Here is a 72,089-nt window from a genome sequence, read left to right on the forward strand (position 1 = left end):
ATTTAATTATATCATTCCCACACCATACTAAATCTTGCCATGCATTAGGATCTTGTTCCCACACCTTAGTAAGTAGTGGCCATGCATCATTAGCCACATTTACATGCAGCCTGATAATCCATTAATAATCTGACTAATAGCTCAAACGGAATAGAATACATCCATGTATACACCTCAGTTGGAACACACTAGTCCGAATGAGGCCATTCAGAATACAATTTCTGTCCGATTGAACGAGGTGGGTAATCCTGTAAATAATCCACTAAATAGAAGAATAGTAGCCATGTAAATACCTGTATCTGATTACATTCCCTATCAGAAAGTTTAAGTACATTCTGTGCGTATGCGCCACGTCATAGTGAAAGTTTATAATGTTCAACAGGGCAGGAGCAGAAACTGGTTTGCCGAGGAGACAAAGTTTATGCTCTGATCTTTAAAAGATGGCAGTGGGACAGGTGTCCAGCTTATGTGTCTCAGAACACGACGTCTTCCTCTCGGCCTTCTTTAATAAGGACACGTGAAGGACGTTTTCCTGAGCCTGACATCATTTTAAAGCAATAAAAAACACAAGCACTGCTCACTGCTGCTCATCTTACTCTGGCTGGACTGACGTGATGCTCGTTGTCATGGTAACATCTGAGTGTGTAGTCTACACATGCGCATAATTATGGATTGGATTACTTGTGGTGTGCATGTAAATAGATTGTTGAGTAGAGCATATAAACACCTCTTAATCTATAATCGAAATATATTCAAACAGATTATCAACTCAAACTTTGCATGTAAACACCTTATTAAACCCCCATTATGTAATCAATAAGATAGAGTGTTACCTAATGTGAAGTAGCAGTAATATTCATATAATTATTCAAAGGAAAAATAAGTTTTTCACATCAGATTGAAATCCGATTGAAGTGTGATGAATTTAACATACTTTAAAGTTGATCCAGCTTCTCATTTCTCATGTAAGCCTGGTGACGGTGATCGGTTTCCTTCCCCGCACTCCCACGCTGGAAAATCAAACGTGTGACTGTGATTTGTTAATGGAGTGCAAAGCAGAAACAGCGCTTTTGTTTTGGCAGAAACTTCTGAGGGGTTTCAGATATTTAGCTTCAGGTTCAGAAGCTCCGCACCACCTTAGTGATGGAAACGGAAAGTGTTGGTTTTGCTCTCAAAGAGGTGATTATCGCAGAAAACCATCTTTTCTCACATGTGCAGATGTGAGAAGACTCATTGAGTCTGTCCTACTCAGTAGGAAGTCTCTGCGTGCCAAAGTCTTACATCAGGAATAATAAAAGCCCAGCAGTGGAAATAGGGGTAATTAGCTGCATGTACTGCTGTCGCCCTATTACCCAGGACAGACTAATCCTGTAATTACACTATTAGTCTGTCCATTCTTCCATTTTCTTCAAGATGTAAACAAGTACGACCCTGCAGTAATTACGCTTTGCATTAAGAGGAATTATTTCACTGGCTCTGCGTTTCGCGGTGAAATACACAGCATATCAAAGAGCTACAAAAGTTTTCAATTCAATACTATGGCTGCATTCGTCCCCTTAGTAATCCTCTTAGGTTTTTTGGAAGTTTATTATATGCGTTTTTTACATTTCATCAAAGAAGAAAAACTAAATTTAACCTATGAAGAACTTTTGTTTCAATACATTGCTCTTCAATATGTGTACTACTCTGTATTCAGCATGCAGTAGCTTTACATAGCTACCAGTTCAGAGTTTTAGCCTACAATTTCATTTGTAAAAACGTTGTTGTGGTAGTGTGCTAACTCGGACATCGTAAAAATTAGCAGTGAACTGTGACTATTGGAACTGGGCTTTAAGTTGGGGCCATAAATGTCAGAACCGGGTTAATTTCTGCTAGTGCCTCTATGGGATTTCCAATAATATGTTAGATTTAAGCTGATTTAACTGCTTGATATTTAAAGCTTTGTAAAGGATATTCCATATATTTTATTTGAAGCTTGTAACACACATGAACATATACACTGATCAGGCACTTTACTAAGAAGACCTCCTTGTTTCTACACTCATTGTCCATTTTATCAGCACCACTTACCATACAGGTGCACTTTGTAGTTCTACAATTACAGACTGTTGTCCATCTGTTTCTCTTTTTATCTGTTAGCCCTGTTTTACCCTTCAATGATCAGCACCCCCACAGGACCACCACAGAGCAGGTGGATCAGACTCAATGGTGCTGCTAGAGTTTTTAATCAGTGTGTCCATTCACTGTCCACTCTATTAGACACTCCTATGTAGTTGGTCGACTTTGTAGATATAAAGCTCTCTGGGTAGCTGTACATAATCTGTTGCTGCACAGTTTGTGTTGGTCACTAGTCCTTCATCAGTGGTCACAGGACGCTGTTGACTGGACATTTTTGTTTGGTGGACTATTCTCAGTCCAGCAGTGACACCGAGCTGTTTAAAAACTCCAGCAGCACTGCCGTGTCTGATCCACTCACATCAGCACAACACACACTAACACACTACCACCACATCAGTGTCACTGCAGTGCTGAGAATGACCCACCACCCAAATGATATCTGCTCTGTGGTGGTCCTGTGGGGGTCCTGACCACTGAAAACAGGGTGAAAGGGGACAAATAAAATATACAGAGAAACAGATGGAGAAATTTGATCCCACACATTGTAAATCAAAACGTGATTGGTTATGCTGGTAGTTAATTGTGTAAGGCCTTCTATCCAGCTGCTGAAGCCCTAACTAATGAGAGAGCTTGTTTTGTGGGATACCACAGAGAAAACTATCCTGATTGGACGTTTGTCCAGTGTGCTGTTGAAGATTTTACCCTGTTAGTTTAAAAATACATCTGGACAATGAAGAGTATTTCTACAATACTTACAGAGCCTGAATGCAAGCATGATGATTATCTAAAGTGAACTAAAGTTACAGACCTGTTTTTTATGTTCCCAGACATCATTAGGCCCTGAGGGCTCTCCAACGCTATATTGAGAGCCATGAACATGTGCTAATTGGCATTATTATAGGTGCCTAAAGTACTGTGAAAGGAACTTATTTTATTATATTGAAATTATTCTACAGTACAGTTTGCATGAGTCATCTTAATCAGACATTATAGGATAAGTTAACGGTAGAAATGGTGCAGACTATTGAAATTTGATTTTACCTTTGAGCATTTACAGTCATATGATGTCATTAAGTTTCATTTCATCAATGGCTCTCTACAGAGTGGCTCCCATAGTGGTCACATGATCTGTAGGCCTAAAAAGAAGAGTTGAGCAAAAAATCTGATCACAAAAGTGTCCCCTCATGTATTTGTATGTCAAATACAAATCAAAATGCGTTTGATTAGCCAAGACATATTTGAGGTATGATATTTGCTTCTTTTATTTATGCTGGAATTAATGTAGTTGACAAGTAATGGAAGTTTGTGCTGCATTCAAAGAAAGCTTGAAATTCCTACTTCGAAAGTTGGGAAGTCTGACACGTGAGGTCATATCACCACAGCTGCAGTGATAAATACCACTTTGCCACTTTAAAATGAGGTTATAGTAGTATTTGCTTTAGATCAGGCAACTTGCAGACATAGTAGGTGATTAAATCTGTAGCAATTACCATAAATGTCTCTTTTGAAAACATAAAAAACATCAGGAACATTAAAGGTATCACTAAAATCACCAGTGTTAGTTGGCTAGCTTTTTGCTAACAATACTCACTTTCTGTTTTTCCAACAATGATATAGTAAGACCTCCTAATTCAGAGTTAAGTTCAATGCAGCATTATACCCCACCAATTAGCACTGTGTTAACCGCATGCCTAAATCATCACCATTTTCCTCAAACTTCCAGATATCAAGAGGATAGTGGGCCATTGTTGGCCCACTAATGGAAAAGCTGGCGGCCTACTAGCTTTTTGCTCAGCATTTTCTAGGCGGCCCACTGTTAGTTTAGCAGAGTATTGACAAAATGCCACTTTTAATCACTCATTTTCCACTCACAGTCCAATTTACTTATTTCATTATTTTTGCTTCATTTGCCTCTTTAGTTATCCTTTGTAAATTAATTTAGTAAATAATCTTTACAGCAATAACATAAATAAAGCTGGTTATGCAGCTGTGACCCATCTAGCACAGTGTCAGCAACAACATTTTCAACAAAATCATTTTACATTAAGCCTAGTCATTATTTTCTCAGTAGTTTGTAATATTAGTCTTAGTTTATTTGCAAAAATAAAAGTCTATGCGCATTTAAAATCTGTTTGTGGAGACTTTTTAGTTACTTAGACTTTGTCTGCAGGACAGTGATCTGGGTGGTCCGAGGGTGATCCAGCACACTGATGAATGTTTGCTATCTGGGCTTTGATGAGTTGTTAAGTAATTTCAAATAGACTTTGACATAATCATGCCATAAGGAAGTCATGGAAGATACTGTATGCAACATGAGAGGTTGTGTCCAGTAATGTAACAGTGTTATCTTACACACTTATGGTTCTTCACAGGTTCTTTAGTAAAGAAAGTGGTTCTATATGTGATTCTCTATTCTATATAGAACCATGAACACTCAATTAACCCTTTACATGATTAACCCCTTAACAATCTAGGTTATTTCATACAAAGGTGTATTATTTGGTAACAGGGACTTCAATACAAACTAAAGGAGCTATTCTTAAGTTATAGAAGTGTGTAATACAACACTGGGACGTCCAGCAGGCCCCTGGCCTATGAAGGGGTTAAAACGTTCTTTGCATCATGAGCTGGTTCTTTAGATTGATGGAGAATGTGTTGAATATGGCTCTATATAGAACCTTTTCGAGAAGGGTTCTGTATAGCACCAAAAAATGTTCTGTTGTTGTTACAGTGTCAAAGTTGTAATAATAGAAGAACACTTTTTGGTGCTGTGTAGAACCATGTTCAACACATTCTCCATCAATCTGAAGAACACTCTTATGATGCAAAGAACCCTTTAATCATGCAAGGGGTTCTTTGCTAAAGAACCCTCACCGCCATCATTTAGAGCGTGTACCATATCATTAATTGTGTTGACATGTGTTTGGCTTACTGGCTAACTAGAGTGTACTTGGCATGTGACATAAGCTGTCATGACATCACACATTATGACATGAGTAATGACAACTACTGATAATGATAATATGACAAAATGACAATCTGTCATGACAGCATCTTTCATGATATGTTTATGACATTGTTATGTCAATGTTATACAGCATGCTTTAAGTAAAGCATTAAACATGGACTAATGTACATTACATAGCTGAAATTAGTAGTAACAGCCATTTTTAATCACACTTTGATACATTTTAAATAGATGGACAAAAGTTTTTCGCTGTAAACCCACAGCAAACGCTCATGACCCTCCTGTTTCTGCTGTTGCCATGGATACGACACCTGGCTGAGCCCAGCGTCATGCACAATAACAGTACTGGAGGTGGACAAACCACCAACCATTCATCTTCAAGAAAAAAAAAAAGGGAGAAGTCTTCCAAATTTGAATAACAAATGGATTAACACGGAAGATTTTCAGGTGTTTTTCAAGCTTGTACACAAAAGTCCGTTGCCAATGAAAAATCAGGCTTTGTGAATTATAATAAAAAAGAATAGTGGCCCATTGTCGTCTAGATTTGCTTTGCTCGGCAACAAACAACAGAACTGTCCTACTGTATTATTTTAAACACTAATGAAGCAGCAAGTGTGTCAAACCCTGCTGTCAGAAGAAATTTGTTTGAGGCTTCATCATTTACAGCCAAAAACCTATAATCAAGTGCTTTTCACACCCCTATTGTGTCTGCCAGGTGTGTGTGCGCGTGCGAGCGTGTGGAAGTGCGTGCCAGGAGGAGTGCTGGCCCAGAATAAATCTCCTGACTGTCCCTCTGCAGGTAACCCTCTTACCTTCAGTTTTCATTAATTATGGATATGATTTTTGGAGGAAAACTCTTTCTGACGGGCCCTCTTAGTACCATTCGTGGACGGCCAACAAGAGTCCATTTTTCAGCAGGCTGTAGCTAGTTTGTCCACACACAAGGTTTTTATGAATATTAATCAAATTTTGAGTTGGCATTTAGTCTTCAATATACATTTTGAAGCCCAGGGCAGGCAAAGCATACACTTCTGCAATGACTAAATGCGCCACAATGGTTACTACATGACATCTTTACATAGTAATAGAGAGTCAACTGATGATCTTCAGTTTGTGGACAACTTCTCAGTTTTCATTGTTGCTTTTCCAGTTTTGTTCAAATTAAACAGCAAATATTTGGGTATATTTAGTTTCATCACTGAGCTTGATGTTCATCAAAGAGTCTTCCATTGAATGAAGAAGCAGAATATCACTGTTGTTGGAAGAAAACCTTGTATCTCCAGAATGGTAACTTTACAGGAGAAGGAAAAAACCTACTTTACTTTTAATTTAAATCAATGGAACCAGACTTTTTTCCAAGTCATTTTAGGTCATTTCTTTTAGTCCATTCATCATGAAATTTACATATAATGAAAATGGCAACAGGTATTTCCAAATTATGTCAAAAACTGAAAAAAGTCAAAAATGGAGATACAAGGTTTTCTTCCAACAACTGCAATATACTGTAATATATACGTATACACATAGTATAGTGCAAAGGTCAGGGAATCTTCTTTCATTTCCACTCAAAAGAGCCATTAAGTACAGGTTTTCCATTTTCTAGACTTGGGGAAAAAAAGCAGAAAACATATATTTAACAGAAACATTGTATCTATATTTAAAAAACATAACTTTTATGTCAGATTATACATTGTGTCAGATTTTCAGTATGTATGTCCGCATGTTATTACAGCTTCCATTCTTTTCAGGAGACTCAGTTGTTCAAAGAAGGCTGTAGGGATTTTTTTTTTTCATATTTTTACACACCTGCAGAGTTCAGTCTTCAAATTTGATTGCATTTTCTGCTTTCACAATCCAAGTAATCCCAAAAATACTGAATGCTTTTGAGGTCTGGACTCTGGGGTGGCCAGCAGCTTCTTTGTTTGTTTTATTGTCTATTTACTTTCACATCCACTTTCAGACCCATAGTGTTAAGTTGTCTTCTCAAAGTGGAAGGACAGATAGAAACCCCTGTGGTTTTTCAGATCTGAAACAAGAGTGGAGCTTGATGTTCTCCTCTCTGTTTTTTATCTGATGTTTTGGTGGTCTACTACATCTTTCCCAGTTGTTAGGAACCCCATTTTCCTAATATGTCCCATATATTCCCAGAGTAGTGCTTTGTTCACAGCACCATGTGTTGTGCTATGTTAATTACAATAGCATTTTCTGAGCTACCTCACACTTGGGCAGATGCTAGGCCATATTTAACACAGTTGTGTCTCATGTGATTTTCTATTACTCCAAAGAAAATAGTTGAGTTTACCTGATTCCATAATTTCAACAGGAATAAAAATATTACACCAGCACAACTCAGCAAACTGAACTAGCAAACATGAGTAAACTGAAAGACAGCATTGTGTTGATGTCATATACTTGGAGCTATGTATGCACGTATTGTGAACACCAGCTGACCACAAGAACAAAGCTACACCCTAAAACTAAAGGTGCTTTTGGGATTATGACAAGCTCTATAAAGGAAATTCCACTGATTTTTCACTATCTCTGCACAATTCTACCTGCAAGATGTGAAGAAAGTACTCAGAGTGATTTGACATGAGATGGTTCATTGTAGAGAAACATCTTGATTTCTTTACAGTGGTGGTGACAGAAACTGGGGGTTGCATGATCTACAATGCAAATATAGCAGTTATCTGGATTTATGTCCAGTGAACCTACACATGGCTTCTGAGTTTCATTTGTAATGTTGATGATGGTAAAATAGTGGTAAAATATACATTTTCTTGGGGACTGTTTTGCTTTCAGTGCATGTACCTCTCCACCAAAAGCACATTTTAGGCCAAAGCCTTCCCAAACTGTTGTAAAACAATATATCATTGTATCAATATTTATAAAACAGGTAGTTCTGGTCCTAAAATCTGATGGTTGAGCCGCATTTGAAGCCAATGTAAAATCTACGATATACACACTGAACTGAACTCTGCTTCGCGTCATGCCTAAGAACACCCTTTTCCCGTGGTAAAAACACAGTAATGCACAGTCTCAAGTGGCTTATTTCTTAAATATATTATGTAAATATCAATGTATATCAATATCAATATGTCAGTATCAATGTATTAATATTTTAATCTATCAATGTAGCCAACAGGCAGTGTTTTGATTAAGGCAGTGTACCTGTGAGGTAGCTTTTAGAGGCCAATAAACACTTTGGATGACTAGTTCCCATCACCACTAGTGTAATTCAGTTTCTTTACTTCACATTAAGCCATGAAAAAAACCCTGTTTTTGAAACTTACTGACCTAATTATGCAGAAATTTTGAAAAGCTGGAATTCTCTATTTTAATGAACTAAAATAGTTTTTCACCAGCATTGCTCTAAAGAATGCTTTTTGGTCTTTTTATTTAAGAGTGTGGCATGAAAAAAAGTTAGCTATTCCAGGCTGACCTGGTCCGCTCTCTAAGCGAAAAAATCTTTCTCCATTCATACGCCATGTGTCATGGTTTTTTTGCCACTCCATTGCATCATAAAATATGATTAATTGCCTTTTTTTGCTCTCTGAGAATTTGAAATAGAAAGCGGTCTCATTTTTTTTTCACCCACTTCTCTGTTTAGAATTAATGACAGTCTCCCTGCTAAAGGCTGGTGGGAGGGGGGGTTGGGGGGGGGGCAGTTAGATCCATACGGCCTGCAAAGTGGCACACATACTCTCAAACATGCAGTAGAGGCTTTAATGATCAGGATTTTGGTCAATGCACATCCACTCTGTTTTGAGGAGAGGAATTTGACGGAGCTTTGGAAAGCATCCAGAGCGCTCTCTCCGCATCAGCATTCCGCTCGCTCGATGGCCGTCGATGAAGGTAAGTAGGTGCTTAATCATTTTTAATTAGTGATAAGCAGACATCTTGTCCATTTCGGTAAAAGGGCCGCCATCTGGACTCGTTGGGTCAAGTTTTTCCATTCCAATGAGTTAATTGTGATTCATTCTATCTGCTGAAAATTGTGAACGCTCGGCGATGGTCAATACTGCGGTCTCTACTGGAGCTTGAACAAACACAGCGGTGACCTATACCTCGGTACAGGTCACTAATCTTCCCCGTGGAGGTTGTGAGGTTCATCCTGGCCTGAATGTACTAGCTGATGACCTCCAGAGCAGCACACACTGCTATGTTCCTGTCCAGTGGTGACTCTTCCTCTCGAGATCTTTTCTCCAGATAATGAGGTCTAGTTCTTCTGGACTGTCAGGACCCCCTGCCTGGTGCTCATGCATCGTTAATGCTCCCACATCACAGGAGTGATAATTATGTGGGACGTGTGTGTCACATGTGTCATGCCACCTGACAGCTTCCAGGTCTCAGTGGCTCAAATGATCCAGATTACCTGAGCAAGGCTGCAGCTGGTCTACTTTCAGCTAATAATTTCACTTTGGAATGTTCTATTAAAAACTATCTCAGATTTTTGGATGTGCAATTAAGAGAAGGAAAGGTCATCATAGAAACCTCAGTTCCCAAAAAGTTGGAACAGCGTGTAAAATAAAAAAACAGAAAAGAGTGAGAAGTTAATTCAGTTTGACTTGTATTCAATTGAAAATAGTCTAAAAATGAGATATTTAAAGTTTGATCAGCTTGTTTTTCTTGGACATGTTTGTTTATTCCAAATTTGTTACCTAAAATGTTTCAAAAATGTGATATTTAAGTCACAGCCACAACTTAGTAAGGTGTGGGAACACGATAATAAAGTCGTGGCCATGACTTCGTAAGGTGTGGGACTGAGGTAAATCAGTTGTGGCCACAACTTAGTAAGGCATGGGAACGAGATAATTAAGTCACAGCCAAGATTTAGCAAGGCATGAGAACAAGATGTTTAAGTCATGGTAACAACTTAGCGAGGTGTGGGAACAAGACAATAAAGTAGTGGCCATGACTTAGTAAGGTGTGGGAATGAGATCAATTAGTTGTGGCCACGACTTAGAGAACTGTGGGAATGAGATAATTAAGTCACGGCCACGATTTAGTAAGGCATGGGAACGAGATAATAAATTTGCAGCCACAACTTAGTAAGGCATGGTAACGAGATAAGGCGCGGCCCTGACTCAATAAGGTGTTAGAACATGATAATAAAGTTGTGACCATGACTTAGTAAGGTGTGGGAATGAGATCAATTAGTTGTGGCCACAACTTAGAGAAGCGTGGGAATGAGAAAATTAGGTCGTGGCCACAACTTCGTAAGGTGTGGGAACTAGATAATTAAGTTGTGGCCATGACTTACATGTGGGAATGAGACAATTAAGCCTTGACCACAGCTTAATATGTCATGATCTCATTCCCACACCTTACTAAGTAGTGGCCACGACTTCATTATATATTTCCCACACCTTACTAAGTTGTGGCCATGACTTAATTATCTCGTTCCCATGGATTATTATTATTATTTATGTGGAATGTCACCAGCAGGGCTCCGAAGGATAAGGTTGTTTATTGAATTTTAGCACTAGAACTGTCAGTTTTGTCATAATTGCTTCTAATTTGCATAATTAATTACTAATGTAATTCTTGTAAAGTCAGTTATTGCAATGTATTGCACTACTTTGGAACAGGAAAAAGTAACTTCATTACTTTATGTCTTACCCCAACACTGGTAGTGAAATGTATCCCTTCATACAGAATATGCATTTCTTTCACTTTTGTGGTGGCATCTTTGTGTAGTGTTCCTTCTCTTCATGGAGTCATGGTGCTTGGACAGTGACTTGCCCTTGTCCATCTCCAAGCTATCTTACCAGATATCTTGGCACAGTCTATGATAGTGGAGCTAGAACTGGGCATTTCCTTCATTGTGTAACTTGCTGAAAGTTGACTTTGTGGAGATGATTTAGGAATCTTCAGGATCTTCGGCCTGACTGAGAGTGACTATTATGTTCCTCTTCTGCCTTGTCTTTCAAACTCTCTCATTTGGCTTTTTGAGTTTAGTGAGTTTAGTCTGCTGATTTACTTTTGCTTCTATTTTCAATCTTTATATCATCATCAAGCCTGTATCTGTGAGGTTCTGCACTTTTGTGTAAATGTGTTGACTGGTTGAGATTATTTTTCTCTCTTTTTATTCATTACATTAATTATGTTTCCTTTTCATGTCCCTGTAATTCTCAAAATTAAAAGGATTTAGCATCTTCCCTCACTGTAAACCTGCATAAGTAGCAGAGCTTAAAATACCTTAGACAGAAGTCAGAAGTTTATAGAACTTGCTACATATATATATACTTTTATTGCACAATTATTGAGGAAGAAAATTAAAGTCATAAAAGTAATTACAACTCAAAATTCTATGAGTAACCACTTTAATATTTGGGCCAACTGATTGCCTCACTCTTAAAAAAGATGGCTCTTCAAGAGTCCTTTAATAAAGAAAACGGTTCTATGTAGAACTATAAACACGCTTTGCATGATTAAAGGGTTCTTTGCATTGTGAAAGGGTTCTACAGATTGATGGAGAATGTGCTGTAGATGGTTCTATATAGAACCTTTTTGAAAGTTTTTGGTTCTATGTAACACCAAAAGCAGTTCTTCAGCTGTTACAATGTCAAGCCTGTAAGAATAGAAGAATCCTTTTCGGTGCTATATAGAACCACTTTTAGAAAAGTTCTAAATCCATTTGCCAATGTCCATAAAATCATTTTCTTCACTAAAGAACTCTTGAAGAATCATCTTTTTTAAATGCAATAGGAGGAAACGTCATGAATGGAAATATAACTACTTACTCAATCCATTTAAGCTAAATTAACCTGTTTTTGCCACAAACACTCAGCTAATGATTGTACCACAGGAATGTTGACATCAAAGGACACTTCTTAATGGACATCTCCATTAGTGTGGCAAGGCAAGACATGATCTTGCAATGAGAACATCTGGGGACAACATGTGGGTGGGAATGTAGATTTATTAGAGTGAGAACAAACTGCAATTTCTGATCCAATACCTTGTAAAGGTGGAGCTCAAAGTAAGGGGTGATGGTGCGTTTGTTAACATTGTCCAATAGTCCACAAGCTCATGGACATGGCTGAAAAGTCCCCACAAAACTTGCAATTAAGCATGTAGATACACATTACATACAGTAAAAAGAAACATTCTCTCTAGCGTGGAAAACAGTTCTGTTAGTCAACGACAGTGTGTTCGCTAGCTAGCTTGTTTTGCCTGTGTTACTGATTTGACTCCAGACAGTGAAACAGCACAAACAACAGAAATTTGGTGGTGTGTTTAAGTAAGTAAGTATGTCCAGTTTGTCATTATTATTATTATCATTTATTATTATTATTATTATTATTTTCTCATCCTTTCTCTTAACTTCTTCTGTTTTTTTTTTTTCTCTGTTATTTCTGTTCATTGTTTCACTCAAAGCAGGTGGGTGAGAGGGTGGGGGGGTGGTGTTTGGAGGGGTGTTGGGTGGTTGTGGTGCCACATCACCTTATATCTATATGATCATTAATAAACGATGAGTTGTGACATTAAAGCGAAGTGAAAAAAAAAAAATATATATATATATATATCCCCTGGAAAAGTGGTGGTGTGGCCAAGGAATGTTGGCCCGGGAATTAAAAAAAAATAAATAAATAAAAAAAGAAATAAAAAGGAGGTAAGTAAGTAAGTAAAGCTTATTTATATAGCGCTTTTTACAACAGGTGTTGTCACAAAGCAGCTTTACAAGGAAATTTAAGAGGGCGTGTACCCAATAATGTCTGGCCCCGTATGCATTCTCCATAGCTAATGGCTTCAAAATGATGGGAATCACCCATTCCATCAAATCCCATTGATTTGTATGGCATAGTGGATAACACTACTACCCTCTACACACTGTTAGAAATTAAGGTACTGTACAGGTACATTTTTCGTTCATCAAGGTACAAACTATGTAAATGTTCCCTCAAAGGTACAACAGTGGTTTTAACATCCAATTGTGTACCTTAAATATGTATTTCCCAGTGGAAAACTACATATTTATACATTTTCATTATCTAATGTTTTAAAACAGAATAATAAAATAAAAAGCCTGGAGACGAGACGGAGTGGAGTCAATACAACTTAGAAAATATAATTTCAATAAATTAAGGAACAATTATGTTCCCTAACTAATGGGACTGAGATGTACCCTTGAGGGTACCACCCCAGTGACAAGATTAAGAGTAAGTGACCCTTATTAGTCCCACAATGGGGAAATTTCACCTCTGCATTTAAACCATCTGTGCAGTGAAACACCACATACACACTAGTGAAGATAAACACTAGGGGGCAGTGAGCACACTTGCCCGGAGTTGGGGGTTAGGTGCCTTGCTCAAGGGCACCTCAGTCACAGACTGTCAGCTCAAAGGATCGAACCAGCAACCTTCCGGTCGCAAGGCTGGTTCCTTAAGGTACCTTTCCTTAAGGAAAGTAGGGGGTACTGCCCCAGTGACAGTTTCGTACCTTTATTTCAGAGACTGCACAGGGGCTACGCTTCAATTCCCAGTTTGGACAAGAACATAATACTACACCAATATGAATACTTGGACAAGACTCCTAGTGCTACCTATGTAACATGATTAAATTGTTAGTTGCTCTGGATAACAGCATCTAGAAGCAATGTATAAATATATGTATTATATGTATGTATAGTTTCTGATTATACAGATATTATATACACATATAATACATATATTTATACATTGCTTAGAGTGGAACTGGAACAACCAAATTACCTTTAGATTAACTATATTACATTTACATATTACATTTAATATGTAGGCTGAATTGAAAACACCATTATGGTTAGTTTAATAAATACTAGTAAAATTAATCTACACTGAACCATTAACGCCCTGCGATGGACTGGCGACCTGTCCAGGGTGTATCCTGCCTTCCGCCCAATGACAGCTGGGATAGGCTCCAGCACCCCACCGTGACCCAGAAGGATAAGCGGTTTAGATGATGTATGTATGTATGAACCATTAACATGGAGATAACATGTTTAACCTAAAATTAAACTTAAAATAGCGTATTAGTATCTACTTAACATAAACCAACAGAACCGCTAGCAATGCTGGGCTCTGTTAAATCAAAACTCTCACTAGTAAGTCACAAGTTATCAGTTATTTGGTTCACTCCTGTAGTTGAGATCCACACAGCAATATTCTTTGAACAAAAATGACATTTTCAAGCAAAAAACAGTTTTGACCAAAATAGTGTGGTGACCACTGCTTGCTGAAGAGGACTCCTAATCACAGTATCGTTTGTTCCAAGACATCCCCTCACTGCGATTGGTCCAAATCACCAAAATGTTAATTCAGAGACCACCCCTAACTGCAAAAAGTGGGCTTCTGGAGGTGCTGAGACACACACCAAGTTCCTTTTATTTGCAACAGTTTGATTAGTTTGATTTCATTCTTTCCTTATTTGAATTACACTGCAAGCTTAACATGGTTGCATGAAAGATTTTACCATTTTCAAATGTTTATTTAAGACATTTTTACATATTCACTGCAGCCCTAAACCTGAGTTTACCTAACACTGTCTCATTCTCCCATTTCTCTACACAAGTCACAATCTCCCTCACGACCTCAGCAAGTTCCCTGCCCGATGTCATTATCAGAGATGTCTTTGCTTAGCAATATGAAAGTCAAATGGAGACGCCTGATACAGCGGCTGTTTGATCAGCCGATGAAAGTCAACTCAAAGCTAAAGGAGACATGGCTGCAATTATTTGCACAAAGTGCTTGAGACATTTGGTTTGTTTCAGTTCCTTTCAGCATAACCAGTTCACCTCATCAAACATACGGCACTGAAAGAATACCTCAGTGTCTGAAGTTTGCTATTTTAAGTCTGCTCTGCATTTCTCAGAAATTGTATTAAATAGCCTGTTGTTATCTAAAAAAAACAGAGTATATTTTGCATAGTAAATGCATTGTCTGCATTTCTGTCCCTTATTGCAGCTAACATTATGTGATTTGGGAATACTGAACAACTCAGTGTACTTTGAGGAAAGGGTGTGATGACTTTTGAAGTTTCTTACTGACCATAATTGAAAATTAGATGCAAAACTTTTTTTAAATATAGTTCAAGCAGTTGACAAATTAAAAGGAACAAACATAACGGTTCTTAGTAAGATAGTGGGCCACCATGAACCACCAGAACAGCTTCAATGCCATAGAGTCTCTGAAGTCTCTGGAACTATAATGGACGGATGGAACACCATTCTTCTTAAAAATATTCCCTCAGCTGGTGTTTGGATGATGGTGGTGGAGAGCACTGTCTAGACTCTTAGCAAAAAGGGTTCTATATAGTAACAGAAAAGGGTTCTTTGACTTGTAACATTGGTGGAACCCATTTTAGTGCTTTATAGAACCATCTACAGCACATACAATAATACAATAATAGATATATAATACAGCACATACAATAATAGATTGATAATATATCAATCTGAAGAACCCTTTCATGATACAAGTAACCATTAAATCATGAAAAGGGTTCTTTGAATGTTCATGGTTCTATATTGAACCATGTTCTTGAATAAAGAACCATCTTTTTTAGGGATGTAACATGTCACTCCAAAATATCCCATAGGCCTTCAATAGGGTTAAGGTCTGGTGACTGCAACAGTCATAGCATATGATTTACAGAATTTTCATACTCATCAAACTATTCAGTGACCCCTCTTGCCCTATGGATGGGGGCACTGTCATCTTGGAAAAGACCACTCCCATCAGAATAGAAGTGTTTTATCATGGGAAAAATGTGGTCAGTCAGAATAACTTTGAAAGGATTTGCAGTGATAAGCAAATTGCCCCTTAGAGCATAGCAGAGCCCCTGGAGCCTCTTACTGTAGAAGTGAAGTTTTAAAGCCTGTAGAGTTCTTTTGGTGTACACAGCACATGCACTCGCCCACTTGTGGAGAATTATGGTGAAGGATGATTCACCTGACCTTGTCACATCTCTGTAGACCAGTGTTTATGGTTTTTACACCACTAAACTCTCAAACGTGCATTTCTCTTTGTAATCAGAGATTCACGCTCTGCAACCATATAACATCCCTCTTTATGCTGTTCTTCCTGCCTTGATATTCTTAGTCACCTAAGAGACAGTTGCTGTTCTGTTTTTATTGCTCTAATGCATGAGCCTCAGGGTCATTGAATGTGCACTTCTATCCACAATTTCCAACCCTATTTACTGATGTCTTTCCCATAGATCTAAATGCAGATGTCATTTTATTCACTGTTTCCGTTGAAACACTTACCGAGTCAGCAATGACTAAAGCTCCTTTCACCAGTGCCCCAACATGACAAATAAATTATGTCCTAAAGGTCATTTCTTACACTGCCACTCGTAGACATTATAGCTGTGTCCCTATTTAGGGGCTGCATCCTTTGAAAGATGCAGTCTACAAAGGCCTGCACAGAGTCTGTACCCCATCAAACACCTTTGGGATGAACTAGAACATAGATTGCGAGCCAGGCCCTCTCGTCCAACATCAGTGTCTGACCTCACAAATTCTGGATGAATTGGCAAAAATTCCCTCAGACACTCTCCAAAATCATGCAGAAAGCTTCCCAGAAGAGTGGACACTGTTGTAGCTGCAACAGGTGGGACCAACTCCATATTAATGCCTATGGATTTAGAATGGGATGTCATTAAAGCTTCTGTAGGTGTAATGTGAAGGTGTCCCAATACCTTTGTCCATGTAGTATATGGGAGACCATAGCAGTGGCCTAGCAATACTTTGGCCTTGTTCAGACTACTAGCTAAAATCCGATTTCTGGCATATCTAGATTGTATCCGGATTAATGTTTCATGGTCTGGACAGCAAAAAACACATGAAATCCGATTGCAACTTGGATCCAAGCCACATTTCAAGGTGGTTTGAAATGCAATTTCAATTGGATTTTTACAGATGCCTCTCAGTCTGGATGCTTACGCAGTTTGGAGGGCAAGATGATGCACCTCAATCTCTCCAGCATCTGCACCTGGGATTCCATAGCAATGGCATAACAACACGTTAAAATCCACCACCTAACAACGACTAAAGAAATGCCCTAATAACAAGCTGGAAAGCCACAGCAATCTTGTAGCCACACTAAAGCAACTACCAGGAACTGCTAAATAAACCCAATTGGGTTATCAATAACAATAAATGCTTTTAACTTTTGAAGGGTTCACAAATATTTTGAGTTGTGTCATGCAGTGCACCTGAGTGGAAGCATCTACACTTATGTTTCTCCACTCATTTATTTGGGTTTTTCCTTTAATGTGGGTGGCACTGAGCAAAAGTTATACTTTCCGACCATGCTAACGCCTCCCATCCCAAATGCCTTGGCTTCTGCTGAATAAAAACAAGACAAAACAAAAAACCTATGGAGCTGTTCAAACGCTAATTAGGCAACACTGTCACAGCTGGTGTGGCCTAAATAAAAGTCAACTAACCAGGAAATCACAGGATGGCAACTACCGCAGTCACTGTGGTGGCTCTTCTCGAGGCACTTTTGTAGCCTTACCTGGGCTTGTCATGTTCTGCGCTCCTAACAAGCTTACAATGATGGGCTTTGATTGCCTCCAACTGGTGTCGCTTGACAGCTCTCCTTAAAGGGCCAGATGATGTTCCAATTTTAACTAGCTCCTGCACTGCCTGCATGCCAGAGGGAAGCCACCTCAGGATGCTCAGGTAATAATGTTTATCTGAAGCAACCAGAACCATTTATTTATTTATTTGTTTATTTAATTATTTACCTAGATTAAACGCTCGTTGGAGAGAAAGAAGGTGCAGCATGTAGCCATTGTTTGGGATGAAGGTATATGACTATATTTACGGCATGCAACAAGAGTATTTTTACATTGGTCTTTAGAGGAGCCAGGTTTAAAAGCTGGTAAGGACATAATTAACAAAATGACTTGGTTACATGAAAACATTTAATTAGCTTGTCCATTTGGCTCTGATCTCATGGAATGACTACATATATAACTGCACTGTGTTCCACTTCAAAGCATTTAGACTCATAGCAAACTATATAGTTATGGTAAGTAGTGAACTGCTCTCTATTTTATAAGCATTTAGAGCTTGTGGCAAAGCTAATAATCATATATTTATGGTACATAATGAATCTTCTATTTTCAGAGCATTTAAACCTGTAGCTAAGTAAACCTGTAGCTAAGAACTGCATAATTATGGTATGTAATGAATGGTTCTCTGTGCTTTAAAAGCATTTATGCTCATAGTGAAGTGTATAACTGTATAGTTATGACAGGTAATGAACTGTGCTCTCTTTTAAAAGCGTATATTCCCCTAGCATAGCCCATCAAAGGCTGCTTTTTCGAAAAAGTAAAGTTGCACACTTCCTTCCTTGGGGGAAATCAGGCCCATGACATCTGTGGTCCCTTGGAAACCAGTACACACTACACCAAAACTGACATAATTGGCACAAACTCTTCACTGTGTACATTAATAAAGTGTTCACACGCCAGGAGCCTTATGATGTTGCAGCATGACAGTGCTAATGTACTGTGGAAGCTCTAACACTCTTTCCAAACTGTCCAAACAATGAAGTTCTGTGAAAAATCAGGTTGTCCTCTTACTCCGAGTGTAAGGTGAGACACGTTTGTTGTCTGAAGTTTCTGTTTTACACTGGAGCTACAAGACTAATGCTCTGGAAGCTTATACCATTTAGCATCATGCTAACTGCGCTTTTAAACCACCAAAGAGATGAGTTCCACCTCCAATTAGCCGGCAACTGTTTCACTTGATTCACATTTTTCTTATTCTGTTCTTATTTTTATGTTGGAAAGCTGTTGTTTTTTTTTATTTCTTTATTCACTTCATTAATTATATTTTTGTTTATCTTTTTTATCATATTTATTGAGTTACTATATTGTTACAATTTTAACTGTTTGTTTTACTTTTTTAAAAATGTACTAGTATGATTAATATTACTTTTAAGCATTTGTAATGTTTTTAATATTTCATTTCTCAATTCCTGACCTCTGTATTGGCTCGGCTACATTGTAAATGAGGGTCTCCCTCAATGTACTCTGAGTTTAAATAAAGATGATTGATTGATTGATTGACCTATCTTAAATGTTGCCTGAGTGCCCTGAGGCCCCAAAATGTAGCTGCTGCACCATTTTTCCATAATGCCATGCATCCTTGCCCAGAAAAGATGGCATGCCCACTCCAGGTACCATCTCCAGGTGGAGGATTTTAAGTATCTCGACAGTCTTGTTCACGAGTGACGGGAAGAGGGATCGTGAGATCGGCTGCAGACTGGGACAGGCTGCAGCAGTAATGCAGTCACTGTACCGGACTGTAGTGGTGAAGAGGGAGCTGAGCCATAAGGCAAAGCTCTCAGTTTACTGGTCAGTCTACATCCCGACCCTCACCTATGGTCATGAGCTGTGGGTAATGACCGAAAGAATGAGATCGCGAATACAAGCGGTGGAAATGAGCTTTTTTCGCAGGGTGCTGGGCTACACTCTACTTGATGGGGTGAGGAGCTCGATCATCCGGGAGGAGCTCAGAATAGAGCCGCTACTCCTCTGCATTGAGAGGAGCCAGCTGAGGTGGTTCGGGCATCTCATCCGGATGCCCCCTGGATGCCTCCGAGTGGGGGTGTACCAGGCATGGCCTACTAGGACGAGATCCCAGGGTCATCCTAGGACCCGCTGGAGGGATTATATCTTCAAGTTGGCCTGTGACTGGCTGGGGGTCCCTTGGAATGAGCTCTGCTCTCCCAACGGCTATTGCAACCCTATCTGGATTAAGCGGTTAATGATGATGAATGAATGCACTATTTAAGATGGAACCTTTGAAAAAGGTGGAAAATTTGAACAAGATGCTGGCAAATATGACGGTTTATAGCAGTTTTATGTAGAGCTCTGCCAATAAATGTGTGTTACAGTCAGACAAGGTAGTACAACTCATCAGTACGCCAGTTCTGTCAACACAGCCAAGTGATGAGCTAAACTGTAGAAATAACTTTTATTACTAAGTTCACAGTTCTGAATTTAAAAACCTTGAAGAAATGATTACTTAGTGTCATATCCACACAACAGGTGATAGAATAAGAAAGCTTTTGTTATTACTTGCTTTAAATGGAGAGTGAAACTTTCAGTTTCATTTACTACAAAGTCTTGATCTTGACTCAGACTCAGACTAGTGGTCACGACTGCAACACGACTTATTGGTGATATAGAAGTTTCATTACTTGTTTTCTACATTAACAAACATATAGAAGTAAACTTCGGATTGCTGGGGGAAAATCGTGTATATTTGATTTATTGCAGAGCTATTAATTTCAGTCCATTCCTGCCTGTGTCTGAATAAGTATTACTCATTTGAAAGTGTGGGATTTAGGGGGAAGGGTGGAGGGGGGTGTTATATTTACTCTAGGTGTGTAGTGATAGAAGCCGCCAGCACCAAATTAACCTTCACATCCCAGAATGAATCATCCCTGCGGAGCAGCACTCCGGACGGGGGGCTTGTATTGATCGGAAGACTCTGGAGTGCTCGGAGTGAGTGTGAAGACATGGGGCGGCAGGTGGTGCGGGCTGCCGGTAAGCCCCTCTGGCTGTGCTGTTTGAGGTTTGCCAGCAGTGGGTCCACAGCCCCTGCAGTCTGTCTGACGGAGCGGCACATGTATAGGTGTGTGTGTGTGTGTGTGTGTGTGTGTGTGTGTGTGTGTGTGTGTAGGTGTATAAGTGTAGGCATGTGTGTGCGAGTGTGTATGTGTGTGTGTGTGTGTGTGTGTGAGTGTGTGTGTGTGTGTGTAGGTGTGTGTGTGTGTAGGTGTATATGTGTAGGTATGCGTGTGTGAGTGTGTGTGTGTGTGTGTGTAGGTGTGTGTGTGTGTGTGTAGGTGTGTGTGTGTGTAGGTGTATATGTGTAGGTATGCGTGTGTGAGTGTGTGTGTGTGTGCGTGTGTGTAGGTGTGTGTGTGTGTAGGTGTATATGTGTAGGTATGTGTGTGTGAGTGTGTGTGTGTGTGCGTGTGTCTGTGTGTGTGTAGGTGTGTGTGTGTGTAGGTGTGTGTGTATGGGTCCACAGCCCCTGCAGTCTGTCTGACGGAGCGGCGCATGTGTAGGTGTGTGTGTGTGTGTGTGTGTGTGTGTGTGTGTGTGTGTGTGTGCATGTAGAGGTGTGTGTGGGTCCACAGCCCCTGCAGTCTGTCTGACGAGGCTTGTTAGGAGCTGCTTAAAATAGAGGAGAACGTCTCTACCTGCCACACAGCTCACGGAAGAAGGTTACCCTGTGCCCGAAGTGTAGCAGAGAGAGAGAGAAAGAAAGAGAGTGAAAGAGAGAGAAACAGAGAGAAAAACATGCATCAGTGAGAAACAAAAAATGTGAGACCGCTAGAGTGTGCGAGAGTCAGAGAATGAGAGAGAGAGAAACATGCATCAGTAAGAAATAAAGAAAAAGGGAGAGAGTACAAGAGCAAGTGATAGTGAATCAGAAAGAGAGGTGAGAGGGAGAGAGAGAGAGAGAGAGAGAGAGAGAGAGAGAGAGAGGCTGCTGGAGATGGAGAGAGAGAAATATAAATATATATTTATAGAAAGAGAGAGAGAGAGAGAGAGAGAGAGACAAAGAGAGAGATCAGGGCTGTTGAGCAGAAAGAGAGAAAAGAAAGAGAAAGAAAAAGGGCAAGAGGGGGAAGAGTCAGACAGAACAAGTGGGTGAAAGGAGGATAGATAGATAGATAGATAGATAGATAGATAGATAGATAGATAGATAGATAGATAGATAGATAGATAGATAGAGGGGTGGCAGAAAAAGTGGGTGGGAAGAAAAAGGAGAGTATAAACTAAAGGAGAGAGAGAAAAGAAAAAGAGAGAGGTGGGACACAAAAAGTGGGTGGGAAGGAAAAATAGTGAGTGTGAACTAAAGAGAAAAGCAAAAGTGAGACTGAGAGAAAGAGAGAGAGACAGACAGAGAGAGACAGAGAGAGAGAGAGAGAGAAAGAGAAAGCATGCATCAGTGAGAGACAGAAAAAATGGGAGAGTGCAGAGCGTGTAAGTCAGATAGCGAAGGAGAGAGAGAGCAAGTAAATACAAGAGCATGGGATGGAGAGTGAGCAAGGGAAAAAGAGTGAGTATGACAGAGAGGGCAAAAGGGGAAAAGAGTCAGACAGAGAGGGTGGGTGAGAGAGAGAGTCAAAGGCTGAGAGAGAGTGAGAGAGAGAGAGAGATGCTGTGGGAGAGAAAGGGAAAGAGAAAAGAAGTCAAACATTGAGAGACAGAGTGAAAGAGAGAGAGAGAAAGACAGCCAGGCAGTGGGAGAGACAGAAGGAAAGAGAGTGCAGGAGAGAAACGAAAGAATGAGAGAGGAGAAAGAGACTGTCAAAGAGAGAAAGAGTGAGTGACAGTGAGTCAGAGAGGGAGAGAGAGAGAGAGAGAGAGAGAGAGAGAGAGAGAGGCTGAGTATTGTTTATTATGAGGCTCCCTCAGCACATGTTCATATTGGAGGCAGTGTGTGAGATTTCCCACAGGGCCTGTGGAGCACTCTGGAACAGTGGGTGGGGGGGCATCACACACACACACTCACACACACACACACGCACACACACACACACACACACACGCACACACACACACACACACACTGCTGCTGCTTCTGCTCTTTTCTGTTTCAGTGTTCTGACCACTGCGCACATCACAGCTACAACACATTATCAGAGAGAGAGAGGGAGAGAGAGCGAGAGGGAGAAAGAGGGAGGGAGAGAGAGAGAGAGAGAGAGAGAGGACAGAAAGATAGAGGAGGAAGGGGAAGGAGAGAGAGACAGAGAGTGGAGTGAATGTGGAGAGAAGAAGTAAACGAGAGAGAGAGAGAGAGAGATGGAGCAAGAGAGAGATCCAGGCGACAGAAGGAAAGGGAGACAAAAAGGAGGGAAAAGAGAAAAGTGGAGATAGAAAGAGATGCAAGAGAGATGCACAACAAAAAAAATACTAAGATGTGATGGTGTCAGTGTGTTAGAGAGAGAGAGAGATGAGAAAGGGAAGGCAGAAAAAAGCAAAGAGAGAGAGAGAGAGAGCGAGAGAGAGGAAAGAGAGAGACTGTGTTCTGTGAACATCTATAAAAAGAGAATCATGTCCAGCGGCTCATGTCCACTGAGTTCATGTGTGTAAAAGAGATATGAGGGCCAGTTAGCATGCAGCATCAATTAGTATGTAATCTCACAGCGAGTTAGCAAGGCTGATGATTTGACCTCCACATGCGGAAAGCTGCATTACACTTCACTTTCTTCCACAATGTCCATGAAAGTAATCCTCGCTCTATCAGATCTAACTGGGTTGTGGCGCAGATACGATGCAAATGCAGAATCTTGTAGCAGCATGCCTTTATTAAACCATACAGTGCTGCTGTGAATATCAGATACTATATATATATATATATATATATATATGTATGTATGTATATATATATATATGTATGTATATATATATATATATATATGTGTATGTATATATATATATATATATATATATATATATATACACATCATTTTTCATTTAATGCTATTGAACAACTTCCTTTCCTTAAAGCAATATTAATTTTTCTACTAAATCTCTTTATGCTGCATGTCTTCAACATGTTTTGCTGTATTTAGCAAAAAAACAGAAAACTTGTTCGCTTGAAACTCACTTACAATAGTGGCTAATGGGCAGTTGGTTCAGCAGCTACAGTCTTTAAGCCAAAATGTCTTCTATTATTTTAATAAACATTGGGAATGTTGTTAAATATGCAGCAGAAAATGCGGGGGTATTACTTTAAGGTGCCAAAGAAAATATTGATATATTGGTTTCTATTTTTAATATTCACTGCTCTTATTGTTGATTTTCTGTGTAACAACAGCACTGATACTAAAAAACTTTAGATATTGGCATTAAGTACTCCAACTTCCTTACATACCCTCGTTAATTAAACATCAGCAGCATGGGAAACACTGTACTTACTGTTTTTAGACCCATTTCAAACCCTGTGTTTTAAGAGAAAGTTGATTAGAAACAACTGAATGCATATTTGGTGTCTCATAACTTACTTGAAAAAGTTGAATCACATTTAATCACAGTGATCCATGTGCTGAACAACCTAAGTGCTGACTGACATACTAGATCTTAGTGTAGCGTTCCTGATCCATTGACTTGAAAACACGTAGGCCTCTCTGGGACTAAGATTAAGCCTTCCAATAGTTTAAGTTATATTTGCTGAATTGACAGTGTGTTGCGTTGGGAAATCATTCTAGTAAAAAAAATTCTTTGGAGTTCCACAAGGTTCCATTTTAAGGCCACTGCTTTCCTCAACCTCCACATCTTGTACAGAATGCAGCAGAACGGAATCTAACAAAAGCAAGAAAGGGGTGTGTTTGTTCCAATGCATGATCTTAGATATGCAGATACCGCCCTTCTGCAAATACAATGTGTAACTGTGTAAATAACAGAAAAAGTGAAGAGGCCACTTTCTGCTATTGTGTTTCTAAACTTTTGGAACTAATTACATTTACAATTCGTCAGTGAGGTTCAATATACATTTTTAAGAAACATTAGAAAATATCTTTTTAGCTTATCTTTTTATTTGAAATACTACTGTAATTCATTTCATTTAGCTTTTCATTTTATCTTAGTTTTCATGTTTCTTAGTTTTTAACCCTAACCTTAACCCAGTCTTTTTATTACAGCTTCCTTTTTTGGGCACACTTGTTTTTACGGTAACACTTTCTATGAATGTCACCTTTGTAAGCATCTATAAACACATTCATAACATGTTATAATGCATTCATAAGACATTATAAAAATAGCTATAAATATTTATAAAAATGTATTATATATTATAGCCATGCTCATTATGCATTATGAATTGTTAACATAATGCATTATAAGTACTTATCATAACAAATTATAAGAGCTCATAAGTTGTATTTGTCTGCTCTAAGTAAAGTGAAGCGTACTGTACTAAAGCCTCCTCCAGTGTTAAGAGTGAGGCTTCAAGTTGAAGTATTTACTGAAGGATTTACTGAAACACTAAAACATACATAATAAAGCACATTACAGGCTTCAAATGTCAGAGTTTAAACTAGTGCTGCCATCAGTGTTTTACCCAATGTGGGAAAGGTAATGTGCAGTAATGACAAAATCTATATGTCTGTCTTAGCTTCACTGTCCTAAAATACTATTTTATGGACAAATCATTTCATGGCAGATGTACAAAACAAACTTTTTCTTTGACTTTTAAAAAACTTTTTATTATGATTAATTTTTAGCCTTTTTTAGAGCTGCCATATTAAGCCCGGATGAAAATGAATCCGAAGTTGCAGCAGCACGACTCATGAATGGACAGCGGTGCTAATGTGATCTGGGCGTCCCTCTCGGCGCGAGAAATGCTGCTGAGCGAAAGTGTGAAATGAGCGAAGGCGTGGCGCGCGGCTGGTGAGTTACACTGCCGAAGCTCAGCTGCAATAACCCACTCCATTAAACATAACGGCAGCTGCTCCTTTCCCCACACCACTGGAATGATCTACAACACACACTCGGTACATCTTCCTCACCCTTTCCTATTTCTGCAGCATTATTGCCCATATACTTTAAAATTACTTGGCCTTGAAGCATGAAAAATAAAGGCAGTTTCAATTATGCAGCATCTGTAATATTTTGATGTTTTTATAATGGCTGCATTAGTGCTTACTTTAACCTTTAAAAAGGTGCAGGACATTTATGTTTAACAAACATTGAGATCCTAATAAATCAGTTCATATTGTTGAATGAAAGTTACTAACTTTCACTGTTGTTCTGAATGGTGCCAATGGGTTGATGTTTGTGAAGGAATTCCAGAAGTCGTAGAGCTTTGTTTATTATATAGTGTGCATAGATTTCATATATCTGAACCAAATTTGAGCACAGACAACCGAAAAAAGTTCTGATGTTCTGCATTGCTATTCCCATGCCAGCTGTAGGTCATTGACAGTGATATGGGGGTTTTGCTTTGCATTTTGACCAGTCTATGGGAAGTACTATCAAAGATTTCTATTTTTTAATGACTTTTCCGACAGTGGAAATGATCATGTTAAATATTTGTACCTTGAATGGTTTTAAAAGGTCACATAACCTATTAAGCTCTGGAAATGACTTGTTTTATGGCCTAATAAGTCAAATTACCAACAAGTTATAACACTAATGGAACAACTGAAAGTGTGCCCAAACTTTTTCACAGGCCACTTTTTTTTTTATTAATTAATTCATCAATTAATTATGAACAACTCTAAATACCTAATTAGTTCATGATTAGTTAATGATGAAGTAGGAGCTAAAACATGCCTTATAAACTGTAAAGTGTTATCAAAAATCTAGAAATCAATTTTAGATCATTTTCATTTTATTTATTGTAAGCAATTTCTTCTCCCCCACTAATATGGAATAAGGTTTTGCTGGTAAACTTGAACAGCTACTTGGGGGAGCTTATAGACAAGTACTGCTTTGTTGTGTTCATTATTTATTTACATGTCAGCAGTAATGATTAGAATTATCAATAGTAAGTTCTGGCAAGTCAGGATGAGATCCAGAGGCTTGTGTTCGATTTTTCTGAAACAAATAACCTGCTTGGCTTCTCCAAAACCATAAAGCAAGCTGGACTTTTAGTTTAATAATGTCTTTCACAGACATTCAGATATCAGTCATGAACATTATGTTTCATGCATATTACAAAGAAAATTAGATAAAGTGTCTCTAATAACCGTGTAGTTACACATTCATAATACATGTAACAACAACTACTGGTGATGTATTCACTGTTACAGATGGGTTACAAAAGCAAAGCTTATATAAATACTTACATATGAACTTAAATGCTTATAAAATTAATGCAGAAATGTTTTAACCTCTTTCTGCAGAACCCCTAGTGGCCAACCTGCTGTCACAGTGGAAATTGAGTCAGGTATTTTGAATTAATATGGTCAAATAAAATATTTTAATATGTTTTTATCTGTGTTGAGCTGCTAGTGAGCAAGGAAGGGTGAAAGAGGAGGGATAAGAACCCCCAGCCGTGAAATCAATTCCCACCTCTGCAGCTTTCTTCAAGTTAGATGTCCCCAAAATTCTGGTAGGCAATTTGGCATCTATATAAAACACAACAATCCATAATCAACAAAGGGCTTACAGTCTGACAGACACATCTTCGCGCCATTAGGGCAGCTTGTCTGCATGTACAGTAAGTGCTTTTTAGAGTAGACTACAATGCTAGCAGGATCACAGGAGGAGCATTGCTGCTTTAAACGTAATGTTTTCCAGATGTGTTTATCAGACGAGAGCAGAAGTAGCGCCAGCGCAAGCCAAGGGCTAGAGTTGATATTTGGTTGGGTGGATTGTGCCCCCACTGGGTTCTAACCCCCAACGCACCTTCTCTTCCAGCCCACTGATCTTCCGGCTGTGTACCTGGCCGAAGCCCCATGAGGCGCTAAAGCAGGGGTGCGCAACTCCAGCCCTGGAGGGCAGCATTCTGCCTCATTTAACACACCTGTTTCAACATCAGCTAATTAGCAAGGGCTTCAGAAGTTGAGTTTGGTTTGTTAGAAGCAGAGATGCCGAAGTTCAGCTTCCAAAAAGTCCTGGCAGGTTTTCTTCCCACCTGTTCACTTAAAAGAACTGCGAATAACAAAATGTACAGTTTTAGTAGTCCCTTTTGCTAAAAGCTAATGTGGCTAACAAGCAATAGTAGCTTATACCTGACCAATTAGCATTGTGAAAATTGAATGCCTAAATGATCAAAGCCTTCAAGATGATTGGACTCAGAAAAGAATCTAACAAATGAGCATGCACAGAACTACAGCTCCCATCTGTCCCGCAGCAGTGCCTGCACAAAAACATGGAAGATGTGGATTGGAGCACTGGATTGAACTGTAACAGCCTATTCTCTTTGATTTAGCCAAACCAGTGAAAACCAGTACTCCTGTCCACTTCATCCAGGTTTCCACTGCACAGGACTGGGCATCGCTGGCCTGTTAGCTTCTGTAACTCATTAGTCCAACCAATTTTGCCAACTTTGGCACAGAATTTAGTGACTTTTCAGACCCATTTAGTGACTTTTTTTTTTTTTACAAGAGCAGCAAGCAATACATCTAGTGACTTTTTGGACAAACCTTAGCTGTTTTGCAGAGAAGGGAGTGGACAGTACTGCCACGCGAGCGAGAGGCTCACCTCTCTCACTTTCAGTCCACACAGTAGCTGACATAAACATGAATGAGCCGCAAACAGTCTTGCCAAGGATCAATCACTATTCAGTATTGTTTGTACAGCCATTGTCTTTAAATAATGTGTATGGTCATTTTGTCAGACGATATTGAGGTTATAAAATCAGGATTTTAGCCGTGCAGAGCAGCAGCTTGGAAATGGCTTGGAAGTGACTGCTTGTTGTAGTCTTAATGGGACTCATTTCAGTCAGTACCTCACACTCGTCCCATTTTCTGACACCAGAAACAGAGAAACATGTAAACGAGAATGGCTTTATTGGGAATTCGGCTGTGATAAAATATAGTATGTGTGAGCACAGAGAGCAGGAGAGGAGCAACCAGATGTAAAGGGCTGATACCATTGGACACCAGGCAGAATGCAAATATGGCACAGTTACATCACACATATGCTAATTTGTGCATGACGTCATCTAGCAACATTTAGCGACTTTTCCAGCAGGCTTTGGCAACACTAACCTAGATGTTAGGGGTTTTGCTCTTCTACTATTGGATTCTCCACTGTTTTGTAGATATTCTGCATATCAAATCTCGGTAACACTTTCTATGAATGTCACCTTTGTAAGCATCTATAAACACATTCATAACATGTTATAATGCATTCATAAGACATTATAAACATAGCTATAAGTATTTATAAAAATGCACTATACGTTATAGCCATGTTTATTATGGATTATGAATTGTTAACATAATACATTATAAGTACTGATCATAACAAGTTATAGGAGCTCATAAGTCGAATTTGTGTGCTCTAAGTAAAGTGAAGCATACTGTACTAAAGCGTCCTCCAGTGTTAAGAGTGAGGCTACAAGTTTTACTGAAACACTAAACGTGCACAATAAAGCACATTACAGGCTTCACATGTCAGAGTTTAAACTAGTGCTGCCATCAGTGTTTTACCCAATGTGGGAAAGGTAATCTACACCACCGTTAGCTTGGTATTTGTCTTTACTTTACGCTCTCCAAGCTGGGACTGACTTCTTTGGCACTGAAATTATAACATGTTATTAACACTATTTATAATGCATTATATTAACAATTCATAATGTATAATAGGCATAGCTATAAAGTGTAATTCAGTGTAATTCTTTTTTATAAATATTTATAACCACGTTTTTAATGCCTTATGAATACATTATAACATGTTATAAATGTGTTTATAGATGCTTACAAATGCGACATTCATAGAAAGTGTTACCCAAGTCTCTTCTTTCTGGGTCTGGCTGTGGCTGTAGGTGCATATGTGTGTGTAAGGCCCAATCCCATTTCAACCCTCTCCCCTACCACTCAGCCCTACACCTCCATGATGCACGTTCATGCCTAGGGGTAGGAAGTCCTGATTTTGTTGAGATAGAGGGGTAAAGCAAAGTGTTAGGGCTACATGATCCTCCAAACAGAGGTTTTTCAGAGGTACACTCCAAATGGATTGTTGTGAGAAATTAAAAAGAAAAAATGTCAAGATGGCTGCACAGGTGACAAAAATAAAAAAAAATAAAAAAATTACGATAACTATTGAATTGTCTTAGTTTATTGTCATTTCAATGAATTATGGTCCTTTTCTTCATAACAAATATAAAAAAATCATTAGTAGTATGCTGATGTCTCAGTAGCTAGCAAACTAAATTTCCCATTTCACCTTAAATGGTGAAGCTGTTGAATAGCTGACTTCAGCTTCATATCACCAAAGAATTAGGGGTGGGTGATAATAAATAATTGTTGCATCCGCCCTCTTTGAAGACATACGAGGCCCAAATTCAATTAAAGCCCAGCAGTGAGGAGCTGAACTTTACCCTCCTCTGCTATCACTGCAGACTGGCAGGGTCGCCTACAGAGCACTGCTAGTAGCTGTTAATGAAGTAATTTGTTTTTAATTTTTTATTTATTTTTTTGATGGTTGACCCATTTCGTAGGGAAGATTTCAACCCCTACCCCTTGTAACTCAGTTCCAAGGGGCAAGGTGACAATCGAAAACAAGGGCTAGGGGTAAAAATAAGAAATGGGATTGAGCCTTTGTGTGTGTGTGTGTTTGTGTGTGTTTGGTATTCAGGCACAGATGGCACTTTCTGTGTCTATGTGTTGTTTTCTCTGTGTAAGTAAGTAAGCCACTGTTATCTTCCATATTTTGGAATTTTGCCTGTTATTTTGTCTAAATCTAAATTCTGAAATCCAGTTAATTGTGTTCTGTAATTCACTGTTTTAGTACAATACAGTCCCATTTTTTTTAAATCCTTCTCGCTTCAATCATCCATATTTCATACTACAACATAGTCACTACTTACCATTCTTTTGTGCTGTAACCTAGATCCATAACATTATGTTTGGTTATGTGAACATTATGTATAGTAATGCAATGCACGCCACAAAGACAAGAAAGCGGGTGCTGTATACATACTATGTATAAAGCTACACTTTATTTTACAGTCCTGCTTCCATCATATTACAGAGGACTTACCTGTATGTACCTGTTAGTATGTTTTTTTTTCATTTTTGCATGTGCTAATGACAAAAGAATAGGTAGTTACTATGTAACTAGTCTTATACTGATGGTCAAACATTCTCTGCTGTTATTGTTTGCTATCCAGTTTTGACCAGAGGAGGATGGGTTCCCCCTTTGAGTCTAGGTTCCTCTCAAGGTTTCTTCCTCTTGCTCTTAGGGAGTTTTTCCTTGCTTTTTCCTTCCTGGCTCACTCATAGTGGCTCGGACCTGGATGTTTTTTTCTGTAAAGCTTCTTTGTGGCACTTGTTGTAAATCGTGCTATATAAATAAGCTTTGCCTTGACTTAACTAATTGCTAGGTACAAACTTGCACTATTTTACAGTTCAGATACCACAATATTACCACTGTGTTACAGAGAACCGCCTAGTAAATGTACACTGTAAGCCTGGATAAGTTGAATTTACAAAAATTTTCAAAAAATTTGAGGAAACTGGTTGCCTTAAAAAAATTAAGTAATGTGTAATGAAAACTTGAGTCAGAATGACTGTAATTTTTGTGTTAGGCTAACTTAAACACATGTTTGTGCAAATCATAAATTCTAATTATTTTAACATCTTGATAATTTAATTTAACTATATGTTTCATTAGGCAATTGAGATTTTTTTTCTAATTAAGTGATACTGACCACTTCGACAAACACCGAAGAGTTAACCTCTACAACGAAAACTTTCACTGACCAACACAAATGCTCACACACAAACAAAGAGAACGATAACTTACGCTCTTACCCACCAACACAATGTCAGGCAGCTGAGTAAAACCTATATAAAACACCTACGCTTGAGGAAAAGCAGCCTGGGTGGAATGAAAGCACACTGACGGTGAGTAAAACAAATGGAAAGAAACACTCAATATGCAAATAGATGGAGCCAGGAGTCAATGGGAAAGAAATATACGTTTTATCTAATAAGATCGTGTTAACAAAACAAACATGTAACTGTATTTTACAGCTTACTTAGCTTCACTCAGTTTCACACATTTGTTGAGCAACTTTAGTGAGAAAGAAACAATTAAAACCAACAGAAATGTCATCATTTTTTGAATGTAGGGTTTCAAAGTTGCCATAGCAACAGACTAAACAAAATAACAATAAGTTAATTCAACTCAAAAATGCCATTTGAGTGTACAAAATCATCAAAAATGTTCCCTTAACTTAAAATTGGTGAGTAATATGTGGGATATACTGAATTTTATATACAACAGACTTAATTTATTTGAGTTAAAACAAAATGCGGGATTACAGTGTACCGAATAATATGGAATGAAATACTTGCTGGAATAAACATACTTGCTTTGTCTTACCATGTACTTCTCTCTCACATATGCATGTAAATACTGAAATGCTGAATTACTGAAAGCTAAAGTATACCTGATATTTCTTACATTAGGTACTCTGTACTTCAGATACTGAATTTGCAAATTATGCACTAAATATTACTCATAAGTACTACATATTTTCCATGAAATTGTGAGTAAGTACTGTTGTACATATCTGAGGCTTTTCATACAGTTACTGAGTATGTGCAAAGTATGTCCCAGAAAATTACTGGTAAGTGCTATATATTTACATGTTAAATATTAGATAATTACCGTATTGTAAAAAAAGGGTGCTACCAAAATTTTATTTAATGGCTACCTACATAGAGAGTTCATAACACATTCATAAGCATTTGAATCACATATTTATAAAGCAGTGAACAGTTAATGCCATTAATCACAAGATAATTTAAGATATTTGATGAAGTAAATAACAATTCATTGATATAAGAAGCAAAAAGTACTAAAGTGATTTTGACACCCTTAAAGTTACAGAAATATAGTTTTCAAATATATATATATATATATATATATATATATATATATATATATATATATATATATATGGAGCACAATCTTGCCATTACTGCCATAAGCTATGTGTAAATATTCACATATTGCTTTACAAATATGCCCAATGCATATGCTTTCATGTAGTCCCTTTGTAAGTAGCCTTCAAATATGGCATAACCCATATTTCCATGGATATCAGTATGGCACACAGTGTCTGAAACCACTCAAGCAAATCTTTTTGAGATTATTTGATAGCTAATTATGGTTTGAGGCAAGGGTGAGATGATGAATGAAAACAATCTCTTAAGTTTGAGGGAATCAAAATCTCCCATCATTTTAGTTTAAGATGCCTTCTATCAATACAATGTTTTTTTTTTACTCCATAGAACATTGAATGCCATCTTTTGATTACTGGCGAAAGCTGTGCATCAATATTTGAGTGTTGCACATGTTATTTAAAGCTTATGCAAGTGTTATGAAATCCCAGTGTAAGTAGCCTTCAGAAAAAGTTTTAGTGACATTTGTATAGAGAGCAGTATGTCCTACAGTGTCTGAAATGGCTTAAGTAAGTCTGTTTGGGATTACATAACAACACGACAGGGTTTCAGGCACATATACAATGATGAATAAAATTGTCGCTGAAGCCTAAATCCATGTTTTCTTTCTATTTAGGTTAATCTTGTTCTGGCAGGAAAACAGTAAACATCTACTACAAATACCCTTTGAATAATGTCCCAATGGCCAATAACTGACCAATATATTTGACTATATTTCTCTCTCTCAGTGTAAACTGGGCATCTTAATCTTTGGTAATGCTTCCGTAAACATTCCCCTTGCCAATCAAGAGGTTGACGTCTTTTGCCCCGCCCACACAAAACAGTTTCAGAGCCAGAAAAACTTAATGAGCTAAAGCTAACTCAGCATAACCAGAAGCTAGAAGCAAGACCACCTGACTGTTGCTGCCTGTCTCCCATGAATCTGATGTAGACTTTTTCCTTGGGATCTTTCCCATTGTTTATTCGTCCATGCCTTCATTCACATGCTGCTTCATCCATCCATTTGTTCGTCCATCCATCCATCTGTACATCCATTTGTCTGTTCCTTTATGCGTCCATCCATCTACACATCTGTTCATCCATGACTTGTGACCCATTTTACCTGGAGCACTGGGTAAAGAAACAAATTCGTCCCTAAAGCTGAAAAATTGAAGTTCGGTTTAAGAAATTCTTAATATCTCTTGTGAAAACATAGCTTTACTTATGGACGAATTGTTTAGGTGCTTAAATGGGTTTAGCAAAGTCTTAGGTTCACAAAAGTATTGGAATATATGAATAAAATAGTAAATAAACATTATCCACATCAATACTTTCCAAAACTGCTACAGCAACTTCAGTGGCTCTAAACCTTTTAATACTGTTTTAGTCTGTGTTATAGGTGACTGAATGAACAATGAAAGGTTTCTGACTTGATGGGTAAGTCCTTAGTGATTTCCTGAGTTCCCATTAGTCAATTTCGTGCAAAATGATGGACACACAAATCCACTACTGAGACGCAAATGGCGTGTATCTCAGCTTCTCTTCATTGGCTCATAACTCCAGATGTGAGTCATGTATGATCTTGAGATATGGTGGAATGGAAAGGGCAACTCTATAGATTCAGGAACTGTTTGAACCATATTTCTTTGCTGTATTATTGCAAAAATATTAAAATAAACACAGAGAAACACCACATTTGTCGACCCCAGATAGTTAGTACGACACTGAAGTTTAGCATCATACAAACTTTGATCACACTTTACTTGGATGGTCCCCTTAGATGATCTACCGACACTTAAAATATTGACTAACTTTCTGGTGAAATTCAGTTGATTATCAACAACATTAAGGTGTAGGTTTTGCTTTGAAGTTAGGTTCAGGGTTAGGGATAGATGTAATAGAATCTTTCACATGCTAGTTCAAGTTCAGTTGCATTTAAATGATACTTAATGTTAGTTAAAGATAGACTGAGCATCTACAAGGCATTTACAGTGGACCATCCAAATAAAATGTTTTAACATTTTACTCTGTGTTGCCTGGGATCTGTGTAGTTTCTATACTTTTAAAGTGTAAAGAAGCAATCTTGAGACACCAAACATGTCTAGGCTGACCAAGTACTTTTTGTTTGCTTAATAAAAGAGCAACTGACTCGAAACAAATGTATAATAGAAGCCAGCGATCAGGTGCTGAAGCATTGCAGTAACTCCAGTGCAGTAAACTCCAATAAAGAAGCAAACTTTAGACAATAAAACAAATTTTGGCAGATCGACTACATTTGGGCTATGGGGAACACTGTGTAAATGTCATTTTTGGCTGGAAAAATAACTTTGAATGAACAGGTGGCAGGACTTTTACTTTCTGAAACTTGATTAGAAGTGGGAAAACACAAATCACCGCGTGGCTGAGGCCCTCCTGGGCCCGGGTTTGACACCTCTGGGTGGAACTGTGAGGAGACCAATCTGCTGTTAATCCATCCTGTTTGCACTGGCTGTGACTCAGGCTAGGGCTAAATAGCTCTCCACTACTGCTGCTAGATGCAGCACTTTAAAGGAGGAGTGACAGTGACATATTCGGATTAAGGCGGCGGAGTCAGACGGCGAAGTGAATCTGCCTCTTTGGCTCTGTGATCTCCGACTGAAAGACTATCTGTCTCCTTCACTGCGCAGTAAAGTCAGAGAAAGACATTAGTCACAGTGTGAGAGAGAGAGAGAGAGAGAGAGCAGACGTGGCGCATGCGGCTCGGCCTCCGCTGAGGCGCAGCGCTAATGATAATCAGCACACGGCCATGCACAGATTGAGACGTACAGATGTTATAATTAGCTTTTCTCGTTCTTAACGAGGTGGGAGGTGTCGCTTTGATGTCCGCTGAACTACAAGGAGTACAGTGGTGTAGGTTGTGTTGTGTGCGTGTGTGTGTATTTAGCACTTTGTGGGGACCAAATATCATTAAGATCGAATTCAAGTGTTTAGTCGATATCCTTAAAAAATGGGGTTCTCTAAGGATTCTTTAGGAATGGTTATATGAAGCAGTTCAATTTCAATGGTTTGTAATTATTTTGTATAAATTAAAAACGCCAAAAAACATATGAATAAATAATGACCTCACTAACTAAACCTAACATTTGTTTCAGTATTTAGTGTGTCCACACCTTGCCGTTTTTGACCGCTTCAATTCTTTTCAGGAGACTTACTTCCAGTTTTTCAAAGAAATTTGCAGGGATGTTTTCCAAACCTCCAAAGTTCAGTCTTAGAAGTTGGGGTAACACTTTATTAGGAGAGCACATTTTAGATGCTTTGTAGACATTTAATTTACTTTCAAGTTACATTCAACTAAATATCTACTAAACTGACCATAATTGCCTTTAACTCTAAACCTGGCTCTAATCCTAACCCTACCCTTAACCTCAACCCAAAACCTAAACCCAACCCTCACGCCGGTCCTAGCCCTAACCCTGGTCCATATCCTAACCCTAACCCCATCAGTGTTTAGAGTCAATTGAGTTTCAACAGACAGTTTGTTGGCAATTTGAACATCTGTGGAAAATCTATAGGGGACTATAGTTGACTATCCACATGAGACCAAAGTTGGTTGCACATTTTCCTTCTCATGATCCAAGTAATCCTAAACACATTCAGTGATGTTGAGGTCTGGACTCCAGGGTGGTCAGTCCATTGTTCTGAGAGCTTTTTTTGTTGTCTTTTTCTATTTATCAGTTCTTCTTGACAGCTGCACATCCTTTCAGCATTGAGTTGTCTTCTCACAGTGGAATGATGGAGAGAAAAAAGTGGATTTTTCAGATCTGAAGCAAAAGTAGAGCTTGATTTTTTCTCAAAGATAAAAATGTTATGTAGTGTTTACGGTGATAGTTTGATGGTAACAGTTTTGATGGTCTAGAAATAGGCAAGAAATAGCAAGAAATGCCCAGCCCAGCGCTACCACAGCACACGACACAGGGAGGGGATAACAGAGGAGAACACGACACACTTTTATCCACTTGTTACACTACAAAGCCCACCCTCCTTGGACACAATTAGTCCAGTAAAAGCAACCATACTAATAACAACCATTTAGCAACAATACTTTTATAAACTACAGTTTTGAAACTCCACATTTCCCTTTCCAAATGGATTATCTTACAAGTCCTGAAAAACAAATATCTTGTTCTTAATAGCCATTTTGACTAGAAATTAAAAAAATTGAAGGGTGGTCTCTGACATTAGTTCTGTATGAATATAGAGAAAGTAAAAACAAATAAAATAGAAAGAACAACAATGCAATAATTTACAATGCTCATCTAGTGTTCCTTCTGAAATCATGGGTGTTAATAGGGAGTTTGTCTCCTATTTTCTGCAGTAACAGCCTCTACTTTTCTAAAAAAGAGTTTACAGTAGATGTTGGAACATAGCTGTAAGGGTTTGTTTGAGAGAGAGAGAGAGAGATTCCTTATTTGGGTCTGGAGAGGGAGCGAGAGTAGAGGTGGTAATAATGCCATCACTGAGGAAACATCTCCATTTCTGAGACTTTTTTCAATTTCTATTTCAATTTTTCAATTTAGTTTAATGATTTTGTTCATCAGATGGAAACACAGTGTTGCAGTAGGCAGTGCTGGGTTCGATTCCCTGGCCGGGCGACCAGGGTCCTTGCCTGTGTGGAGTATGCATGTTCTCTCCGTGTCTACGTCAGGTCAACTGGACATGCTAAATTGCCTCTAGGTGTAAATGTGTGTGTGCTTGCATCTGTCTGTGTGTCTGCCCTGTGACGGACTGGCAGCCTGTCCAGGGCATTTCCTGCCTTCTGCCCAATGACTGCTGGGATAAGTGGCTTAGATAATGTGTGTGTTTATCAGACCCTGTAAACATTGCTGAATCGCTGCATGTTTTACTAACATGTAAATCCTTTGCTGAAAAAGTGGCAACTCCACATTTTACAGGTTTATTTAAAAAACTGTCTAGGGGACAATATCCCAAAACAATTTGACAATGAACTGGGCTGAGCCCTGGATCTGTACATGCCCAGGTAAAGCTGCTGCATTCAATTACAAGAGCATTAGTGAGGTCATCTACTAATGTTGAATGGCTAGCTCTGGATCACTTCCATTCATCCCAAAGGTTGAATGGAGTTCCATCACCCCAGCGAATGCAGTTCCACTCATCCACAGCCCAGTGCTGGGGGGTTTCACACCCCTCTAGCTGATGTCTGGTGACCTCATGTGTAGCTCCTCCAGAGCATCCCATTGATCTATTGGCAGTGTTTTTTCTATGGAGATTATACAAGCTGTGTGTGCAGACCTGTTTCAGCAATGGATGCACATAAAAGAAGCAGAAATCACCAAGTAGAAAAGCTGTCTAGATTATTTGTAGATTTGTATGTGCTATTCCATAGATTTTGCCACCTTGGATAATGAAAACATGAACATTCTGTGGTCACAGGGACTTTTGGATGCCCTCCATGATTGTTTTCCCAAAGAACTAGCTTTTATTAGAAAAAGTAAGAGAGGCTTAAGCTGATCTTTCAGAAGGTTGAGGTTAGGGTTGGGTTCAGTGGAGTACAACAGCTTTTATAGACACTCATACAAGTTCACAAAAGCACCCCACAAAGATAGGAGTACAAACTTGTGTATGTGTGAGTGTTTCTGGGCTGCCTGTGAATAGCTTAGAATGAATTTGGCAGCCTATCAAACGCAATAATTCCATAGGGCCTTTTTCATTTTGCTGAACTCCCCCTCGGCGTGCCAGTGGGACCAGTGTTTACGCTCTGCCGTACGTGGAACTCCTGCTGACACTCAGACGCATTCAAACACTGCAGCAGCTCCCCAACCAAACAGAAACAAACTGTCGGATTGTTACCCCGGACAAAACATTCACAGCAAGGTCTTCTGTTTCCACATCCTCTCAGGAAATCGACCAGAAATCCATATTCCGCCATAATGTATTCTGTTTGAAGAAGAAGCAAACAAAGATCACGTGTCATCAAAGGAGAGGACTTGATCTTCTTTAAGGGGAAAGCCCAGCTTCTGTTGGACAGGACCACTGTCTGCACGCAGGAATGTCCAGAGCTTCCTCTAGCTTCCTGAAGAAAAATCAAACCCTTCTGGCGAACTGTGATACATGGTTGTAATCTGGAATTCTGATTCATTTGATAAAAAAGAGGAAAAAAAAATCGCACATCAGTCCAATAGAGGATAAGAGAGACCTTGTTTTATTCAGTTTTAACTTAAAAAAGTAAGTAACCTGGTTGCCCTAAAATGTTGAGTTCATTGAACTTTAAATAATAAGTTAACAGAATGTAAAACACAGATATTCTGTTAAGTTACTGTTAGAGATTAAGTGAAATCAAGGCAAACAGGGTACTTTTTTAAGGTAAAACATTGCAACATTTTTACTGTGTGTGTATGTGTGTATGGTGAGGTGTATGCCACATTATGGGGACCAATGCCTGTGCATACATTCACACTGCAAGGACCTTTCTTCAAGCTGGTCCCCACAATGTAAGTCATTAAATTTTAGGGTAAGGGTAAGGTTAAGCATAGGGTAAGGTTAGGGTCAGGGATAAGGGAAGGGTTAAGGTTAGGGTTAGGCTAGTAGTAGTTCTGGTTAAGGTTTGGACAAGTCTCCGGGAAATGAATAGAAGCCTATGTAATGTCCCCACAATACACAGAAACAAAATTGTGTGTGTGTGTGTGTTTGTGTGTGTACCTCCGTGTTTCCGCTCATTGTCCATTTTATCAGCTCCACTTATCATATAGGAGCACTTTGTAATTCTACAGTTACAGACTGTAGTGCATCTGTTTCTCTTCATTCTTTATTAGCCCTTTTTCACCTTTTCACTCATCTTCAATGGTCAGGATCCCCACAGAACAACCACAGAGCAGGTATTATTTGGGTGGTGGATCATTCTCAGTACTGCAGTGACACTGACATGTGGTAGTGTGTTGTGCTGGTATGAATGCAGCAGTGCTGCTGGAGTTTTAAACATTGTGTCCACTCACTGTCCACTCATGGTCCACTCTATTAGACACAGTAGCCTCCATAATTCTTAAATGGAAGAAGTTTGGAACAACCAGGACTCTTCCTAGAGTTGCTAAGAGAGGTGATCAAGAACCAATGGTCACTCTGGCTGAGCTCCAAACATCCTGTGTGTAGATGAGAAACATCCAGAAGGTCAACCATCACTGCAGCACTCCACCAATCTGGACTTTATGGCAGAGTGGCCAGACAGAAGCCTCTCCTCTGTAAAAGACACATAAATCCCACCTAGAGTTTGCAAAAAAGCACCTAAAGGACTCTCAGACTGTGACAAACAAGATTCACTGGTCTGATGAAACCAAGAGTGAACTTTTTGCCTCAATTCTAAGCGTCATGTCTGGAGGAAACCAGGCACTGCTCATCACCTGCCCAGTGAAGCATGGTGGTGGCAGGATCATGCCGTGGGGTTGTTTTTCAGCAGCTGGGACAGGGAGACTGGTCAGGGTTGAGGGAAAGCTGAATGGAGCAAAATACAGAGATATTGTTAATGAAAACCTGATCCAGAGCACTCAGGACCTCAGGATGGGTTCACCTTCTAATAAGACAATGACCATAAGCACACAGGCAAGACAACACAGGGGTAGCTTAGGGACAACTCTGTGAATGTCCTTGAGTGGCCCAGCCAGAGCCCTGACTTGAACTCAATCGAACATCTCTGGAGAAATCTGAAAACAGCCAGCCATTGATGGTCCCCATCAAACCTGACAGAACTTGAGAGGATCTGCAGAAAAGAATAGCAGAAAATCCCCAAATCCAGGAGTTCAAACCTTTTGGCCTCATACCCAAGAAAACTGGAGGCTGTAATCGCTGCCAAAGATGCTTCAACTAAGTACTGAATAAAGAGTCTGAATACTTACGTCAATGCAATATTTTTGTTTTCCTTTTCAATAAATTAGCAGAAATTTCTTTCACTTTGCCAATATGGGGTACTGAATTTTATTTTAGCACAAGGCCACAACATAACAAAAAGTGAAAGGGTCTGAAGACGTTCCAAATGCACTATATATACAAATTTAAGACAATGTAAACACAATGTGTTAAACTGAAGAACCTAACATACCTAACATAAACAACCAACCCCCATTTCTTGCTACAGGTGAATAGAAACAGATGTACTGCCACAATAACAATATCCTACATAGCAAAACTCAAAGAGTTGAGTTCTCTCTTTCAGGATTCTTTTGTGTCCAGCAGGACGTAAATGAGCACTGTGGGTGTTCGTTCAACACTGGAGATGCCGCTGTGTAACATTCTTCTGAAGTAAACAAACCCACAACAGCACACACGTGGGACGTGAGTGGACCTTTCTCTCTGTCATTAACTGCTGCAGCATGGTGCTGATTAGAGAACACATCCAGAGCCGGTTGGCCCTATACATTCCCTACACGCGTTGCATAGGGTCCCGCCTCCCCTTCGTGTCAAAGCTACTTATTATTTGCAACTTTGATGAGAAGATGAAGCAGAACTATACATCTCGTCATGAAAAAAGAAACACGATTTGAGTGAATTGAACAGCAATCAGGTAGACTTGTGTTCTCTTTTCTCCAAGTTTGATGTCAGCGAATAACAGTAAGGCTTAACAAATAAAATCTGCAGTGCTTGGTGGGCAGTGCATCTCTCTCGAGTCTGTGGGAGAGAAATACAGCTATGTATAATGCCTGATGAGCATCAACGGGCAACAGTGTTTACAAACTGCAGTTCGGAAAAGATCATCACGTTGTGTGTAAACAGGTGTTCATGTGCATAACATAAAACTCCCGCTTTGCAGAAGCAGCCTCAGTGTAGACCTGGCCAACTCCTCATAGATGCACAACGTTCTAAAACAAGACAGTGAGTGTGTTTACATACACTTTATACAACAGTTAGTTCCAGCTGATTGGTTGAGAAGCATCCTAACTGTGCTGTTATTTCGCCATAACATCTTGTTTTTTTTTCACAAACACTATCACTCCGCTGAGTTGCCGTTGCTAAGTAACAACTTTGACAGCTGTAGGAGACGCTCGAGCCATTTGAACGTTTTTTTACTTCTTAGTTTGCCACAAACAGAAAATGGATACTTTTAAGATCACATTGACCTACAGCCAATTTGGTCAGACTCTGAAGATGAGACTACACTAAATTCCCAAACTGTCAGCTGGTCTGTGTGGAGCTGGAGAACGAACTGCCGGCAGTGCAGCGAGTGAGCGGAGCTCGTTACTCTGACATAGCAACAAGCTGCTTGTTAAGGAGCTACAATTTGGTGGAAGGAATTGTTAACATGAAAAAAATATTAAATGACACGTTCACGGCCCAATTTATTTATTTCTTACTTTATTTATTTAACTGTTGTATGAAGGCAATAGAACACACTCGGGACCAAATCACAGCCGTGACGTTATTCCACGATAACACACTCCCTTTCATGTTCTATTGCTTAATAATAATCTGATAACTGCAGAAAATAAGATTTTGCCAGTGATCTGATCAACTCATTTACATGCACTTGAGTAGTCAGATAAAATGGGGAAACTCCAGGTCTAAATGAGTCAGACAGTAATCAGATTTCTGCTTTGCGACCAACCAATAAACTTACAGAAGAAGACGTAACGTAAACTTAACATAAAACTCAAACTTCATGCTGCGGTTTTTTTTAAACATCACACCACTTTATTTGAAAATATGAACATAAATCTTCTAGAAGATGGAGAAAAATGAAATCCTTCATTTCATCAATCATGTAGTTGGTTTCAGCGTCATTTAAAAAGTGTTTTGCTGCCATTTTGTGGCAACACTGCTTTCTTTTTTCTGGTACGGCCATATGTTTTCACATGTGCGCAGACTGAGAGATCTGAAAGAAATCAGAGTAAGAGTTTACGTGCACTAAGAAGTCAGATTACTGAGATAAAATCCAGCTCTCTTTATCAGATTTCTTAATCAGATTTCTAGACCTTACTCAGATCTAAGAAATTGGAGTATGCTGTTTACCATTTGAATAATCAGACAACTGCAGAAATCGGATTATAATCAGATTATTGAGTGCATGTAAACACACCCAATGATTATCTACTCTCTCAGTCATGGTTTAGTTACAACTCTGGACAAAAGCAAAATGGAAAACAATGGATTAAATTGACTATTGATTAAATATTGAATTCGCTGGTCATACTGGGCAATATGGTTGCACAACTAGTAAATAATAACCATCAAGTATTCAGCCAAGGCATAGTATAAATAGTGTTTTATAATTGAAAATAAAAGGAAATCGGGGGGAGCCAGTTTGCAGCTGAAGATAATTAATAATAGTATTATAGGTCTTCTTATTCTCAGAGCATCAGATGGAGCAAACTGTTTTAAAGGAGGGATTGCAGTGGGAGCACTGGGGTATCAGGTGGGACTGTGTGGCAGTTGCAAATGGTTTACATGGATCACAGGTCAGGTAGGAGGGCCCCTTTGTAGAATGTTGCTTAGGACCCCAGGGAGGTCAGGACCGGCTCTGTGATTAGAGAACAATGACATCCATGACTAAATAGCAACTCAAGGACAATTTGCTCACGTAATCTAGTTCCTTTCAATAAATCGGTTGCTCCAAAGTATAAGTCTCAAACTTTTTTTTTGTAGCATCTACACCAGAGCTGCCAAACGTGACTTATGGGTCAAAGTTGGCTCATCAGGACTTTTGATCTTGCCCATCAGAAAGTTACACTAACCCAGGTTCAGCAAAATGTGGCTCTTTTACTGCCCTATTATGCCTCCACAGCAGAATTAGATTTTAGGTAAAAAATAAAAGAATCTTTCTTTGCAGTAAAATAAAGCTCTGCTGATCATTCAACACAGTGTTAACAATTATTGGTCTTAAACGCTGGAGTTAATGTATAACTGCTAATTCAACAACCTTTAACCCCGAAGATTGGTGCACAGACTGCTGGTCGCCATAGTAATGCAGACTAGCTGGTAGCTGACAAAAACAGCAAAGAGAAAGTTTTTAAGACAAACATAATTTAGAGACAAATGTACTTATTTGCTTTTATAAACCATAAATCCTGGTTTCCTAATACGTTTAATCTGCAATGAGAAACTGTCAAACACTAAAAGGTTGCAAAGCTGAATTCAGCTTCTCATTCACCAGCTTCTTGTTTGAATTCTCCTGTTCCACCTTAAATGGTGCAGCAGTTATATTCTGGCACCTTAGGTACCATTTAGGGTAGAACTACAAAATTTGAACAAGAAGCTGGCAAATGAGAAGCTGAATTCAGCTTAGTAAAAAAATCAAACATTGAGAGACATTTTAGAAGAAACTGTTTTACTTTTTTGGAAAAGTTTCCTGCTGGAGATGTGAGAAAAGCAGCTATAGCTGAGCTAAAGCTTAAAGCAAAGCAACGTAAGTCTGCGTTTTCATTTATATTACATTTTCAGCCTATACTGGTACGTTAACATGTACTGAGACATATTTACAGCCAAGATGGTAAAATGGACGTGGTTTGATTTTTGTTGAAAGGACAAAGTGGCATTTCTTAACATTTGGGTTGCCGACCCCTGCACTAACCCCACCCTGCTATTTAACAAGAGAAAAAAAACATGTTGTTGTAGTATGTAAAAATATTCATTTGTTATTTTACTTTTATAAGTGCACTTTTGTAGCATTTTAGTAGCAATGTACAATAAAATAAAATGTTTGTTTTTTTTAAACTTGATTTGAAACCTACCCACTTTCGTTATTTGAATTCTGTTTTGTTTTTTTGGCCCTCAACCCACCAGAAACATTGCATTGTGGCCCCCCAAGACAAAAAGTTTGGAACCCCTGAGCTACATAAGCATGAGAACTGTAAAACAAGATTTTGTGTATATTGTTAAGCCATACTCCCCCCCACACCTCTCTCTCTCTCTCTCTCTCTCTCTCTCTCTCTCTAGACACAGCCATATTTTGAACTCTTAATAGCCAAGGCATGGTGACAGACGGAGCAGAGGAACCTGAGCTCACGTGCGCCCTCCCTGCGCCGTTTGAATTACCAGAACGTGGGCGAAATTCAATTGTCTCCGATTGTCTTCGAGTCGCGCCATCCATCATCTTTATTAGTGCAGCAGTGAGATAAGACTTAGTTATCTTTTCAGGGAATCCATTTGCTCCACATCAGCATCTTAAATGAATAAGAGCATGCGGTGCACAGGGAGGGAGAGGTGGACAGAGCAGTGGTGCACGTCCACCTGGAGTGAGCAGAGGGCAGTCTTTGACAAGTCCATGACAGGTCCAATAAATGTTTATTAAGGCAGCTCGCAGAGGGAGAGCGCATGTGTTTGCACTTAGCATGTGTTTGTTTTTGTGTGTTTTCAGGACAATCCAGAGAAAAATGTAATGTCAGGTCAAAATGGTCTGTACATTGTAAAGTGCTTTTAACATCTACATGTTTTTCATGATTTCTTTTTACTTAAAGAATGCTTAAATACATTTATCATCCTTAACTTTGAATGAAAGTTAATGCAACAAGATTTTATTGTATGCATACACTTTAATGTATGCTTGAAACAGGTGAAGGAAAAAAAGACAAATAGGAAAGTCCAACATAGATGGATATGGTCAGATGAATCATTAAAGTCAAGTTGAAATTGACCACTATTATGTTGTTTGCCCACATCACTGGTCACACTAAGCACAATTCTTTATATCATGTAATTTTTAATCCCTTAAATGGCCAGGACCCATAAACTTATTTATTACACACATCTATAAGATAAAAATAACTTGGTAATTACAGAATAATTAGATGTTATAAGCCTGGGATTTCAGGGGTTAAAAAACTTCTTGTTTTATCTCATGTATACATAGTTCTGCTAAAAATTAAAACTAATTAACTTGTTTCTTACCTGTTATACATTTAAATGGTTACAAGTTACAGTTACAGGCTGTAATTACAGTGAAACTAAATGATATTAGAGCTGTAAAACACAAACTTACTTGATTCCATTTTATTTTTCAGTTATTACATCTCACATCAGATGAAACCATCAGTTCTTCAAAATAATATGGTAATTACACTGTAATTATGACTTGATTACTGCATTATAATCATGTGTGGTTGTTGTAGTACATCCACCTACAGACAGGGTGTTTATAGGAAAAGATGAGGTAACTATACTAAAATTATGCTGAATCAGAACTGGAATTCATCACATGTTGTATGTCATTTTGGACCATTTCTGTTCATCCATTTGTCACAAAATTTTGAGACAATGTAAAAAGCAGCTGGTACCACTAAATGACCAAAATGGAGATATACGATTTTGGACATATTATCTAAAGGTACTTATATATTATTGTTGTCCAAATAAAAACAAATATCTCCAAAATAGTAACTTCATAGAAGAGGGCAGAAACATTCTTTACTTTCAATGTAAGTTAATGGAAAGAGATTTTATTCTAAGCAATTTTGGAGCATTTCTATTGGTCTAATCATCATGAAATTTTGATACAATGTAAAGCACGATTGCTTTTAGTTTAAATGATGTTAAATTTAAACGAGTTTAAATGATGTAGAAAAGTAAAAATGGCAAAAAAATGGAGATACATGTTTTTCACTGGACAGTGACAATATATATATATATATATATATATAAATGAGACGTATTGTTAATACATATAGGTACTTACATGTAACATGTAGGGGATTTATAACATGTAAGTGCTTGCATATATACAAAACATTTAAACATAAAAATGAAACATAGAAATGTATACCTAATAAATATTGAACATATTATTACACATAAGTATTTATATGTATATAATACACATTGGGCATGCTATCATATCACCATATAGATCTTTAAATATATAACACATGTAGGATTTATGCATGCTCTCAAGTCCTCACATTGTATAAAAAAACAAACCTGTGGGCATGCAGACAGGAAGGGACGGCTTTGGCGTCCACGTCCTTTCGACAGCAAGCGGTTTTCAAAGTTATGTTCGGCAAGTGGCTCCTTGAGCGTTTGCCAAATAAAACAAAATAAATAAATAAATAAAGAGGCTATGACAGATTGAGATGAATGGCAGGCCAAATGAGCTGACAACAAGCAGCCCCAGGCAATGTTTTACTATTCAATTAGTCTTTAAGAGGGCTTTGGGGAGAATGGCTTCATTCTATCAGTTGTGATGAAATAGGAGGGTTACCCATGGTGCTCTCATTAGGGAACGTTAGGGAGAACACTCACTCATTCATCATCATCGGCTCCCCGCCCAGGTGGGCCTCACTCTCATATCTACAGAGAGAGATAGGGAGGGAGAGACAGAGAGAGAGAGAGAGGGAGTATTTGTGAGGATCCCTGTTTAAACCCATTTTCTTGTCAGTTAAGCACCTTGACAAACGGCCTGTTTGGAGGCATCCAAGCGCTGATGTGTAATTATGGGAAATGTGTCATGCACAAGAGTAGAACAGACTGGAACATGGAAACTAAACTGCTTAAAAATAACATTTCTAACCTTCACACAAAGTAAATAGCATCAGACAGAATGACTCACTACAAATATGAATGCATGTTACTGTATGTCGCTGCTGTCAGAACAAAACCTTGTATCTCCAAAGTAACTTTACAGAGAACAGAAAAAATATACATTACTTTTAATGTAAGTCAATGGAATCAGACTTTTTCCAGTTCATTTTGGGCCATTCCTTTTGGTCCATTCATCAAGAAATCTACACACAATGTAAAGGGCAGCAGGCATTTTCAAATTATGCCAAAAACTGAAAAGCGTTCTTTTTTTAACATTTTGTTCCGACAGCAGCAATATATTCAAGGTAGATCATGCTGGTCATCTAAATTTATCTGAATTGTGAAAATTTGGGCTAATGAAGAACTTACACTAATCAACAAGCCATAATCATGACAGAAAATAGACAAACAGACAGGTTCTGCATTGGAAAAGGCATTAGACAAGGCTGCCCACTATCCCCATTCTTGTTTAACCTGCATGCTGCTGAATATATAATACAGGAAGCAAGACTGGAGGAAGACAATCAATGACATCAATAATATTCTGTATGCTGATGATACGACACTCACAGCAGAAAGACTTAAAGGCCCTTATAAGGAAAGTTAGGGAGTGAAAAGCTTGATGGAAAAAGATAAAGATTATGGCAATGGGAAAGTCAGCTAACTTTACCAATGATGGTGAAGATGTAGAAGTGGTGGGCAGCTTTTCCTGACTTGGGTCAGTTATTGACAGTAATGGATCAAAGAAATACGACACAGGTGGGCACTCATGAGAACAAGGATGAAGAAACTTGAAGAGATCTTAAAACCTAAAGATTTGTTTCTACAAACAAAGATCGGAATTGTCCAAGATATGCTCTTTTCTGTGGTTCTTTATGGATCTTAAAGGTGGGCAAAATAAGGGACAGGACAAATAATGATGACTTTGGTCTTGGGAAAGACTTTAGAGAATAACTTGGATGGCTAAGAAAACAAACCTTAACCAAATCAGGCCTCTCATGCGAAGACCAAATACCCAGCTGAAGCTTATTTTGGACATATTATGGCAAAAGTCATTGAAAAATTATGCTTGAAATAGGTGAAGGAAAAAAGACAAACAGGAAAGTCAGTTGAACTCATCCAGTTTTACATTGTTTGCCCATATCAGTGGTCACATTAAGCATAATTCATTATATTATATAATTTTTAATCCCTTAAATGGTCAGGACCCATAAACTTATTTATTACTTGTATCTATAACATAAAAATAACTTTGTAATTACAGAATATTTAGCATTAGGATGTTATAAGCCTGGGATTTAAGGGGGTAAAGTCTTCTTGTTCTTCTCATCATCCTCATCAAAATGTAAGCGTAGTTCTGCTGAAAATACTAACTGATTTGTTCCTATTTTGTTTCTTACCTGTTATCTGTTTAAATGGTTACACATTACAGTTACAGACTGTAATTACAGTGAAACCAAATAATATTAGTGTTGTAAAATACAGACTTACTTAATTCCATTCTATTTCTCAGTTACTGCATCTCACATCAGGTGAAACCATCAGTTCGTCAAAATAATATTGGTAATTACACTGTAATTATGACTTAGTTACTGCATTATAATCACACATGGTTGTTGTACTTTTCCAAAACACACACCTACAGACAGGTTATTTATAGGGAAAGATGAGGTAACTATACTAAAATGATGCTGAATCAGAGCTGGAGTACATCACATGTTCCTTTACTGTTACTTGTTAACACAATGCTATTACTTTGTTATAAAGCACAGATCTGACAAAAAAGTCTGAAATAAGTTCACAATTATTATTTATTAACAACTAGAAAACTAGCATGCCATTTATGAGTTTGTAGAACTTATTACTGTTTTAATATTAAATTGTTACAGATATAATTATTAACTTATTATTTATTATTGGTACAACTTGTTGCAATAATATTAACATGTTATCACACACTTATAACAGATCTTTAAAGTAAAGTGCTATCAATTTTTGTTTACTGAATGTTTAGGTAGCACAGAAACCCTCCTTAATACAACCCAGAAATGTATCGTATTATAAAAGGAAAACGTATTATGACTTCAAATTTAAATTAACTTTCAATCTTCAGCTAATCATCAGCTCTAATTTGGGGTAAGCAAAGTTTCTTTGGTTTCAAAACTACCTTAAATTTGTTGTAGAGTACAAACCCCCAGGTTGGTGAAATATAGCCTTAATTACAGAAGGCACTTCCACATTTCGAAAAAACCAACTACACAACCAAAAACAAACAGATTCGTACACGCTCCTCCCTGTCTCCAAACACCACCGAGCGCCGCTGGCATTTACAGCACGCAGTGGGCAAGACCCTCTCCTACATCTATCATAAAAACTAATGAACCCCGGAGACGCCTCCGCTTCCCGCCCGCATGGATCCAAACCACATTAACGCAGTGTGTTGTGATTAGCTTAGGCTTTAACCGGAGGCTCATAAACACCTCTGGAGCCTGATAAGGCTACCTGTCGCTTGGGGCCCATCAGGTTTTTCCCACCACCAGTGGGAAAAGTCAACACAGGAGGCCTAACCGCTCTCTCAAAGAGAGGGAGAAAGAGAGAGAGGAGATAATCCACACCATCTGAACAAGACTCATCCAGCAACACCTCCATGCATCTTTTCTATTAATCAGTTGATACATATCTTCACTATCATCACCACTTGAAAATGGAATGTATGTTCAGCTGTGTTCTAATGCACATTAAATTTAAAAATATATCAGAGATGGGGACTCAAGTCAGCAACTTGGACTCAAGTTGAACTCGAATAGCATGTAGCTTGATTTATGTCTTGGCTTGGACTCACCCTTAACTGAATCGAGACTTAAGACTTGTGAAAGAAATTCTAAATTAGGAATAAAAATACGTATTTAAATAAAGTTTTTTTTTTTATAACTCAGACTTGACTCAGACTCGCGTCTCTAAGACTTGAGACTTGACTCGGACTTGAAGCCCAGAGACTGGGGACTGGACTTGAACTCACATCTCAGAGACTTAAGACCCAAATCAGACCCACAACTTGGACTTGCAACCTATTGACTAAGAGAATTAAGACTAAACTCAGACATGACTCAGACTTGCATCTTGAAAGTCTGAGACTGAAGCCCAGAGTCTGAGACTTGAAGCCCAGAGACTGGAGACTGGACTTGAACTCACATCTCAGAGACTTACCACCCAAATCAGACCCACAAATTGGACTTGCAACCTATAGACTAAGAGAATTAAGACTAAACTCAGACATGACTCAGACTTGCATCTGAGACACTCAAATTGGACTCGAATCAACTAACATGAACTTGCAAGCATCTCTTGAATATATTGTACTTTTTTTTTTTAGATACAAGGCTTTGCTATGATACACACAGACACTTATAAATAGAATTTGGTACATAAATGCATGCATACATACATATAGGTATTCCATAACAGTATGTAATTTTTTTAATTATGCCAAGATGATGATGTATGCTCCTCTAATAAGACATGAATGGGATATGAAAGGTCGGCATGAGCTAGATAAATGACTCCCATTATTTCACCAATCTGAGAGAAGCCCTCTATATGTTCTAATTTGAATGATAATAAAATTCAGAATTGCTTTGTCCTCGCGGGCCACTTTCTCCATGATAAGCAGCTATGCAAGGTAACCTTGTCCTGGAGCCCAGCTTATTACTGCCTTCTGAGCGCAGGCAGGGGCCTTCCAAATTAAAGGTGCGGAAAATAAATCACAGTCCACGGCTGCTGGACAATTATTACACGACTTGACAAAACCTCAATTTCATTTTCCTTTTCTTCCCCCTTTCCAAGCAAACAACTTTCTTAGTCAGAGAGTTTTAACTAGCAGAAATGGAGCTTCCAGCTTCTCAATTCAATTTTCATGAAGAAGTAGGGATTGACCAATGTAAAAATTATATAACCAGTACCAATCTTAAGGGGCTTAAAAGTCTGATAACTGATCTTAATGGCAAATTTCAATTTCAATTTAGATTTTAAATTGAAAATGACTCCAACCATGCTTCAGTGACTGACATGATTATCAACTGTGAATTATCAAACATGATTTAAAAAATATTACAGATGAGTTTTGTTCCTAATTGTGAAATTTCCTAAATTCAAACCTCTTTTTATGACAGTCATCAAGAATTTCCTATTTTAATCCAGGTTTAGATACTCAATCTATAATTAATCCATGGTCCATGGCCTGAGTGGGACTTGTTTTCATACTGGGAGTTTCCAGACCAGCCCACCTTAAAATCTAACTGTATTTTTTCTGCTATACACACACAGCATTGTGTTCATGCAACATTTTTTTCTAACTGCACATTTTCATCTTCTTATTCTTTTCTTCCTTGTCTCTTATTTATTATTAATATGATACACTGAGCTAACAAAAGTCACTAGATAGTGATAAAATGAAAACTGACAAAAGCTGTTGTCTTAAATGTGCAATAATCATGACTAAATAATCTAAATAGCTTAACATCCTGTTGACATTTCTCACTGCCCACCTGCTTGGATATGTCCTCATCCTCCTTAAATGGCTGTTCAAGTCTTCCCAGTGCTGACTTAGTTTCTGCAGTTCTTGCCGCCGCTGTCCATCTTCACATGATTTATGTGTGAAAATTGTGAAAACAATGATAACCTCAGCAGAGCAGTTCCTGTTGTGTTAGCCAGCGCCACACTGTCGTGCTGAATTTGATAAGCTATCTCTCAAGCCTGATGTTAGCTTCTTAAGATTTCAAAATCTTATTGAAATTTCTACCTCAAATACTGCAGCGACTACACGCTGAATGTAAGTGCTATATCATTTAAGGTGGAACGGGACATAAGAATAAGAAGCTAACTTCAGCTTCATCTGATTTCTATCCACTGTACAAGTTACAATCAGCAAACTATGTGGTACAAATTGATGTTGGGGAGGTTGCTGGTTTAACCCTTAAATTACTACAGATGTACACTTGGATGTAGCATTTATAGTTTGAGCGTTTTTGCGCTTATATATGTGAGTTTATATATGGCCTCACTGTGTCCTAAAACACTATTGGCCTACCAGGAATTCTCCCGACTCTCCCAATCACCCTCTCTGACATTGTCATGCTCTACAACCCCAATTCCAAAAAAGTTGGGATGCTGTGTAAAATGTAAATAAATGTAAATAAAAACAGAATGCAATGATTTGCAAATCTCATATAACCATATTTTATTCACAATAGAACATAGAGCACATATCAGATGTTGAAAGTGAGACATTTTATCATTTCATGAAACACATGAACTCATTTAGAACTTGATGGCAGCAACGCATGTCAAACAATATGGGACGGGGCAACAAAGGGCTGGAAAAGTAAGTGGTACTAATAAAAAAACAGCTGGAGGAACAGTTTGCAACTAACTCCCATGACTGGGTATAAAAAGAGCGTTTTAGAAAGGCAGAAGCAAAGGTGGGCAGAGATTCATCTGCGAAAAACTGTCTCTAAAAATTGCTTTTCAAACCAAGAGAAAAAATACTACATGAATACAAAGTGAAACATTTATAATAGTAAGAAGCAACACCATTGCCACTGCCACTGTGTAAGTGCTCATTGGAGTAACACCTGTATTATATTTTTTATATTTATGTTTTCTCTGCTGCAAAGTGATGTTTCATGAGATTTGCAGTCACAAATTTCACAAAGACAAAAAAAGACCTAAAAAGGACTGCGGGGGTCCTTTTAAAGGTCATGATTGGCCCTGACTGGTTCAAGAACTGTCCTATATCTCAAACTGAATCTGCCCTGAAGCAGGTTAGGCATGAAACATAATTGTTGTAGCCGAGTAAAAAAGTGATTGACCACTGTGAGACAGAAAGTCCATGGTCAGATCAAAGATTAAAGTTTAAAAACACAAAATCCTGATTTATAAGACAGGCCCAAGTTCAGCCTGTTTTGTGTTTAAATTTACCAGTTCAGCCTCTGTTGCTGTAATAGAAACAGGTGATGATTACAGGTGCAGCGATTTCTTTCAGAAACTGGTGTATGGGCTTGAAACCATTGGTTCCTTCTCTCATCAGTGGCAGACTATATGGCCAAAAGTATGTGCTCATTCAGTCAAAAGAGCATTTTGAGGTCAGGTCTGGTCAGGCCTGATCAGGATGAGGTCAGAATGAGAACACCTGGCTCGCAATCAACGAATTCACCCCAAAGATGTTCAGTGGGCGGTCAGGGCTCTGTGCAGGAGTTCCTCCCGACCAAATTCTTGTCATGTCTTTATAAAGCTCACAGAGCAGAGTTATGCAGGAACAGGAAAGGGTCTTTAAACAAACTGTTGCCACAGAAGTTGGAAAAATATAACTGTCTAAAATGTCTTTATATGCTGCAGCATTAACATCACCCTCCAATGGAACTAAGGGGCCCAAACTCTGAGAAATAGCTCTAGATCTTTATCCCTCCTCCACCAAACTTTAGTTCTGGCACTATGCATTCTAGTAGGTAGCGTTCCCCTGGTATCTGTCAAGCCTGGATTCATCTATCAGACTGCTAGACAGTGAAGCGTGATTCATCACTCCAGAGAACTTGTTTCCACAGCTCCAGAGTCCAGTGGTGGTGTGCTTTATACCAGTCCAGCCAACGATTGGCAGTTCTCTTGCTGATGTTGCTTCCAGAGGCAGTTTGGAGTTTGAATGATGCAATGAAGATTAGGTGCTGTGTGCTTCAGCACTCGACAGCTCTGCTCTATGAGTTTGCATGGGCTCCTGCTTTGTGGTTGAGCTGTTGTTGCTCCTAGACACTTCCATTTCGCAATAATAGCACCTATTTTTGACCAGGGCAGGACAGAAATTTCACAAACTGGCTTGTGGCAAAGGCGGCATCTTATGACAGTGATATTTTTAGTCATTGAGCTCTTCAGCATGACCCATTCTACTGCTTGTCTATTGAGATTGCAAGGCTGTGCAATTCCTCTATTTATAGTGATATAAAACTAACAATAATAATAGTCACACTTTTTGTGATTTGGAGATTTGGAGAACTTTCTGGTGAAAATATGTAACTTCATGCAATATGCTGAAGAACATTTAGTAACATCGATTGTGCTTCGGACCCCTTTTCTGATGATTGCAAGCATGTTGAAAGATAACTCAAAAGTTGGTGAAGGACATATTTTTCGAGGATGCAAGTGAATTATTATCATCAGATCTTCAATAGTATAATGTTGATAGTGCATTTGAGATATAAACATCAGGCTGGACCTACTTTTTGAGCCTGTACACTCTCAGAAATAAAGGTACTAAATTGTCACTGGGTAGTACCCCTCTTGTCACTGGGGTGGTACCCTCAATGGTACATCTCAGTAACTTTAGTCAGGGAACATAATTGTACCATAATCCATTGAAATTATATTTTCTAAGCTGCACTGACTCCACACACCCCGTCTCGTCTCCAGACTTTTTATTTTATTGTTCTGTTTTAAACCGTTAGGCTATGAAAATGTACAAATCTGTACTTTTCACCTGGGAAAAACGTATTTAAGGTACACAATTGGACCTTAAAACCACTGTTGTACCTTTGAGGGAACATTTACATTGTTTGTACCTTGATAAATGAAAAATGTACCTGTGCTGAACCTTTATTTCTAACAGTGTAGGTGTGGCATTAATACTTAAAAACATATAAGATCTCCTGACTTAGTGATGCTACTTCTTTAAAACTCAGCAAAAGGAAACATACATAGTGCTGCTTTAATTATCGTTCTTGGCAGGTGTTTCAGTGATAGCAATAAACCTGTCAGCATCAGCCGACATTATCGGCCAACTGATATATCGGTCGGGCCCTAGTGTGGAGGTGACACACCAATTACTGACTGACCCTCCAGCCCTCTGACCTTTCTTTCTGATTTCCTCCCTTGGTAACATAAATTGACTTCCCACAGCAACATTATGCATTGTTCCTCTAATAAGCGCCTGCATAAATCAAGCATGTAGACAGAAGAACAGGCCAGATGCAAAGCAAGGATTAACAGGGTCCCGCATGTCCACATTTACAAACAGTGAAAATATCCTCAAAGCTAGTTTACTTAGGTCTGGCACATATTGTAGCTGTTGGGCGGGGCGTTGGAGGGGGGGAGTGATGAGTCGTTATCCTTCTTTTAGGTCCCAAATGAGCAGCGTATTTTTAGCAGACGCTTCGGAGGAGAAGGATAGGGTGGCCGCGCAAACATAAATAATAAATCACCTCGTCCTCGTCTTGGAGCACAATTGAAAAGCAATGAAATGTGATAAACTGTTTCATCCGGGTTGCCTGATATTTGTAGCAGTCACTGTTGAGCTGACAGTGATCTAGTATGTAAGATACTGATGGCTCGGTGGACTGGGTCTCGACGGGCCCGCGCAGGCCGGGAGTTGATGTGTTAGCTGTAATTTAGTAACACAGCCACAGGAGACGAGTCCCAGGTGCAACTTTGGTGCAAGACTGGCAAGACCAGGCTGACAAACAAAGAAGTGTGCGTCTGGCTCCTCTGACCAGCCGAGGCTATTTTTATCTCTCCTGACCCTCAAAGCACACCCTGAACCCCAAAGCCTGTCACTAGTACTGTATTCCATTTCTTTTTCTTTCTTTTTCTGTTTTTTTCCACTAAGATTTTACAAAGGCTGCACAAAAACAGCCTTTTTCCAACTCGGCCTAATTAACGCAGTAGCTTGAAATATGTTGAATGGAGTGATTTTTAAGAGCATGCTGTTTCCAAACCAAAGGAAAGGGCTAAAAATAATGGCTAATTAGAGGGTAATTTATTTAGATTGGTATCAGAGAAGAACATTTTGTTCTGATGTAGCACAGCAATTAAAATGCATCCATATACTGAAGAGGAAGTCATTTAATGGAATGGGTTTTTTTCAAGTCATCAAATGTACAAAGCTGTAAGTTTGAGCGTATGTGCATTGACAGGCTCTTGAAAGGCAGTATTTTTAGCTACCTTACACGTTCTTTGTATTGTAGGACAATGTTTAATCTGTGTCAAGGAAACTTTTCATTTGAAGACGTCGTATTTTGTTTTACACTGCCAGACAGTCAATTTGAGCAGCATGCAGGGCAGCATGTTGTGTAAATGGACTATCTAGCAGCAGAACACAAAAGGCGACGGTGTGCTTTCCGCAAATGAAAAGTTTCTCTACCTGACACGTACGGTAATTTTGAAGACAGATGTACCGCATTAGCTTTGTGTGCGGTGGAGGAGAGGTATTACGCTGCACTTTGTCTGGGTATGTGTTTAGGATGTGGTTTAGCAGAGTTACGTGGGAGGGAGAGATTACAGCAAACTGTCAATTACTTGCAGGGAAGCACAGCCATGCAATAAACACAAAAAAAGCATGACCGAGCAGTGATACACAAAGTTAGTTTGCTTTAATTCACAGCAGATATTTACAAAGACTCATTATTCACGCCTACAGTACTGTGCGGTTGTTCATTTTTCAGTGTCAGGAAAAAAGTTTAAAAACCAGGAAGCATTGATTTTACAAAAATTTACCCAGACCCTTAACAACTAAAGATACTTTCCAATTTTTCAGTATTTATTGTGCTCACCTTTCACCTTTATTATAGCTTCCATTCTCTTTTTGGGAAGAAATCTGCTTGAATATTTTTCCACACCTACAAATTTCAGTCTTAGAAGTTGGACTTTTTGCATCTCACGATACAAGTAATCCCAAACACGTTCAATGATGTTAAGGTCTGGAATCTGAGGTGGACAGGCCATTTTTCTAAGAACAAGAGCAACTTCTTTGTTTGGTTTGCAATTTTTCTTCTTCTGTTTTTTTTTTCTTTTTCCTTTTTTTTAGTGAGGGCTTCTTGACAGCTACACATCCTTTCAGTCCCATAGCTCTGAGTTGTCTTCTCACAGTGGAAGGATGGACAGAAACACCTGTGGTTGTTTTCAGATCTGAAGCAGCTTGATTTTCTCCTCTCTCTCAAAGATGAAACCTTTAAGTGCTGCTTATCTGATGTGGACAGTTTTGGTGGTCTACCAGGTCTTGCAGGTGGTTGTTAGGAGTCTCATTATCTCTGTATCTTTTAACTGTTTTTGAACTCCAGTTTTGGAAACACTTTCTTTCTCATTCTCCTTCCTCACACAAGTGGATTGTCTTTGGTGGGTTACCAGGTCTTGCATGATTTTTAAGAGTCCTCTTTGTTCTATATCATTGCTGTTGCCACAAAGTAATTTTGGAGCATTTCTACTGGCCCATGCTTTAGCTTGTATGCTTGTAGTCCAGCTTGAGATGCTTTTGGAAATGAAGCACCATATGAGCCAAATCAGAGGACAAACCTTTTGACATTTGTTACAAGTTGCTAAGACACAACCACTTGGTCAGTTTGGCTGTGCCAATGGTTTAAATGTATTCCTGCTAGTACTCACCCAATTTGAATGTATCTGTAATCTGATTACTGCTTAATTACCTTTGAACTATCCTGATTATGTAGTGGGATTACATGTATTCTGTTATAACCCAAATCTGTCAGTCTTACTGAAACAGTAATAAAAACACCTTTTTATGTTTAATACAATTTTATGTTTACTCTTATTTTCAAGACATGTTACATGAAAAATTATTATGGTTGGTTTGCAAAATGAGCCCATTTATTCAGAGGAAAAACTACAAGAAAAAGAGTTGCTACTACATTAACAGTGTAAAAAAAGCAGCTTTCGTTCAGATGTTTTTCTGGTTTTGTAACTGGGAGCAGTGAGCAGTAAGATTAAACAGTGAGAGTCCAAAAGAAAATGGACTCTGATGCTTAGGGCAGTCTGTTAGCTCAGAAGAACAGCATCAGTGACCGTTTGCCCAGACGGTTCTGATCCTTCCAGCAGTGCAGAGACTCCAAACTAATCTCTCCTCAACTAATCATTGCATCTTGTTTCTGCAGTTTCAGCCTCATTTACAATCACCAACAGTCCAGATAAGGGATGGGACAGTGTCCTATCATGATACGTTTGATGTCTAAGGACAAAACCATGGCAAAACTGTAAAAGGTGTTTTTTTTCTTTCTGCAAAGCAAGACTGTACACGCAATAATTTTTCATCAGATTTCATCTCATTCTGAATTTAACAGTGTTAATATGGAGTTGATCATATATTTGCTGCTATAATTGCTTCCACTCTTTTGGGAAAACATTCTACTAAATCCTGGATCATGACTCGGGGGAATTCGCTTCCATTCAGCCACTAGAGCTGGGTGATAATTCTAGCCTCACGGTTGGCATGGCAGTTTATCCCAAGGGTGTTGGATGAGGTCAGGGCTGTGTGCAGGCCAGTGAAGTTCTTCCACACAGCAAACTTTCTTTATGGACTTTGCTCTGTCATACTGAAACAGAAAATGGTCTTCCTCAAACTGTTGTCATAAAGCTTTGAAGCATACATCTCTGGTCAGTGTCATTGTTTGCTGTTGCTTTAAGATTTTCCTTCACTGGAACTAAGGGAACAGCCCCAGACTGTTATTCCTCCTCTACCAAACTTTATAGTTTATAAACTTTATAGTCCTAAGCATTCAACACGGTAGGGTTCTCCTGCATTGGCCAAACCCAGATTCGTCGATCAGACTGCCAGATGGTTAAGTGTGATTCATCACACAAAAGAATGTTTCCACTGCTCCAGAGTCCAATAGCAGTGTGCTTGACACCCCTCCAGCCAACACTTGGCATTTCATGTGATGACCTTAGGCTTGTGTGTGGTTGCTCAGGAATTAAAACCCAAATAGTGAACAGTTCTTGTTCTGATGTTGCTTCCAGAGGTAGTTTGGAACTTGATAGTAAATGTTGCAAGTTAGGACAATTTTTATATGTTACGTGCTTCAGTACTCAGTGTTCCCATTGTGTGCCATGTTGACCCTTTCTACTCACGATATATGGATGTTGCATGGCTGCATGCTTGAAATTATATACCTGTTAGCAATGAATGTGACTGAAAGAGCTAAATCCACTAATAAGATGGGGTGCTCACATACTGTTGTCCATGTAGTATATGTACACATCCATATTGTAGGAAGACTATGCAAAAACTTTTTCATAAAGACAAAAGACAGACATGGTTGTAGGAATTATTAAAGTTTGAAATTATTAACATCAAATCTACAATCACATAGTTACACACAGTAACACAACGCTAACATATCACCATAAACATATGGGTGACAAGGGAAAAAGCAATTTATAGTGTCTTAACCTTCCCTCAACTGGGGGAACACCAAAATTTGTCTCACAGTATAATAGAGTCACCAGACCAACTCACAGTAGGGGTCAAGCATTCAGGCCTGTACCTTGCTCATGTTGTACACCATGCATGCAGTCTTCCACTTGTGGAGTACGCTGCAACCCTACTGTAATATTCCTCTTTGTGTAGCTGTAGAAAGACTGTTCTTGCTGACACAGTTGCCAGTCTTTGTTACTGAAGCTTCTGCCATCCATTCACCAATAATAAACGAATAATGAATGTCTTTCTACGTCATTGATCCAAAATCAAGATCAGCTGCGCCTGGTAGCACCTTATTTTGTCACAGAGCTTAAATGTTAGTTGCTTAAATGTATCATGCAGTACAACTGTTTGTGTCTGTACTTGTTCTTTTTCTTCATTCGGTTATTCTTTTTTTATATAAAGGAGAAATATGTGAGGTGACGCAACTTGTCGAACTCATACTCCACACTCTAAACAAATAAGGGGCAACATATCACCAGAAAGTTTTGGTGTCCATCTCTGTCATAAGAAACAAGGAAATGCACAGTTCCTCCTCCCTCTTCACCCTTTTCACCTCCTTACCAGTCCAGAACAAATGTTGCGAGTTCGGCTTCAAACTTTATCCCTTTACTCACCAAGAGTTGTCTCCAGCGGTGGAAAGCAGCATTCAATGTTCAGCCTTCATTGCGTTTACTGTTCCTTTCATTGGCTACATGTCCTTGAATGGTCGTACAGGGGGCAGTACCCTCAACATGATTGACAAGAGGTTAGGATACACCCTCAGGGCAGTGCTACTTCATCATCCTCTCATGTTGGACTGAGGGCAGACTCAATGCTACAATCACTCACTATCGGCTCTTGAGGTATAAAGTGGTATTACGAGACAGGACAGGCTGGGGCTAGCTGGTTAGCATGCTAACTTCATTAGATATCTCTGCAACACAATGCATAGATGTATTTGACATAACATTATAACTGTTATACCTTCTCATTCATCTGTATGTCTAGTATAAACTGCATGTGATCTCTGTTATTTACTTGCAAAAAAAAGATGCTCAGCTCTGTTCTAAATTGGAATTTACAAATTAACCTCAAGAGGTTGCAAATGACTTGTTTCTTAGACTGATATTCTAGACATTGTGTAACATTTCTCCAGTCTCGTTTGATCGATACACCTTCTTTGTGGGGCATTCTTTTCCATTAATCTCAATGAGCAGCACTGAAAAAGGCGAAGACGGACTGGACTGCATCGAGATTGATTTGTCACTCTCAAAGGGAAAAAAGACAGAGAGCGAGCAAGCAAGAGAGAGAGAAAGAGAGAGAGAGAGAGGGAGACAGATACATTTACAGGCAACAATGGTTCCTTTTGAGCACATCAAAGCATCGTTCCCCTCAGGACATAATAGTATGTTGCACCTGTTTCAATCTCAGAATTGCTGTTCTGATGGTTTCAAAAGCCTGCCCACCTCACTCACGGTCTTCATCCTGCTTTCTCCCGCAAGCCCTCCAGTCACACACTCACTCATGCACACTCTTTCACTCTTACACGAGTGCGAAAGGCTGATGTGAGCTTCCATTTCATTATTAGCGCACAAAGTAACAGAAAAGATGGTTTAAAATTTTACCACCCCTTAGATAATGATACACAGGAACAAAGTGCAGTCGCTCGCTCCCCTTAAGGAGCCAAGTCACTTGAAAGAGGGGTTTGGGAACTAATTGCATGCTAGCACTGTCTCTGTGTTTGTGGTCTGTGCAATTTGTTTACAAGCGAATGACCTTTAATGGTACCCTTGTTAAATTCAGCTCACACAAATGCTTCAGCAATTAGCGAAAGATCTCCACTAAGGCAATGGTTGTCCCATGGTGCACAGAGAAACAGATTGGTAACCCTTTGCAGGATTACTGATTCTTCTAGCTCAGAAAACAGTTGGCCAAAGTACTGACCTTGTAGCTGGCTAACATGGTCTGGATGACTCATGGAAGTTAGGAATCTAAAAGCAGAAAGTGTAATTGAAATGAATTACACAAACACGTTGGGTTAGAAACTGCAAGTAAGCAAAAGCCATGCTTTGCTAGCTAAGATGTGTTTTACAAGCATTGGCCAGCTAACTCTGATTGCCCTCTATGAGGAATCAGGCCATCCTAATCAGCAAAGCTATCATGTTTTTCTGTATTGTATTCAATTATATTCAATAAATCCACCATTCTGAAAAAAACAGCTTGTTTGCTGCGTCTACACATTGGCAGTCGACGGATAATGGTAAACCGGGTATTGCAATGCCTTCAAAGGAGCCACAAGGGAAAATTCCGCTACTTCCAGTAGCAGTGTTCTGGAAGTAGACCGCAGCAGTAAGAGGAACATTTCATCAAGAGGTCAATTATCTCAACTTTTGCTGTCGGCCGCAGCCATGAAATAAACCAGATATTGATTATTTTGGGAGCCATGGGTGCTAAACATCTCATTTAGCTGGTCACTTGGTATGGTCATGCTGGTTGACCAGCATACCCACATCCAAAGCACAACATACTCTGGTTTTGGTGGTGATCAGCATAATTGTTTCAATTGCTATTGACCAGCATACCAGCATCAAAAACACAACATTTGCTGGTTCTAGAAGGGAATCAAGCCATTCTGCTGTTTCCTCTTATTCTGCCCCATCACTGCACTGCAATGACTCAAAATTTCATCTGTGCTACAGCAAAGACCATCCCCCAAGGTGGGACAGCAATCCATGGACTAAACAGAATAATGGGGTCCTAGCAGGGAGACCAAAGGCTCAACTGAGTGAATGAAAGTAAACAGAGGAAACATCTTAGTAACCTGAACAAACTGCTGCTTTATGAACATAGATTATAATATAACTGCTTGTCCTGCTGTTTATCTTCAACATGTTTTCAGGATGTTTTCTGTGCCCATGATGTGTCTACTATAAAAAAACACAAAACATTTTTTGATACAAGTAACAATAGGGTCCATTTCTATCATTAGAAAGCCAAAGGCACTACATGTAGCACCGTTTTTACTCTTTTCCCTTTATAGAAGCGTAATTGAGCCAATCATGTTTTGTTCAACCTTTTTCTTCTTTGCTTCACGATGTGAAAAACTGACATGCATCACACGTATTGCCTTAAAAATCACAGGCCTTCCTACATACAACTTGTCAAACCTCAACAACAAGGCTATTTTAGACCTTGACAATACAGCTCTGAGAATAGTACAAGACCCCAACCTTCCACTACAATCTTTCTTCACTTTACTTCCACCAGGCTGGAGATACAGAACATTAGCTTGTAAAAGGCAAAACACAAGCTACTCCACTGAAATAGGCATTTCAAAATGTTTAATTTTAAAGGAAAAACTGATATACAGACATTTATGTTGGTGTTTTATTAGTGGGGATGCCTGTAGTTATATCTGTTCTGGGTCTTTATAACTGTACACATGGCACAGACAATGAAATCAAATTTCCTCTTTGGAGAACAATGAAGAATCAAATCAGATCTTATGGCACTGTGCCAGCATTCTGGAAAAGTCATTGGAGATGGAGCCAAATGGAGATGGAATGACTGACAAGATTCAATACTGGGGAAAAGTATGTACTAAAGTATGACATCAACTGGTACACGACTGTACTGATAGTATTCCACTGACATCACCATTTTGTGGAAACATTGGCAGTTTTGTTTTGACTATGACTGTCAAATTATGAAAAAAAGGGAATAATGAATGTACTTTCAACTACTTAATAACACTATTTTGATCATATGAAGGCAGAGTTCAACTGAATCTGAATGTGAAAATCCATGATTTCCACAGTGAACACAGTTTCCAGCTTTCATCACTGGCATCCAGTGAGAGCAGCAGTGGCTGCATGTTCCAACCAATTAGTGTATGTATGTTCCCAGGGTTGCACCAGTGGTCCTGGAGGACCAGTGGCCAGCAGAGTTTGGTGATTTTCCTGCTCGTTACACACCTACTAAATCTGGCAATTAGCTGCTGAGTTGAATCATGTGTTTGAGTAGCAAAACTATCAAACTGTGCAAGACACCAGCCCCCCAGGACTGGAGTTCACCATCCCTAAAATATACAGTCAGTGGTTCCAATTTGGCTCTTTGTAGCCCTCTTGCTGTCATTCATACAGCTCTGCTTTTACTGTTACTTCTGCTTTTGTTAGCCTGCTGCTCATTGATTATCAGAATCATTGTCTAGCCTAGTTTACCAAATGCAAACTTCAGTGCTAATGATGCTGATATTACTGATATTGGTGGCATCAGCTGTGTGTTTTGCCTGCAAATGGTACTTCAGATCTTGATTCAAGAAATTAATGGTGGTAGTAAGTGGAAATAATTTTGATTTTATCAAGAAAGTCATCAAAGGAATTTGCCATTTTAAAGCTGTATCTTAACAAGAGGGCTACAGTTATGGAGTCAATTATGGAGAATTATACTATGCACAATTATGCACTGAGCTTCAGCATGGAGAATACATATTTCAGGTCAACTTCAAAACATCGTTTTAAAAATCAACAGAATTAATAATTTATTAATCGAATTAACATGTTATTACATATTATTATCATGTCATTAACATGTTAATTTTAACAACATATTTTTATGCAAGACAAATATTAGTCTCTCTTCATATCAAGTGTTACACATTAATGATGCATGCATACAATGTAACTACTGGTGATATATTCACTGTTACAGATGGATTATCCTGATAGTTATAATAGCATATTGTCTTTTAAGTAATAATACATGTGTTATAATGTAAAGGTAATTATACATGTGAGAACTACTGGTTTTATGATGAGTTCTCTGAATGTTGAAGTAGATATGTAATTATTTTAATGTTTTAAAGCCAGACCTTTAGTTGGGCTGCCATGTCCCAATACAAGCATACTACTACAGCCAACTCAATGTTGGGAAGGTTAGTGTGGCCTGTGCCAGTGTAAGTACTCTCATAATGTGGGTAATTACACACCAGTTACAATCAGAAAAGTCTTGTTGCACAACATCAGCCCACTCTATTACACATGTATAAGAAGCCAAATAAGAAAAAATATACTGTTAAGATACATTAGAGCAAAACTGAAGTTTCAGATTTACATAAGCTATATTAATGTAATCCATAGATAGCAGTGAATACATCAGTAGCTATGCTGCTGTTGCCTTATTAATGTAAAACTACACTGTTATTAGAGATACTTAATGTAAAGTGGGACTCTAAGCATTTTTTAAAGGCTGGAATTTAAGTGTTTCATTATTCTCTTTCAGGTGTCCAGACCTGCTCATATTTTTAACTGAAGAGTTTCGTTTCATCCCCAGTCTAAAATACCACAGCAAGCAACTGAAGGTCATCAAGGGCATCTGCTGATTAGATCCAGATGTGTTAGATTAGAAACTAAATGCTGTAAGGTCATAAATAACCCAGAAGAGTCTAGGAGAAGGGTTCAGAATGCTAATATCTGTTCATTAAAGGGTTTAATCTTTATTGATTGAGTTTGACTAATGGCTCTATACACAATTCAGGCTGTGAGACAGTTTAGATACAAAAATTCATTTTGATTTGTGCTGTGGGCTGAAGCCTGACAGTTGAAGTTTTAAAACGTCTGAAAAGAATGAGTTAAAATAACAGAGATAACAGGAAGAAAGGAAAGAGGGAATTAAGGAGTATTTATGGCCAGATTAAATCATCGGAGGTGATTATGTTAATTTCTCTATACTACAAAAAGGGTCATAAATAAAAGCAAGGCGTTTATTAACCCAGCAGCGTGTAATGTATGGACGTAGAGGGTAATATGAAGTTTAGTTAGCATGCTATCAGCATGATACATTATCTCTGGGTGTGCGGCATCGGGTGCTATATTTAAAACGTGTCAGATATAATGGGAAATTCCCGTCCTGCGTTTTCGCTATCATGGCTCGCGTTGAGTTGAGCTCCATCAAAGGAGCAGTGCAGTGTGAAAAAGGGAAATGCTTTGCTGTCCAGGTCCCACCACAAGACATTTCACATCGCATTTCCTATCAAATAACATTTTGTGTACGTGTACAGTGAGCCTATGAGGCACTAAATCAATGTTTGTGATGCAGAAGTCTTGTACACGGGAGGATTTAGAATAAACCGAATTACAGATAGTGAAGAGCGTTCGAATGCTGCATTTTCACACTTAGATGCTTTCATGTCATGCCAAAATTCATTTCGCTGTGAAAACGCGCACCGCAACACACTGGAACGTGTATTGCTTTCTTTGAAAAGGACAACAGAATCAGCTGAACATGACAGTACATCACCGTTCAGCCGGGCCCTCTTGTGATGTGATATGTGGATGTGAAGGGACCACAGAGAGGACATGAACAGCATCCCGCAGAGCCCAGCAGTACAATCCAATCAAAGCCTGCAAAAGCAGGATCCTTTTTTCGCTGCCTTCCTCATAACTGGCCTGCCTGGCAGACACACCATGGAGAGGAGGCAGAGGGAAAGGTCGTGACCTCGATAGAGCTAGATCTGAGTGGCAGGGCAAGCTCCCCTCAGTGAATATCAAGGGCATCTGACTTCCAATATTCAGCAGCCAGCTGTTCTAAAGGTCCCGCACATTTACACACAGGCAGCAGAGGAGCTACGGCTCAGTCTACGCCTCCAAGGGCGTAGTTTTGGTTTCAGAAGAGGTGGAGCACTGTGAAGTTGGAAATCAAGCTCATTTTATCCCTGTCGGAAAATCAAGCTGAGACCAGATTATGTTGGTAGATCACTTTAAATGGTCTAAGCTGGTACTTTGATGGTCAAGGTGGGTGATAAGCTGGACATCCAGCTTCACTATGTAAAAAACAATATAACATGTGGGTCAACCAGTTGGTTAAGATGGTGGACCAGCTTAGCTGGTTGACTTGTGTGCACTTTCAGAAAAATAGGTGGTAAAGTGTCACTGGGATGGTGCCTTTCTTGTCACTTTGGTGGTACCCTCAAGGGTACATCTTCAGTATCTTTAGATAGGGAACATAACTGTGTCAAATTCTACTGCAATTTATATTTGTTAAATTGTTCTGACTCCAGCCCTTTTATTTCAGTGTTCTTTTTTAAAACATTAGATTGTGAAATGGTACAAATATGTATCTTTTCTTTGGAAAAAGCTATTAATGGTACATGACTGGACCTTAAAATCATTGTTGTACATTTTGAGGGTACATTTACATAGTATGTACCCTGAAGAACGGACAATGTTTATGTCAGAATATATCATTTGATTTTTATGGTTATGGTCATACTGCTCGGTCAGCTTGGTCAAGTTATCAAACTTGAAAATGAAAACATGCAGACATGCTGTTCAACCAGATAAGCTGTCTAGTAACTTAACCAGGTTTACCTGGCTATTTTTTTTTTTTTTCTACAGGGAAGTGTTAGTGCCAGACAACAGAAGCTAACAGTCACCAATTGCCATTTATTATCAGATAATGCTCCAAAAACTATGACATTATTGCCATGGAAATGACGGTAGTGTAACTATGGAAACAATTGTTGTTTCATTTGTTAATGGCTGTAGCATAACCATGTAAACGGTTTTCATGTAACCATGGAAATAATTGTTTAACCATGGACCAAAGTGTCCATGGTTAAACGAAACCAAAGTGTAACCATGGACCTGGCTGTAATGTAACGATTGCAATAATTGTTGTTTACCCTGTAGCATAACCATGAAAATTATTATACTGTAACCATGGAAATAATTGCTTCGTAACCTGTTAATGGCTGTAGCATAACCACTTAAATGCCTGTCACATAACCATGGAAGTAACCACAGAAATTGCTACCATGATGTAACCATGAAAATGGCTGTAGCATAATCATGGAAATAGTTGTAGTGTATCCATAAAAAAACTGCAGCATAACCATGTAAATGGTTTCCATGTAACCATGGAAATAATTTATGCATAACCTGTTAATGGTTATTGGATAACCATGAAAATGGTTGTAGTGTAAGCACAGAACTTGCTAGAATGGAACCATAGAAATGGCTGTAGCACAACTGTGTGAATCACTGTAGAGTAACCATGGAAATGGCTGTAGTGTATCCACAAAAATGGGTGCAGTGTAACCCTGGAAATAGCTGGAGTGAATCCACAAAAATGACTGTTGAATAACCATGGACATGGCTGTAATGTAACGACTGCAATAATTGTTGTTTACCCTGTTAATGACTGTAGCATAACCATGGAAATGATTATACTGTAACCATGGAAACAATTGCTTCATAACCTGTTAATAGTTCTAGTATAATCACTCAAATGCCTGTCACATAACCATGGAAGTAACCACAGAAATTGCTGTAACCATGAAAATGGCTGTAGCATAATCATGGAAATAAGTGTAGTGTATCCATGAATAAACTGTAGCATAACCATGTAAATGGCTGTAGTGTAACCATAGAAATGGCTGAAGAGTATCCACAAAAATGTCTGAAGTGTACCCATGGAAATGGCTATAGTTTAACCATGAAAATGGTTGTAGTGTAACCATAGAAATGGCTGTAGCATGATTGTGGAAATGGCTGTAGTGTCACCATAGAAATTAGCGTAGATGATTTTTTTATCAATCAACCATTAATATAACTAATATTTTATTTCTAAGATCCAGATTATGACAGCTGGGCAGTAAGAGTAGGCTTACACTATTTCGTGATTTTTCCCACAACCTTCAGCTTTGAAAGTAGGATGTCAAAAACTGGATTTTAAAAAGTGGGGAAGACATGCCCCCTGAGTCCCCAGAGGAAACTACGCCCATGCTCCCCTCCCTTTCTCCGCATTAATATCGCCCCACTCTGCAGCTTTCGTCCTCACAGGATCAGCACGGAGCACCATGCCCACAGGCAAAACATGCATCCATGGGCGGCGGAAGATTTATAAACAAAGTCCAGTAATATAATATTTGCCTTTTGAATTATTGAACAGGGATTTTATGAGTTTCTCTCTCTCTCCCAAAACGAATTCCGTGTGGGATGCCATTCGGAGTTTACTGAGTTGACCGCTGTTTAAATAATCCGCATATACCAACAGATGACTGCTATTTACATAAAGTGCTCACACGATGCCGAACACTCTCTGTAGTTCAGTTTGTGTGAAACACATGTTTCTGTGCATTGGGAAATGTTTCCTTCTGAAGTTGTTTTGCTTCCCAATGCAAATCCCCAATCAGAAATTATGGCAACTTGCAATGCTGATCTGAAACTGCAACAACAGAGGTCAAACTGTTAGAAGACAATGCGCACTTAGCATTGTGTAGGCCGAGCCCTACATCCGCCGAGCTTTCAGTGAGACAGATTTAGTTCTGTAGCAGCTACAGCTTTTGCCTGATTAGGGCTTCAACAATCTGAATACATCCTGAGGATGGTAGCAATGGGTACGCACTGATTGGGCAAAGCATGCTACATGCTTAGCATTAAGGATGAAGGCTATGGGGTTCATGTAATGCATCGCAAGATGACTTAACAAGCATCATATTAGGGGTGGAAAGAAAACCAGAGCTGGTTTATGAGGAGCCTGGCCACTTCCTATTTCCCTCGTTATATCAAAAAGAGGACTGCTAAACAGCAGAGGGCGCCTGCAAGGGAGTCCTCAATAAATGGGAGTCAATGGCGCTCAACGGCTAAAAACGAAAAGTTTAAATAGTTTCTAATCACTCGCCCAGTTTCTTTAATTTTAGAAAGTAGAAGGATGTATTTCACAAAAGCAAAGAAAACATACCTATATGTTTCCTTTTTTCTACAGCAAATGGGTTTTGGGCAGCAAAAGGCGGGCATTACTGCTGGCGAGTGCTGATTGGTTGGCAAGCGAAGCAGCTCATTGGCTGAACGTACGTCATGAACATAAATGAGGTGTCGTTTTAAAGTCCTATAACTCGAGTTTAAAAGCTCTTAAAAATATAACAGCAGTGTTAAACTCTTTTATGCTATTCAGTGTTCAGGAAATGAATGTATTATTTTACATTAAAAGTGTTTCAGCATTTATAAACTATGATTTTGCTCAAATGCTCCATATCAACCCATTCATTTTTGACTTGCTTGAGAGCGCCCTCTAGCTTTTGAGAAACCCAGAAGACATTGCAGAGTGGTAATTCTCCTCTCTACAAGTTCTCTGGGAAAACACTAACTGGTGAAGGTTAAAAATCCCATTTTCTTCAGATTTTGTATACAAACACATATGGTACATGGTGCATTGGCAAGCCCAATTTTTTGAAACCACTGCAACCAACTGGCCTGGAGTTGCAGTGCTCCACTTCCACATCTCCCGCTCTCAGTTGTTCACTTGATTTCACTTTTAAATTCCATGAAACCTGACATTAACAATTGCAGTCAAATCCAGAAAGCAGTCAAATTACTAGAAACCAATATCTGACCTCCATTTGGACAGAAGAGTGCAATGTACTTATACTTATGTTATGTAGTAGTCTGTAGAGCAGCATTGCATGTTGCATTGTTGACAAAATTCACGATTTTGCGTCCATTTTGTGTTTTCATTCATGAATGGTCTTTCACTACAATACCCAGCATGCACTGTGCAAATACACCATACAACCATTGGGAATTGCACCAATGGCAATAAATAAATGCCCACCGATCTACCACTGATAGAGATAAGTGCAGATGAGATAGTTGGCATCCAAGCAGTAGTGTTACCCATCTGGCTTCCTTATATCTTAGCAAAATAACAATGATAATGATAATTTGTTCGCAGCTTCAAGATACATCATCTGAAGGTGCTTTTCCTAATTGTTGAACCAGAAGATCTCACTCTCGAGACTATAAGAGAAGATTTTAGCCAGAGCTCTTCTTTAAAACTATAAGCATGAGTTTATGTATTTACCCAAGCCACCACTAGTGATCAATGCAAGTGAAGAAAACTGAACAAATATGATTCAGAGTTCAGAGTTCAAGTCTATATAGAGTACGAAGGGGAAAAAATACTTCACTGTGTGTCTAAAAATACACAGAGACAGACTATGGCAGCCCCCACAAATGCCTGTCAGTCTTGATCTGCTTTTTCATGACTGACTGCTCCAAAGAAAAGAGTTACAGAGTCATTCTGTTCATTTTGCCGAGGGTTTAAAACACGTACAGGATTTGGGGCCGCGTCAAATCAAAAGCAACAAAGGGATGAAGGGATTTTGGCAGAGCATCAACCTATTTAAAGGAGTACCCCTGAAAATGCTAACGTGGCTAACAATGAATGATTGTTAATGGGGACCAGTTAGCATGATTGTATTTTAACGAGGCTTAATACCTCCTAAGAGCCTTCATTCAGTATTAGGTGAAAATTTGCTTTTAATAAGCAGCCTGTCCCAGCTCACTGATTTCCCTGGACTAGCCCAGGTGTTCAGACCCCCAGCACACCACTCTAAATTACATACTGTACAATCTCCATTCATTTAATTGTCAAGGTCCACCTGTTTATTCATGTACTTAATACTTATCAACTTCCATTCACTAATACTGCGTGGAGCATCATGCACACTGAGCTGCCAGACTATTAGGTCTGGGTGTGTATTATTTGTGTGCGAGTGTGGGTGTGTGTGTGTGTGTGTGTGTGTGTGTGTGTGTGTGTGTGTGTGTCTGTGGGTGTATCCAGTGTAAGAACACTGTGCATTTTGGCTGCTGTGTTACATCAGGTTTTGTTTGCTTTTGCATTATTTGTGGTATTTTAGTGATGTTTTGATTTGAACTTTCCCTGCTGGCCTGGGGGTTTTTCCAACACTGAACAAGAACTGACCAAGACCTTTCCCCACAGTAGAGCAGTTAACTAGGCCACTAACTAGGATGCTTTGCACCACTGTTGCAAAGTTTGACTGGGCTGAAAGCCGAGACACTTTTTGTCACTGTAGCAGATTTTGACTGGGTGCAAGATGGAACAGTTTTCACCACAGTTGCAGAGTTTAACTCAGCATGAAACTGGGGCACTTGGCACCATTGTAGCAGAGTTTGACTGGGCCATGAGCCAAGAGATTCTTCGCTGTAGTGGCAGAGTTTGACTGGGTCACAAGCTGGGACATTTTTCACCAAGGTAGCAAAGTTTGTTTATTTTATTTAAATGATCTGGAACTTTCTTTGCTCACCTGTGAGTTTTTCAATCATCGACTGAGAACCAGCTGAGAGACATTCCACTACAATTGCAGAGTTTACAGGGACACAAAATGGGACACATGACGCCGTTGTAGCAGAGTTTGACTGGGCTCCAATCGGGGATACTTTCCACCATTGCAGCACCACTGTGTGAGTTTGACCAGGATGCAAGGCAGGACACTGTTCACTTCTGTAGAAGTATTTGACTGGGCTACACTGTGGACATTTTCACTGCGGTAGTAGAGTTTGACTGGGCCGTGAGCCACGACACTGTTCACTGCTGTAGCGAAGTGTGACTGGGCCACATTCTGGACGTTTGCACTGCGGGAGTGGGGTTTGACAGGACCATGAGCCAGGAGTTTCTTCACTGTGATAGCAGTGCTTGACAGGGGCCATGTAATACATAGACTCAACAATATAAAACACATAAACTCAACAACATTAATCCCATATTGTTAACACCTATGGAAAAAGTAGGGCTCTCTCACCTCCAAAATCCTAATTTAACCCCTGATATATGTAGTATATATATATGTATATGAATATATGTTGGTATGAGATGCATTGTCATGAAAAAG

Source organism: Colossoma macropomum, unplaced genomic scaffold (genome assembly GCF_904425465.1).
Source record: "Colossoma macropomum unplaced genomic scaffold, Colossoma_macropomum, whole genome shotgun sequence".
NCBI lineage: Eukaryota > Metazoa > Chordata > Actinopteri > Characiformes > Serrasalmidae > Colossoma > Colossoma macropomum.